The 72,089-nt window shown below is 36.4% G+C and overlaps 2 protein-coding genes and 2 long non-coding RNA genes across 4 annotated transcripts; 2 read left to right on the top strand and 2 right to left on the bottom strand.

The window, feature by feature from the left end:
• Positions 1-20,712: 20,712 nt before the first annotated feature.
• Positions 20,713-25,300, bottom strand: LOC112702976 (peroxidase 7). The gene is made up of 3 exons (XM_025754238.3): positions 24,999-25,300; positions 22,098-22,503; positions 20,713-21,277 (listed from the first exon to the last, which is right to left on the bottom strand). Exons 1-3 carry the CDS (start codon positions 25,275-25,277, stop codon positions 20,931-20,933), a joined length of 1,032 nt encoding a protein of 343 aa, XP_025610023.1. The 5' UTR covers positions 25,278-25,300; the 3' UTR covers positions 20,713-20,930.
• Positions 25,301-45,902: 20,602 nt separating this feature from the next.
• Positions 45,903-49,123, bottom strand: LOC112702975 (uncharacterized). Its single transcript, XR_003154390.2, has 2 exons — positions 48,899-49,123; positions 45,903-46,317 (listed from the first exon to the last, which is right to left on the bottom strand). It is a non-coding gene; the product is annotated as an uncharacterized lncRNA (long non-coding RNA).
• On the top strand, positions 48,810-57,153 carry LOC112702974 (uncharacterized). Its single transcript, XM_025754237.2, has 9 exons — positions 48,810-50,443; positions 53,281-53,410; positions 53,746-54,239; positions 54,458-54,538; positions 54,657-54,761; positions 55,389-55,502; positions 55,579-55,662; positions 55,731-55,802; positions 56,409-57,153. The coding sequence occupies exons 1-9, from the start codon at positions 50,123-50,125 to the stop codon at positions 56,679-56,681; spliced, it is 1,674 nt and encodes a 557-aa protein (XP_025610022.1). The 5' UTR covers positions 48,810-50,122; the 3' UTR covers positions 56,682-57,153.
• Positions 57,154-58,121: 968 nt separating this feature from the next.
• LOC140174481 (uncharacterized) lies at positions 58,122-62,655 on the top strand. Its single transcript, XR_011863913.1, has 2 exons — positions 58,122-60,272; positions 62,368-62,655. It is a non-coding gene; the product is annotated as an uncharacterized lncRNA (long non-coding RNA).
• The last annotated feature ends 9,434 nt before the right edge of the window (positions 62,656-72,089 follow it).

The raw sequence follows: 72,089 nt of genomic DNA, 5'->3' as shown, positions 1-72,089 counted from the left end.
GAGCAACAAAGGCAAGGAAGGGATATAGAAGAGCTTAAGGACATTGTTGGTCCTTCAAGAAGAAGACGCCACTAAGGTGGATTCATTCCTTGTTCTTATTTCTTTCTGCTTTTCGGTTTTTATGTTGTGTTCATTTATGTTTTGTGTCTCTACTTCATGATCATTAGTGTTTAGTAACTATGTCTTAAAGTTATGCATAATTCCATTAATCTTTCACCTCTCTTAAATGAAAAAATGTTTTTAATCAAAAGAACAAGAAGTACATGAATTTCGAATTTATCCTTGAATTTAGTTCAATTATATTGATGTGGTGACAATACTTTTTGTTTTCTGAATGAATGCTTGAACAGTGCATATTTTTTATCTTGTTGTTTATGAATGTTAAAACTGTTGGCTCTTGAAAGAATGATGAACAAAGAGAAATGTTATTGACAATCTGAAAAATCTTGAAAATTGATTCTTGAAGCAAGAAAAAGCATTGAAAAGTAAAAAGCTTGCGAAAAAAATGGCAAAAAAATAGAAAGAAAAAGAAAAAGCAAGCAGAAAAAGCCAATAGCCCTTAAAACCAAAAGGCAAGGGTAAAAAGGATCCAAGGCTTTGAGCATCAATGGATAGGAGGGCCTAAGGAAATAAAATCCAGGCCTAAGCGGCTAAATCAAGTTGTCCCTAACCATGTGCTTGTGTCATGCAGGTCCAAGTGAAAAGCTTGAGACTGAGTGGTTAAAGTCGTGATCCAAAGCAAAAGAGTGTGCTTAAGAGCTCTGGACACCTCTAACTGGGGACTCTAGCAAAGCTGAGTCACAATCTGAAAAGGTTCACCCAGTCATGTGTCTGTGGCATTTATGTATCCGGTGGTAATACTGGAAAACAAAGTGCTTAGGGCCACGGCCAAGACTCATAAAAGTAGCTGTGTTCAAGAATCAACATACTTAACTAAGAGAATCAATAACACTATCCAAAATTCTAAGTTCCTAGAGATGCCAATCATTCTAAACTTCAAGGAAAAAAGTGAGATGCCAAAACTGTTCAGAAGCAAAAAGCTACAAGTCCCGCTCATCTAATTAGAATTAATATTCATTGATATTTTGGAATTTATAGTATATTCTCTTCTTTTTATCCTATTTGATTTTCAGTTGGTTGGGGACAAGCAACAATTTAAGTTTGGTGTTGTGATGAGCGGATAATTTATACGCTTTTTGGCGTTGTTTTTTGGTTGGGGACAAGCAACCACTTCCGTTCTACCTTAGGCCGGGCGCATATCTCTTAGATTCTCCAACAGAATCTTCGTGGTATAAGCTAGATAGATGGCAGCATTCATGGGAATCCGGAAAGTCTAACCTTGTCTGTGGTATTCCGAGTAGGATTCCGGTATTGAATGACTGTGACGAGCTTCAAACTCCTGAAGGCTGGGCGTTAGTGACAGACGCAAAAGAATCAAGGGATTCTATTCCAACCTGATTGAGAACCGACAGATGATTAGCCGTGCTGTGACAGAGCATAGGACCATTTTCACTGAGAGGATGGGATGTAGCCATTGACAACGGTGATGCCCTACATACAGCTTGCCATGGAAAGGAGTAAGAAGGATTGGATGAATGTAATAAGAAAATAGAGATTCAAGAGGAGCACAGCATCTCCATACGCCTGTCTGAAATTCCCACTATTGATTTACATAAGTATTTCTATCCTATTTTATTTTCTGTTTATTATTAATTTTTGAACTTATCATAAACCATTTAATCTGCCTAACTGAGATTTACAAGGTGACCATAGCTTGCTTCATACCAACAATCTCTGTGGGATCGACCCTTACTCACGTAAGATATTACTTGGATGACCCAATACACTTGCTGGTTAGTTGAACGGAGTTGTGTCCACACATAGGTGCCATAATAATGATTCCATACAACAACAAAGAATACTACATTGATGTGATCACAACTTCGTCCACCAAGTTTTTGGCGCCGTTGCCGGGGATTGTTCGAGTATGGACAACTGACGGTTCATCTTGTTGCTCAGATTAGGTAATTTTCTTTTTATTTTCTTTTAAAAAAGTTTTCAAAATTTTTCTTTTATTTTCGTTCTTCTAAAGAACATTTTCGAATAAATGAAAAAAAAATAATAAAATCATAAAAATCAAAAATATTTTGTGTTTCTTGTTTGAGTCTTGAGTCAATTTTTAAGTTTGGTGTCAATTGCATGTTTTAAAAAATTTTACTTGCATTTTTCGAAAAATTTCATGCATTCATAGTGTTCTTCATGATCTTCAAGTTGTTCTTGATAAGTCTTCTTGTTTGATCTTGATGTTTTCTTGTTTTGTGTTGTTTGTTGTTTTTCATATGCATTTTTGTATTCATAGTGTCCATACATTAAAGATTTCTAAGTTTGGTGTATTGCATGTTTTATTTGCATCAAAAATTTTCAAAATTATGTTCTTGATGTTCATCATGATCTTCAAAATGTTCTTGGTGTTCATCTTGACATTCATAGTATTCTTGCATGCATCATGTGTTTTGATCCAAAATTTTTAAGTTTTGGGTCATAATTATGTTTTTCTCTCTCATCATTAAAAATTTAAAAATCAAAAAAATATATTTTCCTTGTTTTTCTCATAATTTTCGAAAATTTGAGTTGACTTAGTCAAAAATTTTCAAAATTAGTTGTTTCTTACAAGTCAAGTCAAATTTTCAAAAATTTAAAAATCTTATGTTTTCAAAATCTTTTTCTTATCTTTATATCATATTTTCGAAATTATGCTAACAATTAATGTAATTGATTCAAAAATTTGAAGTTTGTTACTTTCTTGTTAAGAAAGGTTCAATCTTTAAATTCTAGAATCTTATCTTTTAGTTTCTTGTTAGTTAAGTAATTAATTTTAATTTTAAAAATTAAATCTTTTTCAAAATATCTTTTTCTTAAAAATCTTATCTTTTTATCTTATCTTCTTATCTTTTTATCTTATCTTTTTCAAAATTTGATTTCAAAATATCTTATCTAACTTATCTTCTTATCTTTTCAAATTTGATTTTAATATCTTTTTCAACTAACTCTTTGACTTTGTGTATATCTTTTTCAAAACCACCTAACTACTTTTCCCTCTCTAATTTTCAAAAATACCTCTCTCTTTTTCAAAAATTCTCTTTAATTGTTTTAAATTTTAATTTTAATCTTATCTTATCTCTAATTTTCGAAAACTACTAACCCACTTTTAAAATTATTTTTGAATTTTCTGTCTCTTCTCTCTTATTCTATTTAATTATTTATTTACTAACACTTCTCTTCACCTCTCTTCATCTAAATATCCGAACCCACTCTTCCTCACTCTTCTCCCCTTTCTTTTTCTACTAACATAAAGGAATCTCTATACTGTGACATAGAGGATTCCTCTTTCTTTTCTTCTTTTCTTCTCTTTCATATGAGCAGGAACAAGGACAAAAGCACTCTTGTTGAAGCTGCTCCTGAACCTGAAAGGACTTTGAAGAGGAAACTAAGAGAAGCTAAATTACAACAATCCAGAAGTAACCTTTCAGAAATTTTCGAATAAGAGAAGGAGATGGCAGCCGAACCCAATAATGATAATGTAAGAAGGATGCTTGGTGACTTTACCAAACCCACATCCAAATTTGATGGAAGAAGCATCTCCATTCCTGCTATTGGAGCAAACAACTTTGAGCTGAAACCTCAGCTAGTTGCCTTAATGCAACAAAACTGCAAGTTCTATAGACTGCCATCTGAAGATCCTTATCAGTTTTTAACTGAGTTCTTCCAGATCTGTGAGACTGTTAAGACGAATGGAGTGGATCCTGAAGTCTACAGGCTCATGCTTTTTCCTTTGCTGTAAGAGACAGAGCTAGAATATGGTTGGATTCACAACCTAAGGATAGCCTGGACTCCTGGGAGAAGCTGGTCACAGCCTTCTTGGATAAATTCTTTCCTCCTCAAAAGCTGAGCAAGCTGAGAGTGGATGTTCAAACCTTCAAACAAAAAGATGGAGTTCTTGAGATTGATGCTCTGAATGCCATATTGGCTTAGAACAAAGTGTTGACTCAGCAAGCCAACATGATCTCTCAAAGTCTAAATGGATGGCAAAATGCATCCAACAGTACTAAAGAGGCAGCTTCTGAAGAGGCTTATGATCCTGAGAACCCTGCAATGGCAGAGGTTAATTATATGGGTGAACCTTATGGAAACACCTATAATTCATCATGGAGAAATCATCCAAATTTCTCATGGAAAGATCAACAAAAGCCTCAACAAGGCTTTAACAATGGTGGACGCAATAGGCTGAGCAACAACAAGCCTTTTCCATCATCTTCTCAGCATCAGACTGAGAATTTTGAACAAAACACTTCTAATTTAGCCAATATAGTCTCTGATCTGTCAAAAGCCACTTTCAGTTTCATGAGTGAAACAAGATCCTCCATCAGAAATCTGGAGGCACAAGTGGGCCAGCTGAGTAAGAAAGTCATAGAAACTCCTCCCAGTATTCTCCCAAGCAATACAGAAGAGAATCCAAAAGGAGAGTGCAAGGCCATTGATTTGATCAATATGGCCGAATGCACAAGGGAGGAGAAGGACGAAAATCCTAGTGCGGAAGACCTCCTGCGACGTTTCTCAAGTAAGAAGGAGTTTCCTATTAAGGATCCAAAGGAATATGAGACTCACATAGAGACCATAGAGATTCCATTAAATCTCCTTCTACCATTCATGATCTCTGAAGACTATTCTTCCTCTGAAGAGGATGAAGATGTGAATTGAGAGTAAGTTGCTCAATATTTAGGAGCTATCATGAAGCTGAATGCCAAGTTGTTTGGTAATGAGACTGGGGAAAGTGAACCTCCCTTGCTCATTATGAACTAGATACCTGGATTCAGCAAATTTTATCTCAAAAAAGACAAGATCTTGGCAAGTTCTTAATACCTTGTACCATAGGCACTATGACCTTTGAAAAAGCTCTATGTGATCTGGGGTCAGGGATAAATCTTATGCCACTCTCTGTAATGGAGAAGCTGGGGATCATTGAGGTACAACCTGCCTTGTTCTCATTACAATTGGCAGACAAGTCATTAAGACAAGCTTATGGAGTAGTAGAGGACGTGTTAGTAAAGGTTGAAGGCCTTTACATCCCTGCTGATTTCATAATATTAGACACTGGGAAGGAAGAGGATGAATGCATCATCCTTGGAAGACCTTTCCTAGCTACAGCAGGAGCTGTGATAGATGTCAACAGAGGTGAATTAGTCCTTCAATTGAATGGGGACTACCTTGTGTTTAAGGCACATGGCCATCCCTCTGTGACACAAGAGAGTAAGCATGAAGAGCTTCTCTCAGTTCAGAGTTAAAAAGAGCCCTCACAGTCAAACTCTAAGTTTGGTGTTGGGAGGCCACAACCAAACTCTAAGTTTGGTGTTAAGACCCCATATCCAAACTCTAAGTTTGGTGTTGGGACTATACAACATTGACCTGATCACCTGTAAGGCTTCATGAGAGCCCACTGTCAAGCTAATGACATTAAAAGAGCGCTTGTTGGGAGGCAACCCAATTTTTATTTATCTAATTTTTATTTTATTTTATTGTTATTTTGTGTTTTATTAGGTACATGATCATGTGAAGTCATGAAAAAATATAAAAATTAAAAACAGAATCAAAACAGCAGAAGAAAAATCACACCCTGGAGGGAAGACATACTGGCGTTCAACGCCAGTAAGGAGCAACTGGCTGGCGTTCAACGCCAAAACAGAGCATGAATCTGGCGTTGAACGCCAGAAACAAGCAACATTCTGGCATTTGAACGCCAGGAATGTGCCTTGAGGAAAGCTGGCGCTGAACGCCAGTAACAAGCATGGAACTGGCGTTCAATGCCAGAAACATGCTACACATGGGCGTTGAACGCCCAGAACATGCTACACATGGGCGTTGAACGCCCAGAACATGCTACACATGGGCGTTGAACGCCCAGAACATGCATCACCTCGGCCTTTAAACGCTATAATGGTATGCAAAGGCATTTTGCATGCCTATTTGGTGCAGGGATGTAATTCCTTGACACCTCAGGATCTGTGGACCCTACAGGATCATCTCAGGATCTGTGGATCCCACAGGATCCCCATCTAACATATTCCCACCTTACCTCCTAATCCTATAACACTCTTCCCCATGTCACACTTCCCAACAACTTCAATCTCTCTTCCCAATTACCCCCTTCACCACTCACATCCATCCACTCTTCCCCAGAAACCCCACCTACCTTCAAAATTCAAAAACACATTCCCACCCAAACCCACCCTACATGGCCGAACCTACCCTCTCCCCTTTCCTATATATACCCTTCCATTCTACTTCATTTTCACACAACACAAACCCCCTCTTCTACACCTTGGCCGAAACACCATCCCTCACTCTCATCCATATTTTCTTCTTCTTCTTCTTCTCTTTTTTCTTCTCTTGCTCGAGGGCGAGCAATATTTTAAATTTGGTGTGGTAAAAGCATAAGCTTTTTGTTTTTCCATTACCATCAATGGCACCTAAGGCCGGAGAATCCTCTAGAAAAGGAAAAGGGAAGACAAAAGCTTCCACCTCCGAGTCATGGGAGATGGAAAGATTCATCTCCAAAAGCCATCAAGACCACTTCTATGATGTTGTTGCAAAGAAGAAGGTGATCCCTGAGGTCCCTTTCAAGTTCAAGAAAAATGAGTATCCGGAGATCCGACATGAGATCCGAAGGAAATGTTGGGAAGTCCTAACCAACCCCATGCAACAAGTCGAAATCTTAATGGTTCAAGAGTTCTATGCCAATGCATGGATCACTAAGAACCATGATCAAAGTATGAACCCGAGTCCAAAGAATTATCTCACAATGGTTCGGGGGAAATACTTAGATTTTAGTCCGGAGAATGTGAGGTTGGCGTTCCACTTGCCCATGATGCAAGGAGATGTACGCCCCTACACTAGAAGGGTCAACTTTAATCAAAGGTTGGACCAAGTCCTAATGGACATATGTTTGGAAGGAGCTCAATTGAAAAGAGACTCCAAAGACAAGCCAGTTCAACTAAGAAGACTGGACCTCAAGCCTGTGGCTAGAGGATGGTTGGAGTTCATTCAACGCTCCATCATTCCCACTAGCAACCGATCTGAAGTTACTGTGGATCGGGCCATCATGATTCATAGCATCATGATTGGAGAGGAAGTAGAAGTTCATGAAGTCATCTCCAATGAAATCTACAAAATAGCCGAAAAGCCCTCCACCATGGCAAGGCTAGCTTTTCCTCACCTTATTTGCCATCTATGTTACTCAGCTGGAGTTATCATAGAAGGAGACATCTCCATTGAGGAGGATAAGCCCATCACCAAGAAGAGGATGGAGCAAGCAAGAGAGACCCTCCACGGATCTCAAGAGATGCATGAGGAAGCTCATCATCAAGAAATCCCTGAGATGCCTCAAGGGATGCACTTTCCTCCCAACAACTATTGGGAACAACTCAACACTTCCTTAGAAGATTTGAGCTACAATGTGGAACAATTAAGGGTGGAACATCATGAGCACTCCATCATTCTCCATGAAATAAGAGAAGATCAAAGAGCAATGAGGGAGGAGCAACAAAGGCAAGGAAGGGACATAGAAGAGCTTAAGGACATTGTTGGTCCTTCAAGAAGAAGACGCCACTAAGGTGGATTCATTCCTTGTTCTTATTTCTTTATGCTTTTCGCTTTTTATGTTGTGTTCATTTATGTTTTGTGTCTCTACTTCATGATCATTAGTGTTTAGTAACTATGTCTTAAAGTTATGAATAATTCCATTAATCCTTCACCTCTCTTAAATGAAAAAATGTTTTTAATCAAAAGAACAAGAAGTACATGAATTTCGAATTTATCCTTAAATTTAGTTCAATTATATTGATGTGGTGACAATACTTTTTGTTTTCTGAATGAATGCTTGAACAGTGCATATTTTTGATCTTGTTGTTTATGAATGTTAAAACTGTTGGCTCTTGAAAGAATGATGAACAAAGAGAAATGTTATTGACAATCTGAAAAATCATGAAAATTGATTCTTGAAGCAAGAAAAAGCAGTGAAAAGTAAAAAGCTTGCGAAAAAAATGGCGAAAAAAATAGAAAGAAAAAGAAAAAGCAAGTAGAAAAAGCCAATAGCCCTTAAAACCAAAAGGCAAGGGTAAAAAGGATCCAAGGCTTTGAGCATCAATGGATAGGAGGGCCTAAGGAAATAAAATCCAGGCCTAAGCGGCTAAATCAAGATGTCCCTAACCATGTGCTTGTGTCATGCAGGTCCAAGTGAAAAGCTTGAGACTGAGTGGTTAAAGTCGTGATCCAAAGCAAAAGAGTGTGCTTAAGAGCTCTGGACACCTCTAACTGGGGACTCTAGCAAAGCTGAGTCACAATCTGAAAAGTTTCACCCAGTCATGTGTCTGTGGCATTTATGTATCCGGTGGTAATACTGGAAAACAAAGTGCTTAGGGCCACGGCCAAGACTAATAAAAGTAGCTGTGTTCAAGAATCAACATACTTAACTAGGAGAATCAATAATACTATCCAAAATTTTAGGTTCCTAGAGATGCTAATCATTCTAAACTTCAAGGGAAAAAGTGAGATGCCAAAACTGTTCAGAAGCAAAAAGCTACAAGTCCCGCTCATCTAATTAGAATTAATATTCATTGATATTTTGGAATTTATAGTATATTCTCTTCTTTTTATCCTATTTTATTTTCAGTTGCTTGGGGACAAGAAACAATTTAAGTTTGGTGTTGTGATGAGCGGATAATTTATACGCTTTTTGGTATTGTTTTTAGGTAGTTTTTAGTACTTTTAGGGATGTTTTCATTAGTTTTTATGTTAAATTCACATTTTTGGACTTTACTATGAGTTTGTGTGTTTTTCTGTAATTTCAGGTAATTTCTGGCTGAAATTGAGGGACTTGAGCAAAACTCTGAAAAAGGCTGACAAAAGGACTACTGATGTTGTTGGAATCTGACCTCCTTTCACTCAAACTGGATTTTCTTGAGCTACAGAACTCCAAATGGTGCGCTCTTAACGGCGTTGGAAAGTAGACATCCAGAGCTTTCCAGAAATATATAATAGTCCATACTTTATTCGGAAATTGATGACGTAAACTGGCGCTCAACGCTAAGTACATGCTGCTGTCTGGAGTCAAACGCCAGAAACACGTCACGACCCGGAGTTGAATGCCAGAAACACGCTATAACTCGGAGTTCAACTCCAAAAGAATCCTCAGCTCGTGGATAGATCAAGCTCAGCCTAAACACACACCAAGTGGGCCCCGGAAGTGGATTTATGCATCAATTACTTACTCATGTAAAGCCTAGTAGCTTGTCTAGTATAAATAGGATAATTTACTATTGTATTAGACATCTTTTGATCACTTTAGATCTTAGGATCCTCTTTGGACGTTTTAGTTCTCAGATCATGGGGGCTAGCCTCTCGGCCATGCCTGAACCTTTCACTTATGTATTTTCAACGGTGGAGTTTCTGCACACCATAGATTAAAGGTGTGGAGCTCTGCTGTACCTCAAGTTTCAATGCAATTACTACTATTTTCTATTCAATTCTCCTTATTCTTATTCCAAGATATATGTTGCACTTCAACTTGATGAATGTGATGATCCGTGACACTCATCATCATTCTCACCTATGAAAGCATGTGATTGAAAACCACTTCTGTTCTACCTTAGGCCGAGCGCATATCTCTTAGATTCCCCAACAGAATCTTCGTGGTATAAGCTAGATAGATGGCGGCATTCATGGGAATCCGAAAAGTCTAACCTTGTCTGTGGTATTCCGAGTAGGATTCCGGGAACCTGGAAAGTCTAACCTTGTCTGTGGTATTCCGAGTAGGATTCCGGTATTGAATGACTGTGACGAGCTTCAAACTCCTGAAGGCTGGGCGTTAGTGACAGACGCAAAAGAATCAAAGGATTCTATTCCAACCTGATTGAGAACCGACAGATGATTAGCCGTGCTGTGACAGAGCATAGGACCATTTTCACTGAGAGGATGGGATGTAGCCATTGACAACGGTGATGCCCTACATACAGCTTGCCATGGAAAGGAGTAAGAAGGATTGGATGAATGTAATAAGAAAATAGAGATTCAAGAGGAGCACAGCATCTCCATACGCCTGTCTGAAATTCCCACTATTGATTTAAATAAGTATTTCTATCCTATTTTATTTTCTGTTTATTATTAATTTTCGAACTTATCATAAACCATTTAATCTGCCTAACTGAGATTTACAAGGTGACCATAGCTTGCTTCATACCAACAATCTCTGTGGGATCGACCCTTACTCACGTAAGGTATTACTTGGACGACCCAGTATACTTGCTGGTTAGTTGAACGGAGTTGTGTCCACACATAGGTGCCATAATAATGATTCCATACAACAACAAAGAATAGTACATTGATGTGATCACAACTTCGTCCACCAATAATCCTAAAAATATTCCAATGGTAAAATTAAGCAAAGCAAAGGACATGGAAGAGTAAAGCCAAGTAAAGAAAACGAACTAGAAGGACGAAGTCTTGATGAGGTAATTACTCTTCTCAGTATCTAAATGCAAAAAGTGATAGAAAAATAAAATCCTAAGAACTATGAATGTGTAGAGAGAAAAACCTAGAGGGGGAGTAAAAAAACTAGATCTAAAACTAAAACAATGTAGAATGAATTGTTCCTCTGGTTTCTGCATGTTCTCTAGCTCTAGTCTACTGTTTTGGTCCGAAAACTAGATCAAAATAGGGTCCAAAATGGCCCCCAGCGAATTCTGCAGATTATGCAGATCGCGCACGTCATGCGATCGCGTCATCCATGCGGACGCGTCATTCGCGTTTTCCCTGCCACGCGTTCGTGTCGTCTACGCTTCTGCGTCACGTGTGCTTTTCCAATTCGCGCGGTCGCGTGAGCCATGCGGCCGCGTCACTGCGATTTCTCCTCTTTCGCGCAAACGCGTGAGCCATGCGGCTGCGTCACTTCTCGCTAGTTATCTCCTCACTTTCTCATGTTCCTTCCATTTTTGCTAGCTTCCTTTCCAATCTCCAACTCATTCATGCCCTATAAAGCCTGAAACACTTAACACACAGATTACGGCATCGAATGGAATAAAGGAGAATTAAAATGCAGAATTAAAAGTCTCTAGGAAGCAGTTTTCAATCATGTAATAATTTCAGGAAGGAAATATAAATGCATGCTAAATTAATGAATAAATGGGTAAGGATCATGATAAAACCACACAATTAAACACAATATAAGCCATAAAATAGTGGTTTATCAATAAGCATTCTAGGTAATACAACCATTCGAACATAGTCTTTCTAACTCTTACCTATTTGTACGGACTCAGATTCACAAGATCAAAACCACAAATCCCAGATCTCTAAAATATCTTAACATGAGTCACCCCTTTTACATAAAGAGACCAAACCCAAAAAGCTCAGATCTTTGACTATGGGTAACACACAAAACAAAGAACCCAAATCTACCCAGTTCTCAAAAAAAGTAAACTTTTTATATCAAAAATAGCGAATGCTTTCTGAGTATGACAAATGTGAGTGTAAATCTGAACTTTCAGTGGTGGTGGATGAAGATTGAGAAGAAGATTAACAGTTTTAACAATAAATACACACATATGATAATAGAAACTTGAATAAGCAAAAATTTTTTTAATAGTTTCAATTTAATTAAAATAAAATATTGTTTTACCAAATCAATAGAATTCTTAACAATCAACATATTTTATAGCCATATAATTTTAGTAATATTAAATTATTTATAAACCATCAAAATTATTATTTCAGTTAAGAAATCAATTTTAAGAAATCAGTTTAGAAATCCAGGCTTAATCTGTTTTGGGTTCATCAAACCTCAATCTCCACAATTCACTAACTTTCTTCTCAACAACAATTAGAACAGCAAGGTTCTCAACCCATTCAATTTAGTGATCAAATTTATTGATAATACAACCAAAATTTATAACAAGCACTCATTCTTAATATTCAGAAAACAATCACAATTAAACCATCATTACAATAATTTCAGACCGAGCACAAGCGTAAATCAATTCAACACTCAACATAATATTATCCAGTAAAATTAAATTAACATATCCAATAACCAATGATTCTCAAACAAGTTTGCAACAATATCCAAATAAATCTCAATTCCACAACTAAATCAAGAAGTCAGCATAACCAGGAATTCGAGTAATTAATCACTTTCAAACAATTAAATCATTATTCACAAATCACAACCTCAAGTCAAAATTAGTCTCAATACCACACCGATCACATTTCTTTACAACCTCAAACAAAGCTAATTCCACCAATTAACAGCCAACGTTGCAACTCGCCCGGCATCCGTTGCAACGGCCCCAACCAACGTTGCAACGCGACCTGCCAACGTTGCAATGCCCCCAGCCAACGTTGCAACGCCACCTGCCTCGCAGGGTGCCTGCTCACCCTTTTCCGGGCGCATTTTTCTACGTGGACCAAAAATGGCCCACTTGGAGTTTTCGATTCCGTGGCACGGCTCAACAGAGCAGCCGCGCCGTCCTACCTATTTAAAGTTTGAGAATAGGTCGAGGGTGACGCCCCCCGCGAGGGGAAGCTTTGGACGGACACGGCGGCAGGCATCTTTCCGAGAAACCGAATCATCTGAGGGACAGACGGGGATCTAAGACCCCATCCAGACCGCGTGCACCGCACCCGTGAGAACAGAACACGCACGCAGGCCACCGTTGCCGCACAGAGCGCCGAGACGGGTAGGATCACCAAGTTGATTTCTATCAATTAATCACAAAACATTCATAAATTATTTGCAGTTACTCACTATACTTCATTGGCATTCATGAATTTAAACAGTTAATTTTAAAATAAATCCCCTACCTTAATTAACCGGAACTCGAGAAAATGTATAAATGTGACAAATTCCTTTTTTCCCTATCTCGCAGCAGCAGTAACCTCACACAAAACCAGCAACAGCTACAACAGTCCCAAAACAGCATCGACACCAATACTAGTTGTAACAGAAATTTAGAAGCAAAGTGGCGGAACTAAAATAAGAATATATCTGACTATGATTAGAACAAGAACATAGCAGAGGAACAAGTTTGAAGCAGAATAAGGATGAGAGGGTTACAGTTTCAAAAATGGAGGAATTGGAACCAGAATAGCAACTCCGGTGTTCTTTTCTAGTATCAAGGGCAACGTTTGATTCACCACCATCAGCGGCACACAGCTTGACGGCAGACTCCACCCGCAGTCACGGTGGTAGCGGTGGCAACAACAGCAACGACAACGGCTCTTCTAGCTCGCAGTTTCTTCTCTCCCATTGCGAGCTTCCTCAGCGGCGGCAGAAGCTTGGGCCACAGCAATGTGACGTGGATCTAACTGCGCCAGAACAGCGACGAGAATGGGTGACTCGATGGCAGTAAGGAGGCACGGCGGCTGGGTGACAGCGCTGCTTCTTCTTCTCTTTCGAATCTCCATCTCTCTTTCGGCCTTCCTCTCTCACGCACGGCTCCACCGAGAAGACGACGGAGGCATCAAGACGTGGTGGCAGTGCGGCAGCAGTTCTCCCTCCTCTCTTCTCTCTTCCCCATCGCAACCTCACTCTAGGATCTCTCTCTCTCTCTCCCCCTTTTCTTTTTTGCTTCTGATTTCTGTTGCTGTGTGTTGGCATGTTAGAAGAAAGGAAAAGCGATGTGGCAGTGGTAAATGGCGGTGGAGATTAGGATTTTGTGTGTGTTTTGAAATTAGGGTTAGGATTGAGGTAGTTGAGATCATTATAATAAAATTTAGGGGTAGTAGATTAAATTAAAAATTAATTTTAATCCAACACTAATATTTATAAAAGTACTATATTAATTATTAATCTATAAATTTATTTTTAAATAAATACTTTAATTCAATAACTAGAAATAATTAAATTAATTTCCTTTAAATCATAAAATAAAATTCTAAAATCTAATTATTCAAATTAAAACAGATAAAATTCTCATTATTTTTCAATCACTAAAATTTTAAATTACTAATAAAAGGTACTCAATTAATATAAAAATCTCTGTAAATATATTATGGAATAATTAAAATAAATCATAAATAGTTTAGTTTTCAAAATTTGGGGTCTTACACTACATGTGCTTTGAACTTTGAGTGTCTCCCAACACCATATCACCATCTCAAACTGAAATTAACTATAACGGAGCTTCTAATCACGGTGACACAACTTCCAATGACGGCGACGGATCTGCCTGTAGTGGCTGTGCCACTGCGGTGCTGTGTTGCTGTGGAGGTTACGAGGAGGTGCAGCGGCTACAGGGACAGATGCGGGGACTGCGTGGCTGCAATGGCGGCAGAAACTGCCATGGTTGCGGGGGGCGTGCTACAGTGCTGGGTGGCTAGAGGCTAGGTTTAGTTCGTTGATGCTGTATAGTTTCAGAGAAGAGAGGATCGTGGTGCTGGGTGAGTGTGGGTGTGGTTGCGTTGGTTTCCTTAGCTTCTTTAGTTTTAGGGTTTTGACGTTTGTTTGTTTTCTTTTAAAGCACAAAACTTAATAATTATTAAGTTTTAAATCATTTTTTAATTTAAAATTAATAATATTTAACTTAATTTTTTATATATAAAATTAGATTTAAAATTTTAAAATTTTAAAGTAAATCACATAAAAATTTTAAATATATAAAATATTTAAAATTATAAAAAATATATAAAAATCTTAATTAATTTAAATTCAAATGATTAAAATTGTGACTATAGATCCTTTTAGATTAACTCTTAAAACTGTTATCATAGACCATTTTAGATCACCCCTCAAAAAATGACCATAGACTCTTTTAGGTCACCCTTTCAAAAAACCGTTATCATAAATCCTTTTAGGTCACTCCCCAAAACCGTGACCATAGACACCTTTAGGTCACCCCCCAAAACTGTGACTATAGACCCTTTTAGGTCACTCTTTTAAAAAATCGTGACCATAGACCCTTTTAGGTCACTCCCAAAACCGTGACTATAGATCCTTTAGGTCACCCCCCAAAACTGTGACCATAGACCCTTTAGGAGGTCACCCCCAAAACCGTGATCATAGATCCCTTTAGGTCACTTCCAAAATCGTGACCATAGACACTTTTAGGTAACCCTTCTGAAAAATCGTGACCATAGACCCTTTTTGGTCACTGTAAAAAACCGTGACGTCCCCTTTAGGTCACCCAAAAAACCGTGACCATAGACTCTTTTAGGTCACCTCTCAAAACCGTGACCATAGACCCCTTTAGGTCACCCCCCAAAACCGTAACCATAGACCCCCTTTTAGGTCACCCTTCCGAAAAATCGTGACTATAGACACCTTTAGGTCACCCCCAAAACCGTGACTATAGACCCTTTTAGGCCACCCCAAAAATCGTAATTATAGACCCCTTTAGGTCACCCCCCCAAAACCGTGACTATAGACCTTTTTAGCTCACAATTTTTTGAAAAACCATGACCATAGACCCTTTTTGATCACTGTAAAAAATCGTGACCATAGACCCCTCTTAGGTCACCCCCAAAACTGTGACCATAGACCCTTTTAGGCCACCCCCCAAAACCGTGAACATAGATCCCTTTAGGTCATCCCCCAAAATCGTGATCATAGACCCTTTTAGGTCACCCTTTTTTGAAAAACCGTGACCATAGACCTCTTTAGATCACCTCCAAAACCATGACTATAGACCTTTTTAGGCCACTCTCTAAAACTATGACCATAGACCTTTTTAGGTCACCCCCCAAAATCGTGACTATAAATTCTTTTAGGTCACCATTTTTTAAAAAATCATTACCATAAATATTCTATAGTCACTTTTTTCAAAAAACCGTGACCATAATTTTTTTATCACATTGAAAAATCGTAACAATAAAAAATCTATGATCACAGTTTTTTACCGTGACAAAAAAAAAAAACCCGTGACTCAAAATGTTATATAGTATTTAAAACTAACCCACCGATTTCTCAACTTTCAAAAAAAAAAGCGAAAAACCTCAAATCAGAGGCTCCAATTTGCAACCCTCCGAATTTAGATTTGTCACTACACAAATCGAAACCTCGGTTTTCTATACTTCCCAAAACCCTGCCTTTGATTTGTATTTTTAAATTAAAAAAACAATATATTTTCATATTATTTAAAAACACACCCATTATATGCGTAACACGTTCTTCAAAAATATAATAAAAAAATGAGCCACAATATTAGGTAACCCAAACTGTCGAAGAAAAAAAATAAAAAAATAATCACGAAGGCTAAAACAATATTGATTATCAAATTGTTTAAAAAATTAATTAACAAATGTTCTTATCTTATCACAATTTTAATGTTATACGTCAATATAATAATTAACGAAAAATATTATTATTCAATATAAACAAATTAAAAATAAAAAAAGAAATTAACATAATATACATGTGATTTTTTTATTTTATTATTGATAGGTTCATGTTTTTTTGTATTATTTATATGTTAATCAAATAATCATTGTTACATGCCAAACAAATAATATTAATTAATTAATATTTTTATAATATAATTTATTTACTTTCATTTAGTTATAAATAAATTTGCATGTACTTAAATATCAAATATAGCACACTATATAATCAATAGTTTAAAAAATTAATATATTAATATTTTAACAAAATATTGATAAATACAAACTTTTTTGCTTCTTTCATATATATATATATATATATATATATATATATATATATATATATATATATATATATATATATATATATATATATATGTCAATCAAATAACAAGTGTTAGATATCAAACAAATAATATTGTATAAGACAAAATGAATAAATTTTTTTAACATAATTCATTTATTTTAGTTTAATTTAAAACAAATATTTATGTACTCAAATTTTAAACATAATATTCTATATAATTATTAATTTAAAAAATAAAAAATAATATTATCCCATATAAATAATTAAAAAAATGAATAAATAAAATATTTATGAGATTTTTTGTGTATCATTAATAGATATAGACATGTTAAAAAAAACAGAAAATATATCAAAGAAAAAAATAACATTTTTTTTAAATTAAATTAATTAATAAGAAAGATAGATAAAGCATTATTTTTGTACGTCAAAAATGAAAAAAAATAAAAAAAAATAAAAAATGATAAAAAAATATTGATGGAATAAGTAAATTGAAGAGAAGGAAGAGATAAATAAAAATTTTGCATAAATTTAATAACTTATAGGTGAATTTAATAACTGCAATGTATGAAAGCAATGCAATGACATGTGTTAAAAATAGGAAAAGAATGACAACAAAATGCATTGAGTGTAAAAAGAGAAGTACCAAGGATTGATGAAATTATAGAATAAAAAAAAGATAGATTCAAAATAAATTTTAATAGAATAATAGTACAATACTCACAGAAAAAAATATTCAAAATCAAATAATATAAATAAAGGCTAATATAAATTTTAACGAAACATAATTTAAATAATTTATAATTATATTTAATTTTATTTATAAATTAATTTTTTATTTATTATTTAATTTTAAATTTATTTTTTATTCTATAAATTATTAATCCTTCAATGTACTCCGTTTTGCTGAATGAGAGCGCAAAGGTGGAGGATCTTGTGAATGGAAGAACAATGTCTGTGGCCAGATGCAGCTGCAACAGTTGCATGGTCTCGACAACTCCTCTCTCTTTATTTGTTGGGTTATTTGCTTGCACTACCTCTTTCACTTCACCACCGTTACACCGTTACACTTACTTTTACTCTTTTTTCTTTGTTGTTTTGTTTCATCGTGGAGGTAATGGAAACAGAGAAGCGGTGTGCTTCGAACTATTTGTTTTCTTCGTCTACCTCGAAAGACCACCGCCTCTCGTTCCGCCGACGTGCCACACTTCACCACTCGGATCTTTCTCGCTTGCTCTGCCCGTACCCCGGGTTAGTGTTTTGTTTTTAACTACTTTGTTTTTTCTGTTAACTAAATATTTTATTATATACCCTGATTTATTTAATTACGAGAATTTAATCAAAATTTAACAGTTAAATGCATGTGAGAAATAGTCAATACTTTGAAAAATTAACACGCATGTCAACAACAAATACAGATAAAACTATATCAGAAATAATAATAATCATTTTATTCTTTATGCTGGCGACAAGGTGAAGCCAGTCAAGTTACTATTACTATTTCAAGTTTCGACGTGTTAAGTCGGATTAGTTTTCCTCTAACTAATAAGTGACAGCATATAATACCCATCCAAGTTACTTGAACCATCGGCTGAAGTCAATTCCAAACATATGCACGATCATACAGAGGTACAGAGTTATCATCTAAAGCTACAAAATCTTTTAAAAAAACATACTGTTGTAAGAAATTTAATAGATTGTGTTGTATTTTTAATTGGTTGAATACGAAAAAATTTATATTCTAATACACATTTTAATCGATTGTGTTATACTTTGTATTCTGATGTAGATGGATTTTTGAGGTATAGTTCGTCTTTCGACAAATAACAATAATTTTTTTGTCAGGTTGCAGCAAAAGAACAATGGCTGAATACTCTATAAAAGGTACTCGTGGTTCAAGTCAATGAATATATAATAAGTTTTATATTGCTATATATCAAAGACAATTTTTTATCTTCCTTTTATATCAAGAATGAGATATAAACAATTACATTCTCCTAGTATATTACTTAGATAAAGAATAATAACATATTAAAGTGTTATGATTTGTTTAAGTACTTATTATTGACAACCAATTGGAGTTAAACAATCAATTATTGCTTTAAAGAATGAATTGTTAGTTTGAAATTCAAATTTTATATCAGCTAGTTGAATAATCAATTGTTACATAAAAGAATCTATTGTTTCTTTGACAGAAAGTCTATAACAATTAATTTTGACTAAATGACTCAAATATATACCTACTTAACAATATTCTAATGTTTGGAAATTGCTATAAATAAGTGTGATGAAGTATCTTTTCAGATAACAACAAGTATTTTAAGGATACTTGACATTCATATCAATTTTTATATAATTCAAAATATTTTTTACACAAAATTAAGAAATATATACGTGTCCGTTTTATTATATTTATTCATTTTTTTTAGAGGTTTCAAACTTTGTTTCAACTCAAGTATGAAAGGAGAATTTTATTGCTCTTCTTGTTGAGAGACTTAGAGTATGATTCTCTAGGAGTGGGACTTGTTATACACCATTGTCAGTGTAGATCCTAAAGAAGTATATTAAGTACTCAAGGCAAAAAACACTTAAAAAGTTGGGATTTCTTAAGGTGTATTATTTTATTTTTTGTTATACATTATAAATAAATTGATAGATAGATAGATAAATAAAAAAAATTCATAAAATAAAATATTTTTTTAAATATGTAATATTAGAATTTAAATCATAAATTAATATTTTTGATATTATAATTTTTTTTGTAGACTTAGATAATTTAGTATGTAAAACTATAAGATTAATGTTAAATTGATTATATAAATATTATTTTTTATGATAAAATAAATATAATTTTAAAATAGATACTTTTTTATTTTATTGCAATGAATGACATGATAATTTTGTATAAAATTTAAAATCTTATATGTTATTTCATTCATCATAACACTACTTTAAACTCTTTTTTAATAATATATTATAATATAATTATAATAAATAGATTGTTTCAAGATTAATAGTGATATGAGTCATCCTAATCTTAAGATACTTAAAAAAAATATCTTATAATATTTATTCAAACAGTAAAATTCTTAACTTGATTAAGGATTAAACATAGATATCAATAGCCTAATAACTAGTATACGTCTTTTTATACCACTTTTTAACTTCACATCCCTTAATATTTTAATACTATTTGAGTTATAACTTGAAACTTAGATGTGCATGATCTCTTTCCGTTTGTATGTGCAGATCAGACTCTATACAATATGAGTGCACATTATACTGATTTATAATGCATGTGTGTGTGCAAAAGCTGCTAAAATGTAAAAACATGATCCATTGAACAACTATTAGCAACATTATTGGGCTTCTAAGGCTATTTGCTTGAATTTAGAGCACAACAGTATAGAAATGAACTTAATCAACTTGGGTTAGTTGAGTGGTTAATTAGTTCACTCGTTTATTTAGATAAGGATAATGTTAGGTAATTAATGACTTTTTTAAACATCATGAATAACCGATGATCAATTCAATAGGTGTGCGGATGGTTATTCTAATATTAAGATTTATGTGGATAATTTAGGAGTATAATGTGTTTTTACTTTATTGGGCCATTATTCATATTGTGGTCAACCACAAATCCTTAAATAACACTCAGATTCGCGACAAATTAGTCTTTATCTTATCGTATTAGAAAATACCATAGACAATCAAAGTAAAAAAAATAAACTTCACAATAACTTTTAGCAAATGATTTTTTAAAAAATTACTTATTTTTCTTTTATCTTTTTTTAAAAAAATTTTTATAGTAGGCAAAAATTATTTTACGTTTAGATATATTTTTAAAGAAAGTTTTTAAATACTAAAAATGTATTTTGTTTTTATTTTTTTAAATAAAATATTATTAGCTTTTAAAAAAATATAAAATTTTATTTTTTAAATAAAAATACTTTTCTTAAAAAATATATCCAAACAAATTTAAAATTTAATAAAAATATATTTTTTTATTAAAAATATATATTTTTTACTTTAATAAGCAATCCAAACTAACACTTAAAATACGTAGAATACTAAATTCCTGCATTGTTGCACATAAATATATATATATAAAAAAATTATTTATTTATTGAAAAAAGAACCATTGAAAAGATGAACCATTTAACGACACATAAGTAGGTCTCCCACACACCAGTTCCAAATCGAATCAGGCACCATTGACATAGTTGCAGTTCACTCTGATTTCACCTTTATCAGTTGACCCAGTGAGAACCCCAACATTCCCAAGCTTCACCATTGACACTGCAAACTGGCTTCTGAAAAGGAAAGGCTGTGTTGCAAATGCTTCAACAAAAGGAGCAGTCCTTGCATCTGAATAGAGTGATTGATCTGTTGACAATAACCCAACCTTCCTCATAAGGTTTGTGTAATATGTTGTGTCAAAAGTCCTTGGTGTTATGGCATCAAGGTACACCAAATCCGACTCCCTTTTGCACCTTTTCCGTAACAACATCAAGTAATTCACATTTAATGACGGATCAGGCTTCCCGGTACCTGTGTTCACAAATATATGTTCAAATTTAAACATGGCACAATATGATATGCGTGAATATACTAATTTTATTTTATATATATATATATATATATATATATATATATATATATATATATAAAATGAAGTTGTAACGAGTGTAAGTTTAGGTGCATTTAAAGTTTTGAGAATCGGATCAAACTGACCATATAACTTGATTAATCGAAATCATCTCACATGTCAAAAATTAAGTATAAGCAAATTGGTTAAAAATTAGTGAATTAGATAAAATTTTCTATGGTTTTTTTAGGAAATCTGAATAATAAAATATTTTAAAAAATATATTTTATATATAAATATATTATTTATTACATTCTATTCATTCAATCTCTATTAAATCTCTAAACTTTTGAATTTTTAGTTTTACCGATATAATATACGACTTATCCGATTTTAAGAAATTTGAGTTCAATAAATAAAGTAGACTTAACTGTTATTAAAACAAAAAAGTAGTAGTGATAAGCGTTGTATTATTAGAATTACGTGAAATGTGTAATATTTTCGTAATACTTTCTCCTTGGATTTCCTTACTAAAATATATTTCTTCTCACATACACATATTTTTCATAAGAGAAAAATATCAAGCAAAAAATTGTTCATATATTACATGTCGCACAATCACAATTAGTCCTAACTCATTTATATTTATTATAAAAAAAGTTTAAAAAATTAATAAATTTATTAAGATAGCAATGTTTGATATAATGATCTAAATACATATCTAAATATATAATATGCATATGTGAATAAAATGGAGTCTTTATGTATGATAGCATATATTACCATTGAAGTTATAAAGCCTATCCATGAACGAGTGGCAAGTGCTCCTCCCAACTGTGTGTGAGCCTGAGAGAGCAACCAAATCAAGCATGTCTAGGCCAATTCCTTGTAAGAATTCAAGAAGGGTTGTGATGTTTTCATGGCCATGGGGGACCATACTAGCTTCCCTAGCTAAGGAAGTTCGACCGTCTTTGCGGCCGAATGGGACTTCCCAAAATGGTCCCCCGGCTAGAATTGTGGCATCTCTTGCAGCGGCAGTTAGAATGTCGGCGCAAGAGACTGTTTCTGGACACCTTCTCTCTAGCTCGGATTTAATTTCATCAATCAATTGAAAACCTTTGAGGGTTCTGCTCTCAAATGCACTTCTCTCGCTACCTTTATGGTTAAGCAAAATTGATCCATCGCATCCCTGCAAGATTTTGATCAATTGCAAGGTATCAAATAAACAAGCAAACAATTCATGTCACGTCTAATAGAAGTTTTAGCGATTCATTATCATTACGTTAGCAGTATATATACTTGAGGAAGGAGTCACCAAAGAAAGAAAACTGATTAAGTCCTATATATTTGTGTAGTAAACTATTATTGACTCCCAAAAATTTAATTTTTGGCAAAATGGACATTTAAAAAAGAAATGACATATTAGCTTTTGAAAGATTTATTTTATTTGACAAACGGTACCAAATACGAGAAAACATACTTTATAAATGTTTTAGAGAATAAATTTTGATATGATTTTTTATAAGTCTAAGAAAAATAAGTTTTTGATCCTCTAAATTTAGTGATTTTACTTTAAGTAATCTTTTTTTAGATTTTAAACACAAATGGCTAATTTTTTTAAGGAAAAAATATCATTTGTATCCATAAATTTTGTGAACGCTAACAAAAGTACCCATCAAACAAGAAAACTAACGTTGTATCCATGAAAGATGGGTTCCGTGTGACAATAGTACCCAAACTGTGATTTTTCGTTGACTTTTTAATAAAATTCCTAAATTATCCCTTTTATCTTCTTCTCCAAATTCCAAATTTCACAACCCTCATCCTTTGTCTTCCTTTGCCACCGCCAGTCACCATTTCCTCAAGACTAAGCACCTGATGTCTTCCTCCAACCTTTATCCTCAACCTCCATCTCTCTTTATTCCAATCCTAATTTGTTCTCCAAATCTAAATCCAAATCAACTTTAACATCATTACCCTTGTTGTTTCTTTCTTCTTAGGATGCAACAACAATACTAAGAAAGCACACCCTTTTCAAACTCTTTAACCTCTTCAACTTGAATATTGTTGTTCTTTTTATTCCAAAGCTATAAATAGCAGAATTCAGCAACCAGAACCAACAAGAGGCCAGTGGCCATGGACGGTCCCTTTCCAACGGTGACTCCAAACACTGCTCAGCCGTCGATCTGTAGAAAAAGGAGCTGCTGTTAGAGTATCTTCATGCTATTTGGTGGACTGATATTCGCATTGCAGCCACCGTTGCTGTTCAGGCTAGACTTCTGAGGCCACGGCAGAACCCTCTAGAAGGTTGTGGTGGTAGTAACGTTATTGTTAAAGGATCTTGTTTCATTTTGAATACTGGAGAACAAGGAGAAATGATGGTGACGGGATACATTGATGAGGATTAACTTCGGAACATGCCGAGTATGATCGAAGACATGGCCAGGAGGATGCAGGGTGAAGAAGGACCCACACTCTGATCCCAAGCCCACCTTTGACGATGATATGATATCATCAGCAAGTGCTGCTCTTTCGGTGAGTTCCCAGCAAAGCTTTTCCTCTGCAACAAATGCGATCAAGGCTATCACATCTTCTACTCCGACCTATCCTTCCTTCCATTCCCAAAGGCTCTTGATTCTGCGCCTCTTGTTCCCACAGTGACACCAAGAAACCAAAATGTATGTTTTTTTTGTTAATTTCAAACTTCTTTTTCTTTTTCTGCATCAAATCTACAAATCCATAATATTTGAATAATAACATCAAATAATTAATAATCTACAGTTTTTAATCTTTTTAATTTTTTGGTGACTGGCAGCAGCAGAGGAAGACGAAGGGTGAGAGTGGTGAATGTTTGAAATTTGGGGAAGAAGATAAAAGGGGTAATTTGAGAATTTTATTAAAAAGTCAACAAAAAATTATGGTTTGAATACTATTGTCACACGGAACCCATCTTTCATGATACAACATTAGTTTTCTTGTTTGATGGGTACTTTTGTCAACGTTTGCAAAATTCATGGGTACAAATGGTAGTTTTTCCTTTTTTTAAAAAGAAGAGCAATGTTTAGAAGTTAATTTTTTTTAGCCAACATTAATTTTTTTAAAATTATTTTATTTATTTAAAATTTTAGATCCTAAATCATAAATATTTAATACTAAATTTTAAATTATAAATTTTGAACTCTAACTCATTCAAAAAATTAGAATTTTTCAATTAAAAGAATTAACTAATGTTAGTAACTAAAATTTAGTTTCCTATGTTTTTGCTCGTCAAAATGTTCCTACCTAATATGTATCTCAAGTGAATCTGTTATCTATCACTTATAAAAAAGAAAAATAGTACATTTGTTATATTGAAATAATCTTCTTGTTTCTTTCTTTCTTTTGAGAGCCATTTTATTAAAAATTGAACTTATTACAGTCAAAATAATTAATAATTAACTCTATTTCAATAGATTTTGGAATAAGATAAATTTTGCATACTCGTTCATTTGAAACATATTGTCCAATTTAAAATTTTTTTTTTTACCAAAGATAGGGAGATTCGAACTCGTTATCTCTCTTAGATGAGTATGGAGAGACTATGCCATTTGAGTTATAACTCTTGTTCTATTTGAAATTGGAATAAAGGAATAATGCATGAGCATAGAAATTAATTAATAAAGAGAGATTAAGTTATGTGATTACTCTGAGGGCACAGTCATGGAAGTGCAAGCGGATTATGGCAGGGGCCAGTGTGGGGTCCTTCTTAATCCATGCGGAAACCTTCTGTGAGATAATGCCTTCAGCATCGGGGCATTTTCTATGATAGTAATCAATTGACAACGATGCTTTGGGACGATGTAATGATGAAGAGTTCAATGTTTTCTTGAGCACATTTCCTTGACCATAAGCCACACTTGAAATGGTGATAAGCTCCAACATGACCAAAATAAGGAACAAGGAAAAACAATAGTGGTGCTTCATGTTTCTGGGTGAAATAATGTTTGGTGCATTGTTATGAGAGGAGTTATGCACGTATTTAAGGCATTTTGGATTCACAAAAACGTGCTAAGCACTCACTTCGCGTAAGGTTGACATTCCAACGCGTAGATTATATATTTGCACCTTTGGCACTTCTCACCATTTTCTCAAGAAACTAACAGGTTTCACTTGGTGAAGATAATGAGATCACAATAATAATTAAGAAGTAAGAACTATAGGTGTCGGCAGAGATTTGAGTTCTCACGTCATGGTTTTATTTTAACATGATTAGTAATTAACCGAATCATATGTTATATATTTTATTGTTTTTGATAACAATTTCAGTTACTGAGTCTAATGGTTGCATTTTCCTTTCTATTAACAAGTAAAAAGATTAATTATTTTTTCAAAAATGCTACCAAAAATATGAGTTATACTCTAAAATTAACTACAAAAAATCAGTAATAATGTATTTCTATATAAATAGATATGTAATTTAGGCTGCGATTGTGGCTAATTTTTTTGGTAATAAATTGGAGAGGTGTGTTATGCATAGTTATGGAAAGTTGGTGTATTTTTTTATGGATATGGAGATAATTATTTTTTTAAATTAGAAATTACAAATCGTAATTATTTTTTTTTAAAATTAAAAACTACACATCGGAGGCTCAGATTTGGGTAGAAGTAGAAAACTGAAGGTCAGATTTCGGATAGAGTAGAAAACTGAACCTCAGTTTTGGGTAGGGATAGAAAATCGAGGTTAAGTTTTGAGTAAAAAAAAAATCAAAATTCTCCAAATCGGAGGATCCTATTTACATATTTCAAAAAATTTTTAACGTTAAAGCATAAATTTGAAGGTCAGATTTGTAAATTTTTTTAAAAAAATGAAAACCACAAATTTGAAGGTCAGATTTGTGATCATCTATACAAAAAAAAAGCATACCAACTCTCCACATTATTTAAAAACACTGCCACAATCTCAATAATAAAAATAAAAAGTGTGCGATTGTTTATAGGGAATAAGAAACACTGAGATAGGGACACATAGAGATATAAAATTGTGTTTGACAAATAAGATATGACAGAAACATTATATCCAGGGACACTGAATTAATGTATTTTGTGTTTATTCTGACAGAAAGGACACAAAGACACTAACAAAAGATATAACTTATTTTTCGTTTTTTATTTCATTATTCTTTTTAATTTTTCATAGTTATATTTTTTATTATTGTATTTTTTCTCAATTTTTTGAATAAAAAAATGAGAATAAATTATATTTTCATAATTTGTTATACTTTATCACCAAATATAATATAAGAACATTAAATTATGTGTCTCTGTTCTTTATATCATGTTCTCAATGTCTTGTCTTATCCTGTTTTCAGAAACAAACACAGCCTTAATTCACATTTAATGTGTATTTTTTATTTAAATAGATACACTAATGTCTATTTTTAGTGACTGATTTTAATGTACACCTAACATGATTGTTATTTTTTAGTGGGATTATAAGTGTTTTAATTAGTAATCATATTTCTGCAACTTGTATGTTTGGAATTCCTTAATTGATAATTTCACTTTCTTATTATATGTTTTTTCGGTTTTACTCGATAGATTAAAGACTAATTTGTTGCAAATTGGAGTTCTATTTAAGGGTTTATTACTGGCCAATAGATTGTTGCATACACAAAATAGAATTTAAATCTCCGACGCTTTCTTATCATATGTTATTTCAAATTATTCTCAACTTTTTATGTGCTTTTTTTTCTGTTATCAAAGAAAATAAAATAATAGAGATGGAGGATAACTTAAAACAAAATTAAAAGGAAGAATCAACATCAAATTTTGGAGTAATAAGGGTGTTCTAGACAAGAATGGTAAACCAAGAATACGATTAAATGAGAACGTTACTAGCTCATTAATGGCTAATAGGTATACCATTGAGGCGAATAAAATCATTACCTAATAAAGCTGTCAAATCATGACATTAAAACATACATAAAAGACCGTAAATGTCTAATAGTTACATTTGGAAGGAGTAATAAAGGGAAAAGGAGAACTCAATAGCTAAGTGATGAGCGGATAATTTATACGCTTTTTGGCATTATTTTTAGGTAGTTTTTAGTAAGTTCAAGTTACTTTTAGGGATGTTTTCATTAGTTTTTATGTTAAATTCACATTTTTGGACTTTACTACGAGTTTGTGTGTTTTTCTGTAATTTCAGATAATTTCTGGCAGAAATTGAGGGACTTAAGCAAAATTCTGATAGGAGGCTGACAAAGGACTGCTGATGCTGTTGGAATCTGGCCTCCCTGCATTCGAAATGGATTTTCTGGAGCTACAGAACTCCAAATGGCGCGCTCTCAACGGTGTTGGAAAGTAGACATCCAGAACTTTCCAGTAATATATAATAGTCCATACTTTATTAGGGAATTGACGACGTAAATTGGCGCTCAACGCCAGTTCCATGCTGCTGTCTGGAGTAAAACGCCAAAAACACGTCACGACCCAGAGTTGAACGCCCAAAACACGTTACAACTTGGTGTTCAACTCCAAAAGAAGCCTCAGCTCGTGAATAGATCAAGCTCGGCCCAAACACACACCAAGTGGGCCCCGGAAGTGGATTTATGCATCAATTACTTTCTCATGTAAACCCTAGTAGCTAGTCTAGTATAAATAGGATAATTTACTATTGTATTAGACATCTTTGGTCTCAGTTTTATTTTATTCTTCATCTAAGGAGACTATTGATCACGTTTTGGGGGGCTGGCCATTCGGCCATGCCTGAACCTTTCACTTATGTATTTTCAACAGTGGAGTTTCTACACACCATAGATTAAGGGTGTGGAGCTCTGTTGTACCTCAAGTTTTAATGCAATTACTACTATTTCCTATTCAATTCTCTTTATTCCTATTCTAAGATATTCGTTGCACTTCAATTTGATGAATGTGATGATCCGTGACACTCATCATCATTCTCACCTATGAACGCGCGTGATTGACAACCACTTCCGTTCTACCTTAGGCCGGGCACGTATCTCTTAGATTCTTTAAACAGAATCTTCGTGGTATAAGCTAGATTGATGGCGGCATTCATGAGAATCCGAAAAGTCTAAACCTTGTCTGTGGTATTCCGAGTAGGATTCTGGGATTGAATGACTGTGACGAGCTTCAAACTCCTGAAGGCTGGGCGTTAGTGACAGACGTAAAAGAATCAATGGATTCTATTACAACCTGATTGAGAACCTACAGATGATTAGCCGTGCTGTGACAGAGCATTTGGACCTTTTTCATTGAGAGGATGGGATATAGCCATTGACAACGGTGATGCCCTACATACAACTTGCAATAGGAAGGAATGAAAGAACTGGAAGGAAGAAGTAGGAAAGTAGAAAAAGAAATGGCACAGCATCTCCATACACCTATCTGAAATTCCCACCATTAATTTACATAAGTATTTCTATCCTATTTTAATTATCTTTATTTTATGTTTATTATTTATTAATTTTTGAAAATCCATAATCAATTATTATCCGCCTGACTGAGATTTACAAGATGACCATAGCTTGCTTCATACCAACAATCTCTGTGGGATCGACCCTTACTCACGTAAGGTTTATTACTTGGACGACCCAGTATACTTGCTGGTTAGTTGAACGGAGTTGTGTCCACACATAGCAAAGAGCCATTATAATTATTCCATACAACAACAAAGAATACAACATTGATGATCACAATTTCGTCCACCAGTAAGACATTGCTCACTATTATCACCTAAAAATGTTGCTGACTTAATTATCAGAGTGTCTTTGTAGGTCGCTCTCCTGACCTGGTATCAACGCTGCTCAAGTTAGGATCCTAGGATCTCGTAAGATCGTGACCTCGGCAAAAAGTACAAACCTTTGATGCTGTCTATAGGGACCTTACATACTAGATACCATGGCTGACCATGAGATATAATCAATCATCAATTCAGACACTCCTCACAAGGAAACTCTTGATGGAGATGGACATGAAATTGATCCCAATACTCTTGAGGAACAACAAGCTTCCCTAGGTTTTGAATGCCAACAAGTTCAAAATACCAGAGGTCAACATTTTGCCAGATTGAGAGAAGATTCTGTCCATTCAATGTAGAAAATGCGTCATTGAGCACAAGAGTTGGAACGCCAGTGGTGCACGAAAATGAACTCGCACAACTGAACCGGCAAGAGCACCAGGTCGTCCAAGTAATACCTCAGGTGAGTAAGGGTTGAATCCCATGAGAATTGCCAGATTGAGAAAGCTGTGGTTATACTGCAGATTTTAGTCAGGCGAATAGAAAAGGTAATGGTTGTTGTAGGCGCATAAAATAGAATAATAAAGAAAGCAATAATTAATTAACGTAGAAACAATAGTACGAAAGTAGTTAAGGCCTCAGAGATGCTTGTTCTTCCGGATTGATACTTCTTACTGACAACTTTAACGATGAGCGATTCATTCAATGGCAAGGCTGTAAGTGATTAAGCCATGGGTCGTGGTCATTAATCTCCATGGTCCAAACCAAATACCAGGACGCTGATCATTCAATCTGGACGAGGGTGAAGCTCACGCAATTCAATCTCTGTTGATCCTACTCAAAACGCCACAAACAAGGTCGGATCTTCCGGATCGGAGGATGATGCTATTTGATTCTAGCCTTGGAGCCACAGGAACCTCAATTATCCTGACTAATGAGATTTCATGTCACATATCCCAATTAGCCCAAGTAACTTGTTAGAACCTTTGATGTACTCTCAAGCAATAACTCAATACTATCCGGGTCAGGACTTGTAAAGAACTCATGTAGAATAAGGGGTCATACTGTCGTTCCACCTCATATTCATGAAGATGAAGAACGAAAATACACCATAGAATGAAATCAAACATATATTAAAGTAGAAAAGTAATAAGATCAATCTATAGGAGTGAGTAGAGCTCCTATCCTTAACCTAGGAAGTTTAATCACTCATAATTTACAGAAAAGATAAGTTCTGAGAAGCTGAAAATCAAAAAGTTTTTAACAAAGGTGATCTTCCTTCTATTTATACTAATACTAAACCTATAAAGATATTAATAATAATTAGAAATTACAAAAAATAAAATAGACTAAGCTAAAGGTGCGAAAATCCACTTCTGGTCCCACTTGGTGAGTGTTTGGGTTGAGCTTGGCGTCCAACTTGGAAGAGTGGGCATTGAACACCTACTAGAGGGTAAGATGTGCTGCCTTGAGCTCCCTTGGTGGCATTGAACGCCAGTCTTGGGCGTTCAACGCTGGCTTTAGTCCTCTTGGGGCTTTGAACGCAAGAAAGGGGGGTAAGTTAGGCGTTCAACGCCCAGTTTGGGTAGTCATTTCCAAAGAAAGGTATAAATTGTTATGTATTTCTGTAAAGCTCTGAAAGTTAGCTTTCAAACACCGTTGAGAACGTGTTAATTGGATCTTTGTAGCTCTATAAATGCTTGTTTGAATACACGGAGGTCAGGATCTGACAATATCTGCTATCCTTTCTTCGCCTATGAATCAGACGTTGTAAAAACTTGCCAAATTCACCCAATAATTATTTAAAATCATAGAAAAACCACAAAAACTCAAAGTAGCATCCAAAAAGTGATTTTTGCACGAAAACCTACTAAAACATAATAAAACGTAACAAAATATACTAAAAACACTGAGAAAATAATGCAAAAAAGTATATAAAATATCCACTCATCAGATCACCAAACTTAAAATATTGCTTATCCTCAAGTAACCAAAAACAAATTAGGACTAAAGAAAAGAGATAGATACAATAAGTCTTAGAGTTTTTCATGAAGCTCAGTTCCAAATACTTAATGGGGCTATTAGCTCTTTACTTCTGAACAGTTTTGGCATCTCACTTCCCTTGAAGTTTAGAGGCATTGGCATCTCTCAGAACTAGAATCTGGATGACATTATTGATTCTCTTCTTTAAACTCTTCTTGATTCTTGAACACAGCTTCTTTGGCGCTTTGCACCTTTTGAGCCTAGTTGTGACTCTAAGCGTTTTGTTTTTTCGTATTACCACCAGATACATAAACGCCACATGCACTTGACTGGGGGGAATCCCTTGGATTCGAATTAAGCTTTGCTTAAATTCCAAGACAAAGGTGCCCAGAGTTCTTAAGCGTACTCTTCAGCTTTGGATCACGACTTTAACTGTTCAATCTCAAGCTTCTTGCTTAGCACCTTGACACCACAAGCATATAGTTAGGAATAGCAGCTTAGTTTGAGCTTTTTAGGCCAATTTCTGACACACCTAATCATTGATGCTCAAAAGCCTTGGAACCCTTTCTTGGTTTTCTTCTTGGAAATAAGTTGTTGAAAAAGATATGTATTGAATGTGTTTGATTTGATGAAATGAAAATTAAATTAAAAGAAAATATGGAGTGAAGATATGATAGATGATAAGATGAGATTTTGAAAAGATATAGTTTAAAAAAGTCAACCTTTCCATCCTCCTTGACTTTTTCGCATGGTTGCTGATAAACCCCATTTGTAGGGTTTATCTTGTGCTTGATTTAGGGGATTTTATAACCTTTTACCCACATTTATCCATTGAAATAGCATGGTTTTATAACTTCTCCCTTAATTGTGCTTAAGAGTGAAAACATGCTTTTTAGGACTTAAAATAGCTAAATCTAATTCTCCTTGATTCCATTAGATGCCTTGATATATTTGTTAAGTGATTTAAGGTTTAGGAGGCAAATATTGGATCAAGGGAATGAAGAAAGAAGCATGAAAAGTTGGAGAACTCATGAAGAAATGAAAGAACCGGAAAGCTGTCAAGCCGACCTCTTCGCACTTAAACGACCATAACCTAAGCTACAGAGGTCCAAATGATGCGGTTCTAGTTGGGTTAGAAAGCTAACATCCGGGGCTTCGAAACGATATAAGATTTGCCATAGTTGCTACACGTATGGTGGCGCGCACGCGCATAGTACGCGCACACGCCGTTGCTGCCACCTGGTTCACTTAAAGCAAAACGTGGCCAGCGAATTCTAAAGCCTTGTGGGCCCAATCCAACTCATTTCTGATGCTATTTAACCCAAGGAATGAAGAGGGAAACAGAAGTTAGTTACCATTAGTCATAGTTTAGTTTTAGAAGTAGTTTCTAGAGAGAGAAGCTCTCACTTCTCTCTAGGATTAGGATTAGGATTAGGTTTAGTTCTTAGATCTAGATTTTAATTCATCTTCTTCTACTTCTATCTTCTCAATTCCTTGTTGTTACATTCATTCTTCTTCCATTCTTTTATTGTAATTTCCTTTATATTGTTCTTATACTTTGTTGTAGATCTACTATTGTTCCTTCCATTTTCTTTCAATTCAATAAGAGGTAATTCATAACAATTGTTCTTCTTTGCTTTTCTATTGTTGATCTCTTGCCTTTGTAGTTAGATCTCTCTTTAATTCTTGCAATTTATGTTGTTTACTTTTATTGCCTTTTATGTGTTTGTTGAAATGCCTCTTCTAGATATAGTATAGATTTTGTTCCTCTTGGCCTAGGTAGAGTAATTAGTGACACTTGAGTTATCTAATTCCTTTGTTGATTGGTAATTGGAGAGATTGCTAATTGGTTTGGAGTGCACTAAAGCTAGTCTTTCCTTGGGAGTTGGATAGGACTTGTGGCTCAAGTCAATTCATCCACTTGACTTTCCTTTATTTAGTAAGGGTTAACTAAGTGGTAGCAATGAACAATTCTCATCACAATTGAGAAGGATAACTAGGATAGGACTTCTAATTTTCATACCTTGTCAAGAGCCTTTTATAGTTGTTAGTTTATTTTCATTGCCATTTACTTTTCATGCTTCTTATCCAAAATCCCAAAACACATTTCTAACCAATAACAAGGCACTTTATTGTAATTCCTAGGGAGAACGACCCGAGGTTTGAATACTTTGGTTTATAAAATTAGGGGTTTGTTACTTGTGACAAACAATCTTTTGTATGAAAGGATTTTTGATTGGTTTGGAAACTATACTTGCAACGAGAATTCATTTGTGGAATTCTATACCGTCAAAAATCCGTTCATCAGTTGCCCCTCCCCTTCCTAGGCGTTCAATGCCCAGGTCTGGCGTTGGGTGGGGGGTCTCCCTTCTTTTTTTTCAGTTGGGCGTTCAACGCCAGGAATGGGCATTGAACACTAGCTAGGGACTAGAAAACGGCCATTCTCATCTCCCTAGAGGGCGTTGAACACCCAGGCTTGTTCCTTGGCTGGCGTTCAACGCCAGGAATAGCCCTTAATGGGCGTCGGACTCCCAGAGTACTCCTTTTCTGGCGTTCAATGCTAGTTCTCTTCTCCATATTGGGCATTGAACGCCCAACATCCTCCTTGCCTGGCGTTCAACACCAGCAAGCGGTTCTCCATAGGGTTTTCTATTTTCAATTCTAAATATCTCTGTCTTTATGCTAAGTGCTGCACATGATCACAAACTTTAAAAAGAAAAGGAAAACTATGGAAATTAATAGGATATGAACTAAAAATGAATTTGAATACGAATAAATAAAAGAACTAAAAGAGTAATACTACTAATGGTTGAGTTGTCTCCCAACAAGCGCTTTTTTACCGTCAATAACTTGACTTGACTATTGTCATGTTAACAGCAGCGTAGAGCTTTCTTGCTCAACATTATCCCCTAGGTAATGCTGGACTCTCTATCCATTCACTATAAATCTTCTATCAGAGTGTTTGTCTTAGAGCTCTATATGACCATAAGGTGATACATTAGTGACCACAAAAGGTCCCGTCCATTGACTTTAGCTTCCCTGGGAAGAGCTTGAGTTTGGAATTGAAGCGTAAAACCTTCTGGCCAGGCTCAAAGACTCTGGAAGAGATCTTTTTATCGTGCCATTTTTTGGCCCTTTCCTTGTAAGTTTTAGCACTGTTAAATGCAGCTTGTCGGAATTCATCTAACTCATTTAGCGAGAGCAACCTTTTTTCTCCTGTAGCCTTGGCATCAAAGTTGAGGAATCTGGTTGCCCAGTAAGCTCTGTGTTCTAGCTCCACTGGTAAATGACATACTTTGCCATAGACCAGCTAGTAGGGCGACATTCCAATAGGGGTCTTGAAAGCTATTCTATACGCCCAAAGGGCATCATCAAGCTTTCTTGCCCAGTCCTTCCTAGAGGTGCCCACTGTTCTCTTCAGGATTCTTTTGAGCTCTCTATTGGAGACTTCGACTTGCCCATTAGTTTGTGGATGGTAGGGGGTTGCCACTTTGTGGCGAACGCTATAACGATGCAGGATGGAGTTGAGTTATTTATTACAGAAATGACTGCCTCCATCATTAATCAGTGTCCTCGGGACACTGAATCTGCTAAAAATGTATTTCTGAAGGAATTTCATCACCACTCGAGCGTCATTAGTCGGTGATGCGATTGCTAAAAATGTATTTCTGGAAAATGAACTCACACAATAACTGAACCCGCAAATGCACCGGGTCGTCCAAGTAATACCTCAGGTGAGTGAGGGTCGAATCCCACGAGGATTGCTGGATTGAGCAAGCTATGGTTATCCTGCAGATCTTAGTCAGGCGAATAGACAAGGTAGTGGTTGTTGTAGGCACATAAAATAGAATAATAAAGAAAGCAATAATGAATTAACGTAGAAACAATAGTACGAAAGCAATTAAGGCCTTGGAGATGCTTGTTATTCCAGATTGATACTTTTTACTGACTACTTTAACGATGAGCGATTCATTCAATGGCAAGGCTGTAAGTGATTAAGCCATGAGTCGTGGTCATTAATCTCCATGGTCCAAACCAAATACCAGGACGCTGATCATTCAATCTAAACGAGGGTGAAGCTCACGCAATTCAATCTCTATTGATCCTACTCAAAATGGCACAGACAAGGTCAAATCTTCCAGATCGGAGAATGATGTTCTTTGATTCTAGTCTTGGAACCACAGGAACCTCAATTACCCTGACTAACGAGATTTCATGTCACATATCCTAATTAGCCCAAGTAACTTATTGGAACCTGTGATCTACTCTCAAGCTGTAGCTCAATACTATCCAGGTTAAGACTCGTAAAGAACTCATGTAGAATAAGGGGTCTGATGCGTGAGCATCTTCTTTGTCTTTCCCATGTAAATTTGCACTTGAATTGCTAAGTTTAATCAAAATTTAATATATTTTAGCCACTATGAATGCTACTTTGAGTTGTGTGCAATTCTGAATTGCTAAACCTCCTCTGTTAAGGTCAAGAGCTCTGTCTATTGTATGGATTAATACTATTATTTTTTTATTTTAATTCATGTACTGATTTATAATTCAAGAATTCTTTTCGTTCTTTATCTTATGAATTTGGGTGAAACGAAAGTATGATCCTTGTTCTAATTGAGTTCTTGTATAACTTGGAAATACTCTTTACTTGAACAACAGATTGAAAACAATTTCTCCTAAATTTTTAATTATCTGGACTTAATGGGATACATGACATATAGTCCTCTTATATTTGGGTAATTAGGGTTTTTGTGGCATATAAACTAGAATTGAGCTTCACCTTCTAATTGAAATTAAGTGACCAAGGAATTGGTGGTTGATGAGAGTTAGAGGAGACTAAAAAGGTCTAAGAAATTAGGGTTTAGTCACATATAGTTTGCCATGAATTAAATCTTGCATGATTAAAATAGTCAGTAAGAAAAGTCAATCCAAAAAATAGATAACTCTGAAGCCTTAACTGTTTCTCCATATATACTTCACAACTTGTTTACTGCTTGCTTTTCTAATTCTATGAATTATTGTTTAATGTTGTTGAACTCTCAAACACCGTTTTCTGTTTGTCTAACTAAGCAATTCACTTAACCATTTTTGCCTAATCCATCAATCCTTGTGGGATCGACCCTCATTCACTTGAGGTATTACTTGGTACGACCTGGTGCACTTACCGGTTAGTTTGTAGTTTTAAATTCCGCACCAACGTCATACTATCATTCCACCCCAGATTCATGAAGATGAAGAACAAAAATACACCATAGAATGAAATCAAACATATATTAAAGTAGAAAAGTAATAAGATCAATCCATAGGAATGAGCCAAGCTTCTATCCTTAACCTATGAGGATTAGTCACTCATAATTTACAAAAAAGATAAGTTCTGAGAAGCTGAAGATAAAAAAGTTTTTAACAAAGGTTATCTTCCTTCTATTTATACTAATAGTAAACCTATAAAGATATTAATAATAATTAAAAATTACAAAAAATAAAATAGACTAAGCTAAAGGTGCAAAAATCCACTTCTGGTCCCACTTGGTGAGTGTTTGGGTTGAGCTTAGCGTCCAACTTGGAGGAGTGGGCATTGAATGCCCACTAGGGGGTAAGATGCGCTGCCTTGAGCTCCCTTGGTGGCGTTGAACGCCAGTCTTGGGCGTTCAACGCTGGGTTTCGTGCTCTTAGGGATTTGAACGCAAGAAAGGGGGTAAGTTGGGCGTTCAACGCCATAACGACCAAAAAGAAGGGCAGCTTTCACACGGCAACACGAGTGAGAAGAACAAGGAAGTAGGAGATATCAGCTTGAAGGTCTTTCCTTGACACGAAGGCTATAAGCATCAAAGGAATACCAGACCTAAATGACTTAGGAGTTTTAACTAGGAAAAGTCTGTTTTCTTAGCCTTGGAAGAAATGAATGTTTCGCCACCTTCGTTTTAGAGGAACAGCGCCCCATGTGCTTCTGACTGAACTAATTCCTTCTTGCGCTAAGTAAAGAATGAATGCCCTCCCCGGAGCATTAATATAGAGGGTTAGCACATAAGTACCTTATGCATAGGGTTAAAGCCATGGAGAATGTATTTGCTTGTGCCTTCACCATCTTATAAGAATTTTCCTATGTCTAAATGAGAGACTGCCGGGGCACTTACTCGTTATGAATGAAAGCCCTTGCTCCGTGCCTTATTTGTTTGGGCAGTAATTTCCAAAGAAAGATATAGACTATTATATATTACTGAAAAAAGACTATGGAAGTTAGCTTTCCGACACCGTTAAGAACGTGTCAATTGGAGTTTTGTAGCTCCAAAAATGCTCGTTTGTATACACGGAAGTCAGGATCTGACAGCATCTACGATTCTTTCTTCGCCTCTGAATTAGACTTTGCCAAAACTTGCCAAATTCACTCAAGAATCACTTGAAATTATAGAAAAACCACAAAAACTCAAAGTAGCATCCAAAAAGTGATTTTTGCACTAGAACCTACTAAAACATAATAAAACTTAACAAAATATACTAAAAACATTGAGAAAATAGTGCCAAAAAGTATATAAAATATCTACTCATCAGCCAATGGCAGAACATTCAATGTCACATGTGAAGAAGAAAGCACACTCAGCCCAAGTGTAAATGAGAGTTTTCCTGACGAGCAACTAATGTTGGTTCACAAGGCACCTTGGTTCGCGGACATTGCTAATTTTAAAGCCACTGGGGAGGTGACTTTGGAATTTAACAATCATCATAGGAGAAAGATCATTAACGATGCTAAATATTTCATCTGGGATGGACCATACCTTTTCAAAAAATGCTCAGATGGAATACTCAGAAGATGCATCTCAGAGGAAGAAGGAAGGGACGTCCTATGGAATTGTCATGGCTCTGGCTATGGAGAACATTTTGGAGGAGAGAGAACTGCAGCCAAGGTGTTGCAGTGTGGTTTCTTTTGGCCCACTATCTTTAAGGATGCAAAAGAACTATTAAAGAGTTATAATGAATGCCAGAGAGCTGGAAACTTGCCCAAAAGAAATGAGATGCCACAACACTTCATCCTAGAACTTGAACTATTTGATGTATGAGGTATTGATTTCATGGGACCATTCCCAACCTCATACTCAAATAAATATATCTTGGTGGTAGTGGACTATGCATCTAAATGGGTAGAAGCAATCGCAACTCCAACAAATGACAATAAGGTAGTTATGCATTTTCTCAGAAAGAACATCTTTAGCCGATTTGGGGTGCCTAGAGCTCTTACCAGTGATGAGGAAAGCCATTTTTACAACAGACCATTAGAGACTTTCCTTCTGAGATATGGAGTAAAATATAAGGTTGCAACACCTTATCACCCCCAAACAATTAGGTAAAGAGAGATATCAAACAGAGAGCTCAAAAAGATCCTGAAAAAACTGTGAGAGTTTCAAGAAAGGACTGGTTAAAGAAGTTGGATGATACTCTCTAGGCATATAGGACAGCCTTCAAGACACCAATTGGGATGTCTCCATATTAATTAGTTTATGGAAAGGCTTGTCATCTACCACTAGAGCTTGAACACAAAGCTTTCTGGGCTCTCAAGTTACTAAACTTTGACAGCAATGCTGCTGGTGAAAGAAGGATCTTGTAACTGCAAGAATTGGAAGAATTCAGGTCCCAGGCCTATAAAAATGCCAAAATCTACAAAGAAAGGGCTAAGAAAAAGCATGATCTCAATGTGGCACCAAGGACCTTTGAAGAGGGACAAAGAGTACTCATCTACAACTCCAAACTAAAACTTTTTCCTGGCAAGCTAAAGTTAAGATGGTCAGGCCCTTTTCTTGTCACCAAAGTTTCACCTTATGGACACATAGAAATCATGGAAGAAAGCTCACAACGGACCTTCACTGTGAATGGACAAAGGCTTAAACATTACTTGGGTAATATGGGGGAAGGTCCCAAGATGAAGTACAAGCTCAACTGAGAGAAGTCAACTGTCAAGCTAATGACGATAAAAGGCACTTGTTAGGAGGCAACCCAACCAGAGGAAATTTCTTTCCCTAGCAGTTCAATAAAAGAGTTAAGTAGATTTCTCTGTATTGCACGGAATTAAGTTTAGTGTTGCACACCAAGAGAACTCAAGGGTAAATGTGTAATTCTAAGTTTGGAGTTCCGCCATAAATTTCACTAAGAGCACATTGCACCCCTCAGCATAACTGGTTAAGAGTTCTAAACAATGAGAGAATTTACTTAACAAATGTTTGATTTTTTTAGTTCACAGTTTATTAAAAGCACTTGATGTTTCGTGTATGTAGTCACTTTGCTGCATATAGAAGTAGGAAAAGAACTAAGTTTGGTGTTCACACACCAATTTAGGTCCATAAATTCACAATTATACATACAGACTAACCATTTCTCAAATGCTTGGGGAACAAGCAACTTCCAATAAATTTTGCAGAAAGGCAATCAAGCCTTTGGAGAGACTATACACCATCATCCAGGGAGACAAAAAGAATACCAAGGCCAGGAAAGATGATGAACAACTAAGAAGAGGCCAAAAGTTTGTATTGTCACTTAACTGCTCTTGCTTTGAAATGTCTTAAATTAGAAGTCTAAATGTATCCTTGCTGAGTAATCTACCCGTGTTAGAATTTTGTTTGTTTAATGTCTTTAATTTTCAATCAAGTGTACTAGTCTAAGTGCCTGGTTTAACTTCATCTTGCAAAAATGTATGTCTTGTCTCCTTATTTTTAAATTTAAATGAAAGAATATGTTGAAACAGGAAGTGTGAAAGTTCAAAATTGGAAGGAAATAGAATAAGAATTAGTGGTGGTGTGTGTGTGATTGTGTAACTAGCTCACTAATAAAGTATGAAACGAAGAATGTCTCTTTGTAGTGTGATTTTGGCTGCTATATGTAAAAACCTTAGTGAATAAACATCCTTGGTAGAAAAAAAGAACAAAAAAAATGAAAGAAACAAAGAATAACAAGCTATGCACCAATAGTTTGAGCCTTAAGGCATGTGTCTGTGGTGTTTTTGTGCAAGGATATGCTTGAATAAGTAAGTTTTTATGAGTGCTTCATCACTTGATAACTTGGGTTAACTAATCCGGGATTGTCAACTGAAAATTCACAATCAAGAGCAACCTTGTCACAATATTTAGCAACCCAAAGAGGTGCTGGACACCAAGGTCTTAGGAATGAATAACAAACCATGTGCCTGTAGTGAATATGTGCTGAGGAGAGACTTGGGTGATTAAGTCCTTAGGAGTTCTTCAACACTTAGCACCTTGAACCAACTGGTTCGGGAGTGTTGACTGAAAACCTACTTTAAAGAGTTGCCTCAAAAACAAAACACTGAGCTCCTATAATTAAAGAATGAGTTCTCAGAAAAAGAAAAACATAGAAATAGGATATCAAGGATGAGTGAATAATAAGGTTTCACAGTAGCATCTTAGTTAGTACTTAAAGAGACATTTCACTTTTGAAAACTAATTAAAGGTTGAGCTGCAACACTTTCTGCATGAAACCCCATGAACCAATTTCATTACTTGCTAATAAGGACAGATGCTCTTTCCTATTTTACTACTTGATTGGGGACAAGCAAGATTTAATTTGGTGTTGTGATGCCAAGGCATCTTAGGCTAGTTTCAGTAGCCTTTTTCTTTTGTTTTTATTAGTTTTATGCACTTTCTTGAGTTATAAGTAAGCATTTGGATTAAAAGTTTATGCGTACCTTGATTCATTCAAACATAGTTAATTTGATGTTTTTCATGAGATTTATGCCATAATTACTTGTGTGTTAAGAATGATGCAAGTTCTTGTGAACGTAGCAAGGCTTTGATACATGTATGGCTTAATGATAGGTAAAAAAAGGCATAGAAGAAAGTTGAAGAATGGCCATGAAAAGAAGGAAGAGAAGCAACGTTGGTGGCCAAAGTTGGACCACCAACGTTGCCTCAAACGTTGGAGGAAGAGGCTGCAACATTCTAATATTGCTGGTGCCAACGTTGGAGGGAGCGTTGCATTACCAACGTTACCTCCAACGTCTTCAAGGGGGCTTAATTCTGGAAATGTGAAAATCACCTTGTGTGCGTACGCACAGCATAGTGTGCGTACGCACAAGAAGAAAAATGCAAAGTGTGCGGTCGCACAAGGTAGTATGTGCACGCACAAGAAGCAACGTTGGAGGAAACGTTGCCAATCCAACGCAGGGTCAAATGTCCGCGACAGAATTCAAAAACTGGGGCTGGGAAGTCTGTTATATGTGCGTACGCCCAGCATAATGTGCGCACGCACAAGAAGAAAAGGGGAGAGTGTGCGTAGCACATAGAAGAGTGCGTACGCACGAGTGACATCGTTAGAAGAAACGTTTGCAGTCCAATGTTTGGTCCAATGCCTTCGATAGCTCTTCTAAATTCAAGTTGCCCAGAATGCCTTGTGTGCGTACGCACGACCTAGTGTGCGTACGCACAAGTAGAATAAGTTAAAGGTGTATGCACGCACAAGGCAGCTTGCGTACGCACAAGTCAGCAGCGTTGAATATAACGTTGGATCTCCAACGTTGAGGCAAACGTCACCACCACCAGCACTCATTTTTTGGGCACAATGCAAAGCAGAAACATTAATTGACCAATGATGACAAGTTATCTTAGACTAATTTTACTAGCAATTTTTACTTGTTTTTATTAGGTTTCATGTACTTTAAGTAAGTTATTGGAATGGAATTTCATGCTTGTCTTGATTTAATCAAACATTGTTAATTTTATGCATTATCATGAGATTTAGGCCAGATTTATTTGTTTATTATGAATGATGCAAAATCTTATGATTTAGTAAGACTTTGATTGCATGTGTTTGATTAATGATAGATGAAAAGATGTAAGGAAGAAGCAGGGGAGAAGAATGCTATGCTCGTTGAAGAACGCTACGTTCTCCTGCACCATAACCACTGGCGCTATGCTCACTTTCAAAGAGCGCTACGCTCTTCAGCGACGCGTACGCGTCTGTGACGCGCACGCGTAGATAAGTATTTTCGAAGATCCACGCGTACGCGTGGGTGACGCGTACGCGAGGGTGGGGATCAACGCTCTTCAGTGAAGAGCGATACGCTCTCTTTTAACGAGCGCCTCCGACACTTTCAAAATTGGGATTGAAGATTTGCCACCGACGCGTACGCGTGCATGAGCGTACGCGTGGGTGTGACATTTGTGATGGGTTGCGCAAATGCGTGGGTGACGCAGCAGCGTGGAAGTGATGTTTTGCAATCCACGCGTACGCGTGGGTGACGCGTACGTGTTGGGTTGAATTCTTGGCGCGAGCTCTACGCTCTCAAAGAGAGCGCTTCCCAGGGACACGTGGGCGTGGGTGTACGCGTGGGCGTGGGCGCTGCGTACGCGTCGGTGAACGAGTGCTACGTTGCTTTCAAGAGCGCTACATTATCCTGGGAAGCATCCCCACCGTACCAACTGAACCTATTGAAGACCCATTCTGCCCTGCTTCAATAAAGGCCAAAAAGCCCAATCAAAGTACATGAAGACTGAATTGGAATGTGTATAAATAGAGGAGAATTTGATTTAATTAGGAGCTGGCTAGCTGAGAGAGTGAGAGACCCTAATTGGAAAACTATGCACTCAATTTCACTTTTTTTTCTTTTCTGCATTTTTCTGCACTTTCTCTTCTTTCTGTTTTTGTACTAGAGCAATGATGAACTAAACCACAATTTCATTAGGGGGAGGAGCTCTATTGTAATTTCAATGAATTAATGAAATTCTTCTTCTTCTTAATTCATTTGTGTAGTAATTAGATAACTTCTGTTTTGATTGTGAATTACTCACTCTGGAAAGGGGTTTAATTCAATTGAATGCTTGTGTGAGCCTCGAAAGGGGAATCATTTGTATTAGAATCGGAGCTCTATCCTTCACTACTCTCTTGATCAACACCATTCGGGAGGAATTGAGATCTTGAGAGTTAGTTTGGCTAATGGATAAGAGAATGTTCTCTAACTCTTCTCATGACAATTAGATCAAGGAATTGGCAAGATTGATTGTTATTAGAGAGATTGGATTGCTAAGGAATTGGGATCCAATCAATTTCAAGCCGCCATAGATCTACTCATATGATTGAGAAAGGAGTTGAGACCCAATTGATTCATGATGGATTATGATATCTCCAATCCCTAATGAATTTTTTTTGAATTTTTCTATTTTAAATCCCTCTGATTTCACTCTAATTTACAATTGTCCATTGCTGTTCTGAGTCCCAATACCCAATTCCCTTTAATATTCATGCAATTTAAGTTTCCATGCATTTTAGATTCTGCAATTTTACTTTCTTGCACTCTATAATCGGTTATTTACATTTCTTACAATTTAAGATTCAGCCCTTTTAATATTTTGCACTTTAAGTTCTAGTTATTTTAATTTCTTGCCATTTAAGTTTCAGGCATTTTACATTCAACAATTTAGATTTCGTGCAATATATTTCATGTTCATCAAAATTCACTCAATTCATCAATATTAGCTTAACTAGACTAATCACCATACTAAAATTGCTTGATCCATCAATTCGTGTAGGATCGACCTCACTTGCCGGTTAGTTTGTGCGAAAATCAATTTTTTACCATCAACCAATGTCCATCCTCAACACCATGGAGAGCCACTTGAATCTGCCTCAAAAGGCCAAGGCCCACATCCAAGACTTGAAGACCAATTGAAGAAAGTTTATAAATAGCTTAGAGTTTAAGTTAGGAGAGGGGGGTTAGGAAGTCAGAAACCCAATTGGGGAAATTCCACAATCATTTTTCTCTGTACTTTCCTCTGCTTTTCTGCACTTTTTTCTTTCTTTGTAATTTGAATTGAGCTATGATGAACTAAACCCTCTTTCATTGGATTAGGGAGCTCTGTGTAATTCAATGGATCAAAATTAGTTTTCATTATTCTTCTTCTATCTTTTGTCTTGATCTACTAGAAAGATTTCGTTCTTCATTCAATCATTCAATTGTCTTGGAAGAGAAATTGAATGTAATTGGGTTCTGTGATAGTCTTGGAAGAGAAATCACAGAATCATGCTTGAAATCTTTCTCACATTGGATTAGATTGGGGTTTGGATGGATATAGTGACATGTAATCCTACTAATACTTTGATCTATGAATGTGTGCGGTATAATTAGTGACTAAACTTCATCTCTTCCCATGAGCACTTAAATCAAGAAATTGGGCAATTGTTGATGCTTAGAGATATTAGATTGCCAAGGAATTGGGATCTAATCACCTAAGATTGCCAAAGAGATCAATGAATGCATTGATTGAAGAAGAGATGAAAATAAATTTGATCCGGAGGATTATCACATCTCCTGACCGCAATGAGCTTTCCCACTTCTGATTTTACCCATTCTTTCAATTCTGCAATTTACTTTGATGCTCAACAACCCCATTCCCTTTTAATTTCTTGCAATTTAAGCTTCTACACTTTAATTACCTGCAATTTCCTTTCGGCCATTTAATTTCTGTCATTTACCTTCAATTATTTACATTTCTTGCACATTAAGTTTTCCGCCAATTTAAATTCTTCAACCCTTAATTCAATCTGATTCAATTCAACTAGAATAATTCTCCAATTAAAGTTGATCAACCAACCGATTCCTGTGGGATTCGACCTCACTCTATAGTGAGTTTTACTTGACGACAATCTGGTGCACTTGCCGGTAAAAAATTTGTTGTGAGACAAGTTTTCACGTATAACTTACACAAGAAATCTCTCTCTCATCAAGCACGTAATTTATCAAACAAAGGCAAGAGGAGCTTTATAAGGTCAAGAAAAGTGTGGGTAGTGAGAAACTAACCTTTTCTCGAAGAAAGGAGATTGTCGATGAAGACGAAACTAGCACCAAAGAACTGGGAAGCCAATGTTTTGAAGAACAAAGTGCGCAAAAGAGAGAAGAAGTTCGAAGGGAAGACGAAAAAGAAGAAAGAGGAAAAGAGGGAACTATTTATAAGACCCCAGGGGCACAATCGTCAAATAACTCGCTCATTAAAAGAGTGCGCAGTTACCAATGTAACCGCTCTCCACGTGTTAATGTGAAAAGCCAACAGACGCGATAGTTGACAATTCAAAATCACGTCGGTTCAAAATCTGAGATCACGCCAATTTTTCGACTTGGAAGGAAGATACAAACCTAAGTATCTCCGACTTCAACCAATACTCGAATCCGACTCAAAATAAAGAGATCGGACTCGAGTAGGGGCACTGTTCATGCCCTGGCCCAAAACATAGGCCAGGCCCAGCAAAGTTAAAAGGCCCAGTCAAGAAGAGTGGCCTTATCCACTTACCCGACCTTTTCCAAAGAGGCCGGGTCCGATGAAAGCAGACAGCTCATACTTATCTAAGTGAGTAACTACCTCCCAGAATCTCTCACCCACTTCTAGGAAAGAGATCTCAACAACCCTAAGATAAAGGGATGGTTATCCACCATCAAAAGTGGAACTACTTCAATAGTGGTTATTGGCTCATCACCTATAAATACACTGACACCCTCAGGTATACTTAAGTTCCAATACATTTAAACATGCTTAACCCCTTGCTGACTTTGGCACCAGAGTATCTTGTAGATACCACCCCCCATTCCTCCAAACGTACAACTCGGACGGCAGCTCCTGACATAGAACAAGTCGGAGACCACCTTCCTTGAAACCATCATCCGATTTCAAGTAACCCATGGAACAATATGATTTTGCAAAATTTTTTCTAAATTAAATGAAATTAGATTGGCTGTTTTGGAGATTCATGCTTGCACAAATAAATTGAATGAAATGACTCCAAGATAAGTGTGTCCATGCTTGCCTTTTGCCAAATAAATTCAACTACATTGGATATTATTTCTTATTGCTAATAAATAAATTCAGTGTAACAGGACATTATTGTAGCTAATTAATTCTTATTGCGTGCATTAGATCAGAGGAAGCTATGCTCAGAACAAAGTACATCAGCATCATACAATTTTATTGCTAATACATAAAATCATAAATTCACAAAGCATTAAACTAGATGGCTGCAAAATAGTGTAATATGGTAGGAAACTATGAGATCGACATATTGAGTACTTCAACATTATAAATTCGCAAATAACAGTAAGTTTCACCTAATAATAACAGCTTGGACTTGCTTAACAAGTTATAAAATGTTTCTAAAAGTTCCTAATAATTAAGTTCCAAAAGTTTCTGGTCTGAATTGTTCACAATCAGCTTTCAGACCGTTAATAACAAACTCCTCTATGAAACCAACAAATGCTTCAGTTTCTTCCTCAATCCACTAGCATTTGTTCATTCTCACCTAACAAGAAGTGTAACATGAATAACTTGTACAATTCAATAACATCAATACCAAAATAAATAAGTTTCAATACCATTAACAACTTGTACTATCATCTATAGCTACTAATGCTTCTACTTCTACTTCTACAAGGACAAAAGCTATAACAATAACAAATAACATGCCCTTGAGTCCCATTCCCCCCACAACTATATTAAAATCAAGATGATGCTGTATGGCTCAGAAAATCAAGCTTCAACTCACAACTAAAACCCAAGTGTTAGGAATTTCAAGTGTGAATTACTGAATTGTGAATAGAAAATGTCTCTCATGAAAAAAAAAAAAAAAAACAACACCCTCATTCCTTAAAACAAGATACTGATTGTTCAATCATGTATCCTCAGAAAATCAAGCTTCAACTCACAACTTAAAACCAAGTCTTAGGAATTTTTAGTGTGAATTGTGAACAGAAAATGGCACTCATTAAAAAAACAGTACCCTAATTCCTTAAAACAAGACATTGATGTTTTCAAAATAAAATAGAAAGAAACATCAATTATGAAAGAAAGTAATATAGCATGTGTAGCAAGCATTTTGATGAATTATTCCTAGCAACAGCAAAGCACATCAAAACAAATTTGTCCTGTATCAACAATGAAATAAAATTGGATCATCAATGCATTTTAAATTCGTTTCCATCACTGCATCTCACTCTTTGGTAACAACTTGATATCTTTTGAAGTTATAATAAATCCAAAATGAGTAACACACTGAAAAATATAATGAATCACAAAATTGAATACGGAGAACACACTCTACATACAAGTAAATAAACAAACCAATAGTAAAAATTAGGAACAGGATAAACTTGAACAGAGAAACAGAATTTTTCAAATACAAATTCATATAACTGCATACAAAATTCAGGTAAAACAGCGACAAAAACAAAAACACCAAAAGAAGACAAGCTGCGAAAGAGCATACCCGGGGAGAAGAGAACCAATTAATGACAACACAAACACGAATAGAGAAGAGAAGACAAGCTAACAGGGGAATGCAGAGGATAACACTTATTGAAAAACGACGCGAACACAGTGGCTACAAAGATGAATGTGCGACGGAGACTAACTTAGCTCACGGTGGGTCTGACGACGGTGATGCGGTGGTGGTACTGGCGGCAGCGACAGGGGATTGGCTTCAACTAGGGCTCTTCAATGGTGAACTGCATTAGAGAAGAGAAGGAGAAGAGAAGAACTGAGGAAGCCCCAATTAGAAATAGCACAGGGTAATCTTGGAACTATTAATTTGGTTTGAGGGTATTTTTGGAAGAAATTATTAGTTAAATTTCAGTTTCCGTCTCCAAAAATTTCAGTATCCTGTGTCCCTACTTTCTAGGGGTACTGAAGGGACTGAAATTGTGTTCCGAGACTGAAATTTTAGTTCTAGCCTCGGCCCAACAAACATAATACTGAGGTCAGCTTCCTAGTCTCAGTACCTTGAAACAAATGCTACCTAATAGTGAGACTAAAGCACATGATATCAAGGTATGGGATAGATAATAAGAAAGGAACAATAGGTTGACGGCTTTTCCTAACAATAATTTTATAAAGGCAAGTGTAATTTAGAAAAAGACTAATACATGATTAGAAAACGCTACTATATATATGAATGAAAAAAGATTATGTGAAAGATATATTTGCAGGAAGATTATAAGTTCATGGTGAAGATTCGGATGAGTTCTAAAAATAGTTTAAAGGAGCACTAGCAATTTAATGAGACTTTAGAACCGCAGGAGGTAATCAATCACTGCCAGGCATATAAAAGAAAGCATTCTATCAGAAATAAAATGTATTAGATTAATTCATTAGGAACTCAATTTTAAAGCATATGAAAGGTAAATGACATAACATAAGAGAATGTAGGATCACTCTTTTATCTCTGACAATAGAGAAAGCATCATCTCTACTCCTTTCCCTAAATAACACATTGACGTCTCCATTCCCTTACCAAATACGGACACAACAGAAAATTAAAAATGAATACATGACAATTCTTTAAAAAAAATTGAAGTTGCAAACAACAAAAACATCAAAGACCTTTCTAAGCACAACACAACAAATGAGTTACACTAACACACTCAAGCCAATTTATGAAATTAATTAATTTTTTCCCTTCCATTTTGGAACTAGAATCTCAAAACATAAACATAAATAAAAGGAAGAATCTAATTTTACGTCCAATTTATTCCCTTCAATCAACAATCAACAATGTCATCTTAAAAGAAAAAACATAAATAATAATCTTGAAGGCAAACAATAATATCAACAAGATCCAAAGAAAAAGTCTCATTTTCGTTTACCCTCCAATAAACAACTCCATCTAAAACGTAACCTAATGATCCTAATAGCAAATAAAATGGCGCACATTCAAATCACACACCACACACTGAAGCCAAATTGTACAAATAATTAAACTGAAATAAATTTTCGAAAAACAAGAAAAGAATTAACATGATCTTTTATTCATCTTCTTGTAGGCCATCTAATTCCACACAACTCAGATTCAATGAACTTAAAGAGAATCCAAGAGTTTAAGTTTGAACCTTTTCCTGCGCGCAGACGGTTGAGGGTATCCTGCCCTTCGCGACCAGAGGGTGACCGAGACTAGGGTGCTGCAAGTGTGCTGCAGCTGCCTGATTGTCATATGCAATGCTTGATTGATGTATTCCGAATGAAGGGCCATAGCGCGCACGCCATGGGAGTACACAAGTGCAGGCTGCTGCACCCCTTAGGTAGAAACTCTCCACTTCCACCTCTGTCGTAAATCGTAATACATTAATGGTGAGTGAGATGGATCCTGGGGTTTGGATGAGTGAAGAGTAGTGGAAGAGATGAAAACGGTTGTTGTTGTGGGAAACAGAATGGTTGTTATCGTTGTTGAGGTAAGGAGTAACGAGGGTGTGGATTGGGAAGTTGAGATGTAAGTTTTTTATGCAATTACGGTGGCGGTGGCGGTGGCGACGGCTGCTGCTTAGGTTGCAAAGAGTGGAGTTCGAGGGACATGGTGTATTGGGGGGTGTGTTTTCTTATTTAAAATTTTTTTTCTTGGGGGGAGGGAGGGATTATGAGAATGAGATTTCTGAAGGGCGATGGAATGAAAAGGAAAAGGGGTTGTGTTAATTCCAATTTTAACCCTCAAGTTAACCTAGCCCTCTTCTGCCCGCTCTCCTTCCTCGGTTTCTCTTCTTCCTTTCCCTCTCTGTTGCTCCTCCCTCCCTTCCTCCGCCACTGCCCTCTTCCTCCACCACTGCCGCCATCCTAACCTCCTCCTCCACCTCTGCTGCCCTCTACTATCCGCGTCACATCTGCCTCTGCCTCCCTCTCACCTCCACCTCTCTCCTCTGCTTCTGCTTCTGTCATTTGCTCCCTCCTCCGTCCGCATCTGCCAGCCTCCACTACTCCTCTGTCTCTTCCCCTACGTCTCCTACCTCTTCTCTTTGCCGCCGTCGCCTTCCGTAGATTCGCGTGGTGCTCCGTTGCGTCTCTGCCTCCCGCCGCCGAGATCTGGTCCGCCCCGCCGTAGATCTATCGTTCTCTTGTCTTTCTGTTTGTGTTCTTTTTTACAAAACAATAAAAATGAATTGGTGATTGTGGGCTTGGTGGCTGTAGTGGTGGTGGTGGTGGTGGCGGCGGCGCGGCGGTGGCGGCGATGATGATGGTGGTAGAGGATGATGATGAATCTGTGTTTTTCTTAATTTAATTTAATAGAGGGGTAATTTAGACTCTCTAGACTTTTGTTTTGTAGCAAATCTGAGGAGGACGTAGTGATGGAGGACATAGGGTTGTTTAAGCAAGGTTGGCAATGGCTTCGTTTGCAGAAGGACGCGTGCTGGCGTGTCAGGACTGCGGTGACTTGTGGCAGAGACAAGACTGCTATGTTTGTCGAGCGGCATTGGCCTTTGGTGTGCAGTGGATGCTCCAGATTTTGGAGCTTATTTAAATTATCATTGATATTTTGGAAAGACTCTGCCCTTAGGGGGTTTCAGTCGTTTGTTAAGTTCGGATCGGTGATTCTTCTGCTTATAATGTGGAGCTGCTTCCTTAGTTTGACTTCGATGCATTGCTTAGTTTATGTTCTTATTAGTATGGTATGTGTTTATCTCAACTTATCTATATCACTTTTGCTTGCAGTTCTGGGCCATGATTGTGTTTGTCGTTCATTTGTTTGTTTGTTTGGTTCTTTATCTTTTAAGCTGTTCTGTGAATAGTTATTGTTATCTACTTAATGTTATAGCAGTTTTAGTATAGTTATGAAGTGACAGTCATCTTATCATTCAGTGCTGTGAGGGCTTTTATAATGCGTTACTATTATAATCCTGATACTTGAAGAAAGTACTAATTGATAAGTTAATGCAACTAATTTTTAGAACCTAAAATGCATTTAATATTTTATTCATTTAGTGATAACTCATACGGAACATTATTGGAGGATTTAAGATTAATGTATTGCCTTGTTAGTCATTTTAAACATTAGCTGGGTACCTCAAATGCAATATTCGATTTCAATAGTTATAGATGTTGAAGTGTTAAACATATACGAATGTTGTAGTTAAGCCTACAAGAATGGCGCTGAATTTTATTATACCTTGTCTTTTATAATTTTGGAGTATGTTATAACACTTAGGGTGGTGTGCAAAATGTGCACTTGACAATGGTTTCCAGCAAAGTTACTTAGCTTTTGGTCTTTGTGCCTGTCTAGATGTCAATGCCATTATATTTAAAATTTATTTGATGCCATTGGTTTTAATATCTCTGTCATAAAACCACTTATTCCAAAAGTTTAAGCTAATAAAAGGAGGCACAAGAATGGTTATCTCTAACATGTCCCCTCTTGCAAAAACTTCTTTTAGGCTTCGACACGGGAATTGTGCATAGACCTTTTTCTTTTTAGTCCTTTTGATGCTAAATTTCTTTCTTTGGGGGGTAATAAAGATCTATGAAGAGGTGAGATGCTTGCAGCACAAGGAGAACAACTCAAAATCCTTGAGATTTGAGAAAAATTGAAAAGCCTCATTCAGATATGGTGTGCCCGATCCTACGACACTTAGTTGGAACAATTGGTCATTGTGTCTGCTTCACCAGGTCGAACAACTTATCCATCTTGGGCTATTGCGATGCAAATTGGCCCACTGACCTAGATCATTGATCAATCTCTGGTGGCTGGGTTTTCTTTGGCAAAATTCTCCTATCTTGGTGGTTGAGAAAATGGGAAGCAGTAGCGCACACTATTATTGAGGCAAAGTATTGAAGCCTTGCATTGGTTACTACTGAAAGCATTTGGCTTCAATTGCTCCTCATTGAATTTGGCGTGTATTGTCCAACACCTATAGTGTAGTGTGAAAATCTTAGTGCAGTCCACCTATCTAAGAAGATAGTGTTGGATGCTCACACCAAGTATATGCATGTTCTTTTTGATAGTCATTTCAAGACAATTCAGGACAACTCAAAGTGCAACATCTCCCAGCTCAAACTCGTGTCGTTGATGGATTCACGAAGCTGCTACCCGTCACTGCATTTATTTCATTTCGAGACAAATATCATGTGGTAGATGTGCACTCTACCCCATGCGTTTGAGGGGGGCTGTGAAGCAATGTGATGCATGCAGCACGTGTAGAATGAGTCAGAAGCTTCGTGAAGAGTTGAGAAGTTTCATTTAGTTAAGGTGGCATGAAATTCAGTTAGAGGAGAGAGAGAAAGTTAGCTATAGTTTGAATCATGCATAGCACTATAAATAGCTCATGAAGTTAAATGCAGCTTTCAAGTTATTAGAAATAATCTTATTTTTCCCTCTCTCTCTCTCTCTCTCTCTCTCTCCTGTAAGCTTTCAACGAGAATAAACACCTACTCTACATCACTCTCTGTTTATCAATGATGAATGCCCATTTTAATAGAATCAAACTCTAGGCTTTTTGGTCATAGAAGTTTTAATACCATGTTATGAAATCATTTGTTCCAAAAGCTTATGCTGATAGGAGGATATCTTTAACAATTTCTTTAGGGAAAGATATGTGCATTCTTTAGTGTTGTGTCTAATTATTATTATTATTATTATTATTATTATTATTATTATTAGGGTTTATCTATCTTGTGCCCTAAGGCCACATGTTAAGTTTACAAATTAAGAAAGCTTTCATTGAAAATATAAAAAATTTAAGTTTTCAATGCATTTGTTTTGCATTCATTAAATGAAAACATTTAAAACTTTCTATTAATAGTAAGCTTATCATGTGCCCCAATGGCACATGTTAGCTAAGCCCTTATTATTATTATTATTATTATTTGGTTTAATTGCTTTGCTATGGATTAACTTCTATTTATTCATAAGTTAACCTAGTTTGAGTTAAAACTTAAAAACCTATGTAATTATTTAACTTATGTTTTTATATGAACTAGATTAGTTGGCTTAACTAACAAATGCCCATTGGTGGCATTACCTTTTCCTAATAAATTGTTGTCTATCTTCCCAAGTTCATGGTTTCAAGTACTGTACTATTTATCCTTTTCTTGGATCAGACAGAAAGAGTTACTATGTTAGATATGGAATATGGAGAATTGGAGATTGTGAAGCAATGTCTTAAGTAGCTACCACGATATTCACTCATTGTTATATTCATTTTCGTGATTACCAACTCTTGCACCCTTTAATTTGAGTGCATTATATAACCATATTAGTGTACAAACAAATGGCTTTGCATGGTAAACGGGAATTACACTCTTCAGCTTCTAGGTTTCTTCTGGTAATTGTACATTGCTTTACTTCTTGCTTAAGAGGTAGGCTGCACTGCAGTGATGATTGTATTGATATTGAATAACATGAATGTAAACCTATTTTCATATGCATGCTTTCTGTTTGCTTTAGTATATTTGTTATTTTGCACAGGGAACTTTTGTACATTGTTTGTCATAGTTCAATTGAATTTCTCAGGGTGCTGCTGGAGTTGCTGTTCAATACTTGGGCTATACTCCCGGGCTTTTTATCGTAGGCCTCTTTGCCATCCTTATTTTGTGGATGTATGCTAACATCTGGATAACAGGAACATTACTTGTAGTTGGAGGTACGATTTTCTTGTGTTGGTTTCTGATGTGTTGTACTTTTATCATGCATAAAAGAGGATTTTAGGCATGTTACCTGGTTCCTACTTTTATATTGTATTTGTAATGCATGTATACTTGTTATTTGTATACTAATTTCAAGGCTTGTTTTCCAATTTTGCTGTCTCTACACAGTTGTATTACTTGTTGACATTTCCTCTGTTTGCATGTCTGTTTTTGGTTATCTTTGGCATCAATTGTAGTTCAGTTGATGTTCTATGATGAACTTTTACTTTTGTTGACCTGATTGGATATTTTCTCCTTTAATCCTGAAATTGTTTTAATTATACATATGCAGGTTATTTATTCTCCCTAAATCATGCACGTTTGGTGGTATTAATTGGAGCTATATATGCTCTATATAGTGTTCAAGTTCGAGTGGGATGGCTGGGTGTTTTTCTCTCAATAAACCTTGCCTTCCTCTCTAATGACATGTTGAATTTTTTGCTCCAATGGTTTGATAATCTGAGTGAAAGTTCACATACTGAAGAGCAGAAGCAATCAGAAACAGTTGTGGAAGATGACTTCTCAGAAGAGTGTGAATACTCTATTCCTACAGAGGAATCCGAGGATTTGCATTCATGTAAATCATCAAGTAAACCTGCTATTACCGCAGCAGTTGTTGATAAGCAGAAAGAGCTTTCAACTAACAAAGTTGCCAAAGAGCAAACAGTAAGCTCAGCTGATGAAATGAAAAGGATATTGAAGAGTTTGGATCATTATGAAGCCCTTGGATTCCCCCGGCATAAGAAGATTGACGGAGCGATTCTGAAAAAGGAATACCGGAAAAAGGTATTTGTGTAGTATTTGTTATCCTTTCTCTATTTTACTTGTCAAAATATTAAATGAGAGTATAAGACTTCGGATGCGTTTGAATATTAGCAAGATATGATGCATGTGGAACTGGAATCACAATTTGGCTTAAGTTCTGTTATGTTTACTACGTTACAAATATTTCTGATTTGTTAATTGGAATATTCCATTTCATTTTTATGTTTTCAATGACATAGGCTATGCTTGTGCATCCTGATAAAAATATGGGTAGTCCATTGGCAAGTGAATCATTTAAGAAGCTTCAATGCGCATATGAGGTAAGTTCAGGGTTCCTTCCTCTTAGATAGATAATCAAATAATGCATGTTTGATATAAAACATAAATGATTTCCATCAAAGTGGTTTCTCCAATTAACTATTTATATGAACCTTTCAGGTTCTTTCTGATACTGTGAAGAAGAGAGACTATGATGAGCAATTGAGAAAAGAAGAATCCATGGCAAAAAGTGTCTGCCAGAAGTCTCATGGTAGTTCACACCAGGTAAATCAGATGTTGATCAAATGACTTACAGATACTTTCTATTGAAAAAAAAAATAGAATTTGATGTATTGCACTTGAATTCTGTGTATATGTAGTCTAAAAATCTTATTAGTTGTTAGCTTTGGTTGTGGAAATCAGGAATGTTTTGGTAGATTTATTTATTTATTATTTGTGTATTTTGTTTAATAAAAAACAATTCAGGGACATGGAATACCAATGCTGAGAACTTTTTTATTAGTTTGTCAATTAGTATTATGAACAGTTTGTCAAGCTTCTCCTTTATTTATCCAGATATAGTACACTTACATTCATAAGATTCATAGATCCCAGTAAAAATGAATTCCTCTCTTAGGTTACAGACACCACAACTAAAGAAAATTGGATATCATTATCATATAGTCTGGTGGGTTAAAGAAGTGCTGCTGTAGACAATTGAGAAACAGATGTCTCCAAGTCAAATTATATAAATTTATAATGTCTGTTATTACTAATAGTGTAAGTGGATTTGTATTATTATGAAAAACTCACCTGTCTCATATAGCACGCTTTTAGAACAAAACCAATTCAATTGATCATACAAGCTCCAGAGTTGTTTAGCTATAATGATGTTATATGTATTCTTGACAGGATAATTCTGATTATCGCTCTGAAGAATCCAGACGTATACAGTGCACCAAATGCGGGAATTCACATATTTGGGTATGCACCAGCAGGAGTAAGGCCAAAGCAAGATGGTGTCAGGTTTGATTTTCCCCCCTTTTACATCCTTATACGTTATAGTGCTTGGCTCTGATTTTTGCTACTTCATTGGAGCCAGGATTGTTGCCAGTTTCACCAAGCCAAGGATGGAGATGGATGGGTTGAATATAAAGGGTCTTTGGTATTTGACAGGGCTCAAAAGGTAGTTCCTTAAAGCTGATAGTTTGATCCTCTTCATTTAGTTTCTAAGTTTGGTTCTTGTCTTTGTAGATGGAGATTCCACGTGCTTTTGTGTGCGCGGAGAGCAAAATTTTTGATGTGTCAGAATGGGCTATATGTCAGGTCTGTCTACTTTTACCAAATATTTCCTGATGTCAAGTAGTGCGTCTTTACCTGTTTTGGTGCTTTATCTGAAGTTGCTAGAATAGAGAGGAAATAAAAACGATACAGCAATGGAATTGATGGAATTTGTACTTGTATGATTTGCTTGGCTGGACAATACTGTTGAGTGACAATCATTGAATGAGCTAATAGGAGATTGAACCAACAAATCGAATGTGAATGGGGATGGCTACCATTTACAGTCCATCTTTTTGTAAAATATTTTCGTAGGATGTGTCGTTTCAATTCAATGATTGTGTGATAATATAGTCTTGCACAAAGAAACTTCTATGTGTTCCACTTGATTGGATTTGCATTGATATAACATTTTGGTTATTGTTGTTTTGTTAGCAATGGAAGTACACGCCATCTGAGGAAGAGTGTAACATGTGAATTCCCTCGTGTTAAAATTGAAACAATATGTACAAATTTTCGACATGGTGTCCGCTTTCCGTAGGCTTAAAAGAAAACCAAAAGAAAAAAAAAAGGGGTTGAAAAGGGACCTTGAGATGGATATATGTTTTCAACACCACTTGATATACCTTACATCTTATTCATTTTATCCAGGGAATGGCTTGTAGGCCCAACACTCATCGGCCGAGTTTCCATGTAAACATGGTTGGCCTGGAGAAAAGCCAACGCAGCAACTCGAGCAGATTCCCATGGGACTTGGATGCTGAGATGATGACAGATGAAGATGAAGAGGCATTTGACCTGTGGCTTCAGCAAGCTCTAGCATCCGGTCTCTTCTGTGAAACCTCCAAGCGCAGGAAGAGTTGGAGTCCGTTCAAGTTGCCTCAGAAGAAGGGGAAAAAGCAATGGCGAAGAACATCTTGCTGATGCTGCAAACACATCCTGCAAGGGAACTCAATAGGCTATTGTTGCCTATCCCCAAGGGGATTGATGCGGTTAACAACACTCAGTAAAGAGCATGGTGCCTTGTTGAAGATTGATGATAGCCTTTGGTTAGAATTGTCAGGGCAGGGTTGAGAACCACACAACTCAAATCCCTGTATACTAAGGGTACATTAAAAAGGTGGGGTTGACCATGGTTTCTTTGGTGGTTTCCCTCTTTTGTTGAACTGGTCCTTCATGTGTTGCAAAACAGCTTAATGTTGTGCCTTGTTCCATTATGTTTTTGGAAGATGTGGTCTTAAGAGGGTAACCAGGGACCTAACTTTTCGGTCCTTTTTGTACATATATGTTAATAAAAAATTTCACATATGACTCTTGACTAGAATTCATATTTTAGTTATAACCTGTAATGACTAATGAGTTATGAAGCATCAATTAACCAATCACTCTTTAATTATTGACTATTACTTTTTTCTGTATTCACATTAGGGAGATATGATTTCTATTTGTTATTCTCAGATGAATATTAACAATTTTTGTAAAGTATTGTGGGAGATAAATTATTCCACATGCATTGATTCATACAAAAGAAATTTGGATTATTACTGCTAAATAGTTTTGAATTTTGATATGATACATGTTTGAATTTCATACTGGATTTTTTAATGGATGGTACGTAGTGTCCTAAAATAATATTGTTAGAGATCGAGTTGTCTTTTTTGTTATTTTCTAGCACTCGTTTAACCTTCGAAAAAATGGATAGGGGTTAGGTTGGCCTTTACTTTTATTTTAAAAGTACATCTTTCAATTACATTATATCTTTTATTAGCTATTTGTAAGAAAAAGAGACTAAATAAATAATTTGGTGTACAACTACAATGAATGGAACCATATACATAAACATTAAAATATAGCTGTTATGTTCACCAAAAAAAATTTAGCTGTTATAATTTCATTTACGCAGTATCCGACAAGAATTAACTCTTATTTTATTTATAGTGGTAACGAAATACATGTTTACACTCCAAACAAAAAATATAAAAATACTATTTTGAACGAATTTCATTTGCAAATAAGATATGCTATAGTTTTTTAATGTAGCGACATAAATAATGATATACAAAATATAAATAACTTTAAAAATACATACATTAGTAAATTATTTATTTTAAAAAATACTAGAGAAGAATGTTTTATTCTGAATTTGTTTAAAACAAAAATCATAGTAAGATAGACGAAATTAAAGAAAGAAAAACTCTTGACTCAGGAATTTTTAATATTTTTAGCCATTATTTGATCATTATAAACACTAAATTGTCTTTATCAAATAAACTATATTGATTTATGTGTGCAAATTCTAAAAAATGTGAATGCAAACTATATTAATTTATGTGTACAAATTTTAATAAACATAGATGTAAATTATATGCTTTTTGTATATAAAATCCTAGTAAATATAGGTGCAAATTATTGTTGATCGAGTACCGGCAAAAAATGACAATACTCTTTGGTGACTAAACAAACCTAAACAGAAAAAAAAAGACTAAGAGAAAGAGGCTTGCTTATCTGCAACAATCTTGCCTAAATCTGACCTAGGCATCAATCACTCCGTATGCGGAAAAGCATGTCGTGCAGCATGCTTTGCTATAAAATCAGCAACAGCATTAGTAATATGATGAATTAACGCCAGACTCACTTTTCAATTCCTATTATGAAGGTTTATGATCTTCTCAATGAAGTCAAGTTATCACACCCCAAATTCTGATCAACTACCTCGAACGCCTCAAAACAATCCATCTCACAGATTACTTCTCTAAACCCACAGTCCCAAGCCAAATGAAGGCCACAAAAAATACCAAACAACTCACACTGAACAATGGTACCCATAGGAATAGCACCTGTTAATCCAGTTACCCAAATTGTCTCGAAGAATACAACCAAACCTAGCCTTTTTTTTTTTTATAGACCAAAATACTACCATCACAATTTAATTTGACGACAAAAAGAGGAGAAGGAATCCAAGAGAAAGAAATAGTGTTATGATTTATACTTATGTCAAAATCAAAAGCTTCTCCAAAACCCTTGACTGCTTACTTCATGAAATATACAACCTTAAAAGTGTTCCAAATTATATCCCCGTTGAACATATCATTATTATGATCCCGCAAATCCACCAAAGCTCAACCAAGAAGAGATATTCATAAGCATTAGTATTACGCCGGATCCAGTTATGGAAGTTCATGGAGATATCATCTCTAGTTCAGCCAATGTCCAGGTGATTCCACACATCTTAAGCTTTAACGGAGATCCTAAGGCAATGGAAAATATCCTCCTCCATCAGATTACACGGAAGACAAATAATGCGTGAGCATCTTTCTATATTTTCTTATTATTTTAGATGTGAATTTATTGAGTTTTATTAAGATCTTAGTTCTTGAAACCTATTTGGATGTTATTTTGAGGCGCATTGTAGTTTTAATTATTTTAGAAAAAATCTAGACAAATTTAACAGAATTCATGCAGAAGAAAAAAAAAAGAAATTTGATGCTGCCACGTTGGCGCTAAACGCCGCTACCTGGCGTTTCGCGCCAATCGCCTCGTACCGCGTGCAAGCTCTCTATTGAGCTGCCGCTAAACGCCACAGTAAGAACCCGAGATTTCGCGGATGAAATTATTTAAATGCCCAAAGTAAGTTCTGAAAAGTTAGGATGAGAATTTGGGGATTTAAATATAATTTTTGGACTCAATAGGTTTTTCTGTGTCGAAAAATGTATTTTCTGTGAAAAACCGTGAAAAATCGCGAATCGGCAGTTGAACCGGTTGAACCGGTTCAAGTCTGCCCGGTACCACACGAGAAAAAGTGGAAACAGTCAAAAACCTTAGAAAAATATTAGAAGTCAAAAACTGTGTGTTAATTTTAAAGGTCTGACCCAAAGTTGGGCCAAACGGACTAAAAATGCTAACGGGTTGAACCGGGCTCAAGTTGGGCCCAAGCCCCACCTTATATAACCATTAAGTGGCAAACTCAGCCACTTATAACACCCAATAGCAGCAGCAACGTGAGAGTGAAGAGAGGAGAGGTAAGGGTTTTAGTTACTTTTCATCATCTTCTTCTTGGAGCCATATCTCACTCTCTGGAGTTCTGATTCGCGTGCCGTCAGTTGCTATGCAAAGCTCTCGTCGAGCTCTTCAATTTCATTCAAACAAAGTGGTAAGGGATTTTCATTTTTTTGCCTAGTTCTTCCTTCCATTACAGTTTCGGTTTTTGGCTATGGTGAATGAATGGATCTTGTGATTTTGATTATCTAGGTATACTCTAGCACTTGATTATTATTGAGTTTTGTCCTAATCATCCTTGGGTAAGGTGAGCCTACTTGATCTCTTGTGGTTTTGTGTATATATGAAGCCTAAGGTTGATTAGTTGTAATTTGTGTGTACAGAGCTTGATTATTGTGAGTTTGGAAGCCTTTGGAGTTGAGTTGATGCTTTTTGGAGTTGATTTGGTGGCTTGGATTGTGTTGGAAAACTTAGTTTGTGCTCAATTAGGGTTTTGGTGCAAATTTGGGACCAGTCAAGGTATGGTTTCGGTTTCCTCTATGTAGTATATAATAATCATGGATACTTAGGCTAGTGACCCATAGGATAAGTTTAGAAATTGTAAGTTGTAGATGATTGTTTGTGTTGGTGAGATATAATGAATTGATGTGTTATTGTGATTAAATGATAAATTTGAAATATAATGGATTTGGATAGAAGAGTATTGTTAATTATGAATAGGAAGCATAGTTAAGTAGATTATGAGAATTGGTAGTGAGATAATGATGAGTGGTGGATATATTGTATATGTGATAATTGAGGTTGGAAATAATGAAATGTGAAGGAAATTGTGGTATAATTGGTGTGATATTGAATAAAAGGGGTAAGTTTTGATGAAAAAGGGAGTTTGGAATGGTTTGGTATTGTTTTGGTTAGTTTGAGATATGATAGTTGGGAAAATTGGTCATTGGAAACTTTTGGTAAAATTGGGTTTTTAGTAAACTTTGTTCGATCATAACTTTTGTCTCAGTTTTCAAAAATTGATGAAACTTCTCTAAAATTAAGGATCTTTGAAAACCCTTTTAATCGATATAAAGTTTGTGAAATTTGGAATTTTATAGAGGAAGTTATGATCATTCAAAGTTGGTGTTAAAAATCTGAAATTCTGCAAAGTTGCAGAATTCATGATTTCTGATATGTGCGAACGCACACCCTGCGGAAATTTTAATCTGTGCGCACACACAGGCAGAGAAGTGCGTTCTGTTTGTAGCACTAGCACAGCTTGTGCGCGCGCATATCTAAGGAAAAACTTCAACTTGTACGGCCGCACAGGCCTGTGCGGACTCATACGTTGGGAAGGCATGTTTGTTGGGGGCGCTGGCACAGGTTCTGTGAGTGAACAGATTCTTGTAAAAATTTAAACCTGTGCGTAGTGCATACGCACGCATTTTAAAACTCTCAAGAGTGTGCGCACGCACAGACCCTTGTGCGGCCGCACACGTCCTGTTTCTCAAAATTTTACTTGTTTTTCAACTATTTTATCTTCCCACCACGGTTGTAAGTTTCTTTAACACTATTTTAAGACTTTTGGGTCTAGTTTTGAGTATTAGAAGATGGGGTATAACTTAAGGGTTCAAGTACTTGATTTTACGATAAATTAGAAAACGGAGGCCTTTGTTTCTGGTGTGCTGAGAAGGGTTTGACATTAGGTGAAGGATGATTAATATGTGAGATGAAGAAATGATGAACTTTTGATAATTGGAAACTGAGTTATGAATGGACAGTAGTGGATATGAGTCGGGGACTCAGATTGAGGTGATGGATCTTTGTATATTGAAAGATGCTTTTTAAAAACCACTGAATAATGATTTTCTAAGATTATGAAACGCTATGCACCCGGGCAGGGGCTGAGGTTGGATCCTACCTGTTCGAGGTAGCGGCAGCGGCGTAAGGGCGATGATTCATCCCGCTTGCACTTAGATGTGAGGTCGGTGGCAATAGATCCCGCTCGCATCCCTTCAGATCTATAGGGCGTGCAGGCGCCATTACCTGGACAATGATCTGGACACTATATCTCAGGGATTCCCATAAGAGAAATTCGAAGGGCTACGTCTCCATGGAGATGTGTCGGGTTGGCAGTTGAACCGACAATGTGATATCACAGCCAATAGGGCATGCATTCATCATATGTATTTTCTATCTGTTTGTATGCTTTGTTTACTTGTAATGGCTTGCCTAATTCAATAACATGCTTACTTGCTATCTGAATTATTTGCCTTATATGCTTCTACTTGTGCTTTACTTCCATTGTATATTACCTGTGTTTTTTACTGGGATTGAGGAGGTTCGGAAGGCGGTGGCGATAGGATCGCATGGAGGATCGGTTGGTGAAGGCTGTGGGACAGCGGTGTTAGTTAGAGTAGAAATCCCCTAAGATAGATCACCTGGTTTATTTAAGTCAAAGTTGGTACATTATGCTTACTTGTTTTAGTATGCCTTAAGATTGAATATTGTGATGGATATGAAGTCTAGGATTGCCTTTGGCATCCCGGGTTCTTATATCCTACATCACTGGGCACTGTTACCTTACTGAGAACCTCCGGTTCTCATTCCATATTTCTATTGTGTTTCTCAGATGCAGGTTGCAACCCACCTCGGTGAGTTGTTTGGTTGGTGATAGAAGCGGAGGATCCGGATACCTATTGAGTCCTTTTGATTTATTTTGTTTATATATATATATATATATATATATATATATATATATATATATATATATATCACTTTTGTATTTTTATTTTGGCCTAGAGGCTTGTATTTGAGAGAGAACAAAACTTGTATAAGCCATTTTAAACTTTAGATTTCTCTTATCTATATATTTGGCTAGCCGGCTTAAACTCCGCGAGCCGTGACTAGTTTTGCACAATATTACACTATTATACTATTATTTTGTTTATATCACATCTGTTCCTTGTGCTTAAGTTAGACGCTCGTTAGTTCGTTTTGCGCTTTTAAAATCCTGTTTTTGAACCTTATCATTCATCAGGCTTCTAGATACTATTATTCCTTCTATATATCATATGTATGAGCTTAGAACTGTCGTAATCCTTGATTAATCTTTGCTTTACAACGCGAGGTAAAACTTAGGCTAATTTGGGTATTACATTTAGTGGTATCAGAGCGGTTCGTCCTCGTGAACCTAAGGGATGGACCGATTGTGCTTCATTGCATACTCTGTGTGTCTTTTCTTTAATGCTATTAGGTTATCTACGTGATATTTCGTAGCATGCTTGTTTGTGAGTGCCCGTTTGGGGTAATTGAAACATTAAGCTTTTGATATTGAGACTGATCACCTCGATATCGATTATTTGGTGTAGACAGAAAACTCAATGGCCACTCGCAGACAAGATCAAGCACGTTCACGAGAGAGTAGAAATGAGTAACCGGCTGATAACCATGCCGAGTTCATGGCAGTGATGGCGAACCTGGCAAGCACATTGGAAGCGAATGCTGCTGTGACTCTACAAGCTGTGCGGAGGTTAATCCAACCGGCCAGAAGCGGAAACGAAAATGGAGAAGGTGTTGAGGACAGCTTGAGTGGTGTCCTGAGGACTCTAGTTGCTTTTTGGAAAGCTGCTCCGCTAGTTTTCAATGGTTTGACAAACCATACTGAAGCGGATAACTAGTTCCAAACTGTAGAGTGTGCATTGCTAACCCATCATGTACCGTATGACAAGTTTGTGAAATATGTGACTTATCAACTAGTGGGAGGAGCTCAGCAATGGTGGCAAGGAGAGCGCCAACTGCTACGCCAACAGAACATGAACATTACCTGGGCGTTATTCGGGGAGGCTTTCTACAAGAAGTACTTTCATGAGTCACTAAGGGAGGCCAGAGAATTGGAGCTCTTGCAGCTGAAGCAAAGGTTTACGACTATAGCAGAATACACTGGCAAGCTTGAGGAACTCTGTAAGTTCTCGAGGATAAGTCAAGGTACTCTTGAGTCTTACGAGGAATGGAAATGCATCGGATACGAAGTGGGGTTAAGAGAAGACATCAAGCGTGTTGTAGCTCCACTGATGATGAGAAGATTTTTTGAATTGGTGGACACGGCAATGTTTGTTGAGGAATATGCAAGGACGGTAGCCTCGTCAAGGAACACCCATGGAGGGAATTCTAGTTGGGAACTCGATGATCACCTCGGACCAAGGGGACAGAACTTCAAGAAAGATGGATATACTCCCCAGTAATTGCAAGGTCAAGGGAACTTCAAAAGGGGCAAAAAAGCTCAGTTTCATCAGGCGAAAGGAAATGGTCATTGCTATAACTGTGGAAAACCTGGGCATATATCTAAGTATTGTCGCCATGGGAGGAAACGAGATGAGGGCTAGAATCAACAGTCAGGCCGTGTGTTTGCTTTTGATGCACGTGATGCGATGGGGTCGGATCCTTCGATGAGAGGTAAGTGTATGATTTGAATATCATATATTGCTTGGATATGAGTGTAGCTTGGTTTTATCTTTTGCAAAGTCGTCGTTAGGGCTACAAGGGCATAGAGTTGTGTGGGAGTAAACTATGGGGAAGGAAGATTCTTTTGGTGGTAGCCGAGAGCGTCGAACTGGTGATGATGAACGATTAGAGCGGATGTGCCAGAATGGTCACCAAGTATGCTTAGAAGTCTTGGCGGTTCCCTGTATAGGCGATGGGTGCGGTTCAGCGCTAGTGGCAACGGAAGTATCGACTAATGCCTTTGCAGTTTTTAACTATGATTTTTGCAGTTTTAAGGTTTAGAATGGTTTTCAATCCAGTTTGAAACTTTGGTTTAAATGATTCGGTTTTGAGAATTAGTCGGAACTCTTGATTTAAGAGACATGGCTTAAACGAACAGCGAGTTCTCTGATTTTGTTCAATCATGAAAATGGTTTCCAATTTCTCTAATCGAAAGGGATTCAATTTGAAAAGTTTTAATTTAAGAAAACCATGATTTGAAGTAGGCAACTTCTGAGTAAACTATTTTGACTCCTTTCAGAAAACTCAACAGTGATCTGGTTTAGAATAAACTATTTTGAATGATTTGATTTTGAAACTAAGATTGGCACTTTTGATCAAATGATACAATTTAAAAAGGAAAAGTGAGTCCTAAGATTTTGTTCACTTGTGATTTTGGCTTCTAAATTTTAATTTAACAAAAAGGGATTTAAATGGAAAGGTTTTGATTTAAAGGTTTCAATGAATTTAGGAAAATCATGCTTTAAAATGTTTGATTCACAAATAAATGGTTTTTGATTCTTTTGATAAGGTTTTAACAAAGGACTCATTTAGATTGAACTTGTTTTAAAGGTTTTGAAAGATGCTACAAAACAGGTATTTGATTTAAGAAAAATTTTCGGATTCGTAATGACGATAATCAGAGTGACACAGCGGAAGTTGTACGCTAAGTTGTCGACGTGTGAATTCTGGAAGGAGGAAGTGAAGTTCTTAGGTCACGTGGGGAGCAAAGGAGGAATAACTGTAGATCCTTCTAAGGTGGAAACGGTGATGGAATGGGAAAGACCAACAACGGTGACGGAAGTCAGAAGCTTTTTGGGTTTAACCGGATATTATAGGAGGTTTATCAAAGGATTTTCCCGGATTGTATTACCAATGACAAAATTGATAAGGAAAGAAGTGTCATTCGTATGGACGTCGGAGTGTGAAGAGAGTTTCCAAACTTTGAAGCAGAGGTTAACTTCAGCACCTGTTTTAATCTTACCAGAACCGCATGAACCGTTCAAAATATATTGTGAGGCTTTTTTGAAGGGTTTGGGTTGCGTGTTGATGCAACACCGGAACGTGGTGGCTTACGCATCGCATCAGCTGAGACCGCATGAGGTCAACTACCCATCTCATGACTTGGAATTATCGGCGATTGTGTTTGCACTAAAGATTTGGAAGCACTACTTGTATGGAAAGAGGTTTAGCGTCTTTTCTGATCATAAGAGTCTCAAGTACATCCTTGACCTGGAAGAGCTTAGTATGCGTCAGAGAATATGGATGGAGTTGCTTAAAGGACTACAATTTTAAAAATGAGATATCGCCCTAGAAAGGTGAAGGTGGTCGCAGATGCTTTGAGTCGGAGGTCTTTAACAAATGATTGGATGAGAATCAAGGAAGAGGAGCTAGTGGATAAGTTGTGGATCTTAAGCTGGACATTGGTGAGGTTACCGGAAGAACTTGTTTGAACTAGTTGCAGATTCCAAGCCCGTTTAAGACGGAGATTCAGACGGCGTAGCAAGATGAACGGAAGCTTCGAAAATTGTTCCAACCAGTTGGTGATAAGGGGCGTGAGAATTTCGCTAAGGATGATGAAGAATTGCGAAGATACAAGGGGAGAATTTGCATACCGGATGTCGGGAGATTGAGGCAAGACTTGTTGTTGACGGCTCACTACAGTGGACTTCCTATACATCCTAGAAGTGCGAAGATGCAGTATGACTTAAAGAAGATGTTCTAGTGGTCTGAGATGAAAGGTGATGTAGCTACAGTAGTATCTAAATGTTTGACGTGTCAGAAGGCGAAGATAGATCATCAAAAGCAGTCAGGAATAATGCAGCCTCTTGAGATTCCTCAATGGAAGTGGGAAGGAATCGCGATGGAGTTCGTGACCGGTTTGTCAAGGACTAGGTTGGGATTTGATGCGGCTTGGATGATCGTGGATCGCTTAACCAAATCCACTCATTTTTTGCCTATCCGAGTGAATTGATTATGGAGGAGTTGGCGACAAAGAACATCGACACGATAGGATGATGTTGAACAAGATACTTTGGCAACTTGTTAGGTTGGCAACATCGAAAGTAGGACGTTTCGTGGAGTACATCGCGTGATTCAGATTTTCAAGGGCGAAAATCTTTTTAAGGAGGGGATGATGTAAGAACCTGAGTTTTCGCGGACGAAATTATTTAAATGCCCAAATTAAGTTCTGGAAAGTTAGGATGAGAATTTGGGGATTTAAATATGAAAAACCACAAACCGGCAGTTGAACCTATTGAACCAGATCAAGTTTGCCTGGTACCGCACGAGAAAAAGTGGAAACAGTAAAAAATCTTAGAAAAATATTAGAAGTCGAAAACCGGGCGTTAATTTTAAAGTTTTGGCCCAAAGTTGGGCCAAACGGGCTAAAAACGATAACAGGTTGGACTGGGCCTAAGTTAGGCCCAAGCCCCACCTTATATAAGTCCATTAAGTGGCAAACTCAGCCACTTATAACACCCAATAGCAACAGCAACGTGAGAGTGAAGAGAGGAGAGGTAAGGGTTTTAGTTACTATTCATCATCTTTTTCTTGGAGCCATATCTCACTCTCCGGAGCTCCGATTCGCGTGCCGTCAGTTGCTATGCGAAGCTCTCGTCGAGCTCTTCGATTTCATTTAAACAAAGTGGTAAAGGATTTCCATTTTCTTGCCTAGTTCTTCCTTCCATTTCAGTTTCGATTTTTGGCTATGGTGAATGAATGGATCTTGTGATTTTGATTATCTAGGTATACTCTAGCACTTGATTATTATTGGATTTTGTCCCAATCATCCTTGGGTAAGGTGAGCCTACTTGATCTCTTGTGATTTTTGTGTATATATTAAGCCCTAGGTTGATCAGTTGTAATTTGTGTGTACATAGCTTGATTATTGTGAGTTTGGAAGTCTTTGGAGTTGAGTTGATGCTTGTTGGAGTTGATTTACTGGCTTGGATTGTGTTGGAAAGCTTAGTTTGCACTCAATTGGGGTTTTGGTGCATATTGGAGATCGGCCAAGGTATGGTTTCAGTTTCCTCTATGTAGTATATAATATTCATGGACACTTAGGCTAGTGACCCATAGGATAAGTTTGGAAATTGTAAGTTGTTGATGATTGTTTGTGTTGGTGAGATATAATGAATTGAAGTGTTGTTGTGATCAAATGATAAATTCGAAATATAATGGATTTGGATGGATGAGTATTGTTAATTATGAATAGGAAGCATGGTTGAGTAGATTATGAGAATTGGTAGTGAGATAAGATGTGTGGTGGATATATTGTATATGTGATAATTGAGGTTGGAAATAATGAAATGTGAAGGAAATTGTGGTATGATTAGTGTAATATTGAATAAAAGGGGTAAGTTTTGATGAAAAAGGGAGTTTGGAATGGTTTGGTATTGTTTTGGTTAGTTTGAGATATGATAGTTGGGGAAATTGGTCATTTGGAAACTTTTGGTAAAATTGGGTTTTTGGTAAACTTTGTTCGATCATAACTTTTGCCACAGCTTTCAAAAATTGATGAAACTTGTCTAAAATTAAAGATCTTTGAAAACCCTTTTAATCGATATAAAGTTTGTGAAATTTGGAAATTTATAGAGGAAGTTATGATCATTCAAAGTTGGTGTTAAAAATATAAAGTTCTGTAAAGTTGCAGAATTTCATATTTTCTGATATGTGCGGAAGGCACACCCTTGTGCGGGCGCACACCCTACAAAAATTTTAATCTGTGTGGATGCACACACCTGTGCGCACGCACAGGCAGGAAAATGCGTTCTGTTTGCAGCGTTAGCACAGCTTGTGCGCGCGCATATCTAAGGAAAACTTCAACTTGTGCGGCCGCACAGGCCTGTGTGGACGCACACGTTGGGAAGGCTTGTCTGTTGGGGGCGCTGGCACAGGTTGTGCGAGTGAACAGATTCTTGTAAAAATTTACACCTGTGCGTACGCACATCCCTGTGCGTACGCACGCATTTTAAAATTCTCAGGAGTGTGCGCACGCACAGACCCTTGTGCGGCCGCACACGTCCTATTTCTCAAAATTTTACTTGTTTTTCAACTATTTTACCTTCTCAATACGGTTGTAAATTTCTTAACACTATTTTAAGACTTTTGGGCCTACTTTTGATTATTAGAACATGGGGTATAACATAAGGGTTCAAGTACTTTATTTTACGATAAATTAGAAAATGGAGGCCTAGGTTTCTGGTGTGCTGAGAAGGGTTTGACATTAGGTGAACGATGATTAATTTGTGAGATGAAGAAATGATGAACTTTTGATAATTGAAAACTGAGTTATGAATGGACAGTGGTGGAGAAGAGTCGAGGACTCGGATTGATGTGATGGATCTCTGTATACTGAAAAATGCTTTTTGAAAACCACTGAATAATGATTTTCTGAGATTATGAGACGCTATGTGCCCGGGCAGGGGCTGAGGTTGGATCCCACCTGTTCGAGGTAGCGGTGGTGGCGTAAGGGCGGTGGTTTGTCCCGCTTGTGCTTAGATGTGAGGTCGGTGGCAATAGATCCCGCTCGCATCCTGATGAGTGGATTTTTTGTGTGGTCTAGAATTTCACAAATAGATTCTCGTTGCAAGTATAGTTTCGAAACCAACAATAATCCTTTCATACAAAAGATTGTTTGTCACAAGTACAAACCCCTGAAATTATAAACCGAAGTATTCATACCTCGGGTCGTTCTCCCTAGGAATTACAATAAAGTGCCTTGTTATTGGTTATGAGATATTTTGGGGTTTTTGAGATTTTAGACAAGAAATATAATTGGAAAAGAAAATAAACTAACAACTAACAAAGCTCTTGGCAAGATATGAGAACTAGAAGTCCTATCCTAGTTATCCTCCTCAATTGTGACCACAAATTGTTCATTGCTACCACTTAGTTAACCTCTATGCATGGAGGAAAGTCAAGTGGATGAATCAATTTGATTCCTCAAGTCTTAATCAACTCCTAAAGGACAGACTAGCTTTAGAGTCATTCAAATCAATTAGCAACTTCTAATTATCAATCAACAAAAGAATTAGATAACTCAATAGTCACTAATTACTCTACCTAGGCCAAGAGGAACGAAATTTATACTAAAATCCAGCCAAGCATTTCATCAAACACTTTGAAGGAACAAAGGAAAAGCATAGTAAATTGATAACAAAAGTAGGATCTAATAACAATTGAATGTAAGAAATCAACAACAACAATCAAAAGGAACACAATTATTATGAATTACCTCAAATTAAATTGGAAGAAAGTAGAAGAGACAAGAGTAGATCTACAACAAAGTATGAGAACAACATAAAGGAAATTACAACAAAAGAATAGAAGAATGATGATTGCAACAACAAGGAATTGAGAAGAAGAAGTAGAAGATATCTTGAATTAAAACCTAGATCTAAGAACTAAACCTAATCATAATCCTAATCCTAGAGAGAATTGAGAGTTTCTCTCTCTAAAACTAACTATAAACTAATCCTAATGAGTGTGAATGATGGAATCCCCCTTTACTCTTCAATCCTTGGCTTTAAATAGCATTTTTGGCGCCAAAGTTGGTTGGGATTGGGCCCCACAACCCTTTTGAATTTGCTGGCCACGTTTTCATTAAAAAATCATATACCAGCACCGACGCGTACGCGTGCGTAATTCGCAAGGTGCGCATAAGCACCTGGTGCGCACGCGCGTCCATAGGCGAGTTCAATTCTTTGCTTTTCATGATCTTCTCCCCTTTGTATGCTTTCCTCTCACTCCTTTGATTCATTCCTAGCCTTTTCAACCTGAAATCACTTTACAAACACATCAAGGCATCTAGTGGAATCAAAGGTGAATTAAATTTAGCTAATTAAGGACCTAGAAAGCATGTTTTCACACTTAAGCAAAAATTGGGAGACAACCATGAAACCATGCTATTTCATTGAATAAATGTGGGTAAAAGGTCATAAAATCCATTAAATGAAGCATAAGATAAACCCTACAAATGGGTTTATCACATTCCTTCGGATCTATAGGGCGTGCAGGCGCCATTACATGGACAGTGATCCGGACACTATATCTCAGGGGTTCCCATAAGAGAAATCCGAAGGGCGACGGCTCCATGGAGATGTATCGGGTTGGCAGTTGATCTGACAATGTGATATCACAGCCAGTAGAGCACGCATTCATCATATGCATTTTCTAACTGTTTGTATGCTTTGTTTACTTGTAATGGCTTGCCTAATTGAATAACATGCTTACTTGCTATTTGAATTATTTGCCTTATATGCTTCTACTTGTGCTTTACTTGCGTTGTATATTACATGTGTTTTCTACTGGGATTGAGGAGGTTTAGAAGGCGGTGGCGATGGGATCGCATGGAGGATCAGTTGGTGAAGGCTGTGGGACAGCGGTGTTGGTTAGAGTAGAAATCCCCTAAGATAGATCACCTGGTTTATTTAAGTCAAAGTTGGCACATTATGCTTACTTGTTTTAGTATGCCTTAAGATTGAATCTTGTGATAGATATGAAGTCTAGGATTGACTTTGGCATCCCGGGATCTTATATCCTACATCAATGGGTATTGTTACCATACTGAGAACCTCTGGTTCTCATACCATATTTCTGTTGTGTTTCTCAGATACAGGTTGCAACTCACCTTAGAGCGTTTTTTGGTTGATGACAGAAGCGGAGGATCCAGATACCTGTTGAGTCCTTTTGATTTATTTTGTTTATATATATATATATCTCACTTTGGTATTTTTATTTTGGCCTAGAGGCTTGTATTTGAGAGAGAACAAAACTTGTATAAGCCATTTTAAACTTTAGATTTCTCTTATCTGTATATTTGGCTAGCCGGCTTAAATTCCACAAGTCGTGGCTAGTTTCCCACGATATTACACTATTATACTATTATTTTATTTACATCACATATGTTCCTTGTGCTTAAGTTAGACGCTCGTTAGTTCATTTTGCGCTTTTAAAATCCTATTTTTGAACCTTATCATTCATCAGGCTTTTAGATACTATTATTCCTTCTATATATCATATGTATGAGCATAGAACTGTCGTAATCCTTGATTAATCTTCGCTTTACGATGCGAGGTAAAGCTTAGGCTAATTTGGGTGTTACAACCTGACTTGTCATTTAGCGTGGAAGACCTCGTAAAGCGCACCCAGAATCTCACGTTATCGGCGCTCAATGCCGAACCTGGCGTTTAGCGCCAAGAAGACAACAAGATCAGAAACCTCTCTGCCTCAGCAGCGCTAAATGCCGAGTTTAGCGTTTAGCGCCAGTAGCACGAATATGATTTTTAAAGAAGGCTCCGTCGGTTTAGATTTTTTTATTAGTAATTAGTTTTATTTTATTTTCTTTTTGTTATTATTATTTCAAAACTCAATCTTTTAGGATTTGAATTTATTATTCTATTTTATTTTTAAATCAATTTAGGTTAGATATAAAAGAGAAAAGATTTAGCCCTTTGAGTTCTCTTCTCTTCTACCTCATTCTACACTCTACACATTTTTGAACCCTAGTTTTTTTTTTTTTAGTCATGAACAATGATGAGCGGATAATTTGTACGCTTTTTGGCATTGTTTTTAGTATGTTTTTAGTAT

The sequence above is a fragment of the Arachis hypogaea genome, chromosome 7 (assembly GCF_003086295.3).
Source record: "Arachis hypogaea cultivar Tifrunner chromosome 7, arahy.Tifrunner.gnm2.J5K5, whole genome shotgun sequence".
Classification (NCBI taxonomy): domain Eukaryota; kingdom Viridiplantae; phylum Streptophyta; class Magnoliopsida; order Fabales; family Fabaceae; genus Arachis; species Arachis hypogaea.
The sequence above is the reverse complement of the archived record's forward strand: the minus strand, read 5'-3'. Positions and strand labels throughout refer to the sequence as shown.

Excerpts from the sequence above, each read along its gene's own strand:
- LOC112702976 (XM_025754238.3), bottom strand. The coding sequence starts at position 25,277 with ATGAAGCACCACTATTGTTTTTCCTTGTTCCTTATTTTGGTCATGTTG. Across the intron at positions 22,504-24,998 it reads TCCATGACTGTGCCCTCAGA|GGATGCGATGGATCAATTTT; the intron begins GTAATCACATAA and ends AAAATCTTGCAG. Across the intron at positions 21,278-22,097 it reads TAGGCTTTATAACTTCAATG|GTACCGGGAAGCCTGATCCG; the intron begins GTAATATATGCT and ends TTGTGAACACAG.
- LOC112702974 (XM_025754237.2), top strand. The coding sequence starts at position 50,123 with ATGGAGGACATAGGGTTGTTTAAGCAAGGTTGGCAATGGCTTCGTTTG. Across the intron at positions 53,411-53,745 it reads AACATTACTTGTAGTTGGAG|GTTATTTATTCTCCCTAAAT; the intron begins GTACGATTTTCT and ends ATACATATGCAG. Across the intron at positions 55,503-55,578 it reads CCAAAGCAAGATGGTGTCAG|GATTGTTGCCAGTTTCACCA; the intron begins GTTTGATTTTCC and ends CATTGGAGCCAG.